Here is a 57,790-nt window from a genome sequence, read left to right as displayed (position 1 = left end):
TGTGCGCGGCAGTCCGTGAGGGGCTGCCGCTTTTACTTTCATTTTGTGTTTATTATTTGATTAAAAGTTGTTAAACGTTCGCCGGTTCCCGCCTCCTTCTTCCCTGAACAAACGAACTCCCGTTACACGGAGCAAGAACAATCACTGCTGTACTGCTGATGTTGTGGTCTGGGAAAAGTCTTTCAGCTCGCTCCGTTAGTGGTGAAGGAGTTGCTGAAGCCGTCCGTCTCCCACCACCCGCGAGAAAAACCCAGGCTGAATTATCGACTGTTTTAGACAAACACCAAGGTCGTGTGGTAATGTAATTGCTGTCCGAATCCACATCTCTGAGTTTTCAAGAATATATCACTTAAAAACTCACTGTTTATATCCTTTATAGACCCCTGCAGAGCACTGTGCGTTTGCGTGAGCTGTAATTTGCATTTCTAGACTTGTATTTCTTTAAATACCGGCAAGTGTTTACGAGAGCAAAATATTTCATCACCGCTCAAAAAATAAAAGAAGAAAAGCACGTAAACATTTGAATTGGGCTGTTATTCACGGCAGCATTTATTCTTATCATACCAAGCATATGACATTTTATTGACAGCATACAATCATGTTATGATTGCACGAGATATGCTCCACGAGAGCAGCGCGTTCCCGTTCACAAAACTCTCCTCTCCACCGTGAATAAATCACAATCCGAATGCAAGGTTTTATCACTGACACTGAGGTGGTGTGCACAGTTAATGTGAGAATCAAAGGTGAACGGCGCGTGACATACGTCACGACCAAACGTTAGCGATTGGTTAGGCAGATCCAGAGTGACTCTTGGCAGATCCAATAGTTTTAAACTTCAACAGAGGACCCGCCTTCAAGGAAGTAAACGCTTGTCAATGGAGAGTGGCCAGACTCTATGTATAAATGAAATGTACGAGAGTCTGGTAAAACCAGGCTAACGTTACCCTGCTGTTGAACTCCCTTTCTCCTCATCAAGGACTCCAAGATGTTTTCGTTTTAGGTGCTGAATCACCACCGTGGTGCTCCCGTGCCATGCCATGTCACGTCACTTTTGCTGCAATTAACACACTTTTTCGATTTATTAATGGCGCTTTTCGACTGGTACGGCTCGGTTTGCTTTTTTTATAATCAAACATTTCTGCGTCTTATTGAGGGGCATAATAGTCGCGCGACACATATATGAAATAATATGACATGATAATGAAATTTGTTGCCAACTCTTTTAATTATTGAATTTTATCGATTCGTTGTTGCAGCCCTAAACTGGACTAACTACACTGATATTGATCCTGATATTGTGTTACATACAGTAAGATTGTTGAGACAAAACTGCTCCAGACAAAAGGAGAGTTGTCCAACAAGAACAGGTTTATTGTTTATTGATAGAACAGTAAATTGAAGAGTAGCTTTTGAGATTCCCTAGGCTAGAGTTTAAGTATGCCACCTGTTCGAAGTTTTCCTTTCAGTCATTGTGCTATTCTTTTTTTTTTTAACTTCTCCTTTTGGCTCAGAATACAATTTTTTTTGTTCCTGCAACATATGTACCATGAAACTTTTACCAGGCTTCTGTGGATTCTGTGGGAAGGTACTCACCACACATTGTGTATTTTCAGAGTTAACCTCATGTTTTAAACCTTTTAGTTTTTGCTTTTTTTTTTTAAAGATATTTTTGATAATATTTGTTTGAAGCACTGAGGGAAGACCGACATTGAAGTGAACCCCACTGTGTTCGGTCTGTGGGGTTTGTTTAGCTGCTTTTGAGGAAGAGGCACAAGTGTTTGGTTTTTCCTTTCTTGCATACTGCCTCCTAAGGATTTCTATCCATCCAAGCAAAGCTTAGGTGAAGCAGAACATTTTCAAAAAGACTGGATGTTGCCAAGCGGGTTGGCATCATGCTGCTTGAAGAATCTCCATTATGTTTTCTTATTCGCTTTGGCAATTGGAAACTAACACTGCTATCCTATTTTATGCTATTCTGAACTTATTGTCAAGTCAGCTGGAAGTAATAATTTAATTCAGTTTGTTTTGGATAGAGATCAATAGCAAGCATTTGTTTTTTAAGAGAACCAAGATTCTCATTTGAGCAGAAAAGCCAGACCTTTACTGAAATGCATGAAGAAATGTGTCAATATTGTGATTAATAAACCTCCTGGAGTTTCCCCATGAACTAAGGTGATGGATAATAGAAGTTGAGGTGTTTCTACTGCAAATGTGAATGTCAACCCCTGCCAGTGGTTAGTTAGAGGGCAGATGTCAGGCCTCAACACATGTTCTGGGGCGGTGCAGACCTGATTAATCAGCTTGTGGGGTAGCCAACATGTATAATAACTTTGTCTAGATTCAGTTATCCTCATCCATATCATGTCTTACCATAGAACCCCTCTGAATTCCTGTTTTATGTCCATGTTAAAAGAAGTTATATTGGAAGTTTTAACTATGTGGAAAAGCTGGAGAAGATAGTGGTGGTGATTACTTCTAAGTGGTACTTCTAACCTTCATCTGTCGGTCACCTCTGCATGAAATGTCCCTTTTGCTCTCAGTACATGAAAGTCGACAGTTGTTTAATTTGACCCTACTGTAATAAAACCATATTGTAGATGTCTGTCCTCAATCAACTCTCCTTAGTGCATTATAAAATACAATTATGGGAGGAGAAAAGGAGAAGAAAATCACAAGACTCTAGCATTAGCGAAACACAACCTTCAGCAAATGTGTAGAAACCACAATTTTCATTCACGCCCTCTCTGTCTCTTTACTTAGACACTAGTGTTTATGGTGGCAAGTGTAGGAGAACACTGCACATCAAAGAGAAGAGCCCAACTTAGAACTCCTGCTCTCACATCTGCTTAAGCAACATGGGAGAGAATCCCACAGTAGTTGGGGAAATTTTGATGGGTGTGAAAGACCTTAAATCTATGTTTTATCATCTTTCTACATAACAAAGTCCACTTTAAGTGAGTCTCCCAATGAGCAGTTGTTTGAACTTTGCCAGTGGACTTGATTAAAACTTTGACCTTATGATGCATCTTTCCATGACAAGTACTAAAACACACCCCTGATGCTTGACCCCTCAGAGCAGATGGAAGGACGGATACTTGACACAACACCAACATGAGATTGTGTCTAAGAAGGGATGCCTATTATTGTTACATCTGTTTCTGATCAATGTTCTGTCCATGGCATGTTACCCCGACAGGAAGTGCTTAGCAAGAAAAAAGGGAGACAGGCAAGGCCCTAAACCAGTTAGCTCCGAAACAAGCTAGACATCAATTGAACTCCCCTCATTTCCATTCCATTGCATCTGGACTAGATCCTGCAAAGACTTAAGGTATATTTGCTAGATTACTTGTAGGAATATACACCGATCAGGCATAACATTATGATGGGTGAAATAAATAACACTGATTATCTCTTTATCACAGCACCTGTTAGTGGGTGGGATATATTAAGAAAGTGAACATTTTGTCCTCAAATTTAATGTGTCAGAAGCAGGAAAAGGGGCAAGAGTAAGGATTTGAGTGAGTTTGACAAGGGCCAAATTGTGATGGCTAGATGACTGGGTCAGAGCATCTCCAAAACTGCAGTCGCAGAGCAGTCAGGGTGTCCATGCTGAACCCTGTCCACTGCCAGAAGCACCAACAGTGGGCACGTGAGCATCAGGAGTGGACCACGGAGTAATGAAATGGAGCCTGGTCTGATGAAACACGTTTTCTTTTACATCATGTGGATGGCCGGGTGCGTGTGTGTCTCTAATCTGGGGAACACATGGCTCCAGGATGCACTATGTTAAGAAGGCAAGCCGGCGGAGGCAATGTGATGCTTTGGGCAATGTTTTGCTGTGAAACCTTGCATCCTGTCATCCATGTGGATGTTACTTTGACACGCACCACATACCTAAGCATTATTGCAGACCATGTACACCCTTTCATGGAAACGGTTTTCCCTGGTGGCTGTGGCCTATTTCAGCAGGATAATGCGGCCTGCCACAAAGCAAAAATGGTTCAGGAATGGTTTGAGGAGCACAACGAGTTTGAGGTGTTGACTTGGCCTCCAAATTCCCCAGATCTCAATCCAGTCGATCATCTGTAGGATGTGCTGAATAAACAAGTCTGATCCATGGAGGCCCCACCTCATTACTTACAGGACTTGCTGCTAACATCTTGGTGCCAGATACCACCACAGCACACCTTCAGGTGTCTTGTGGATTCCATGCCTCGACGGCTCAGGGCTGTTTTGGTAGTAAAACGGGGATTAACGCAATATTAGGAAGGTGATCATAATGTTATGCCTGATTGGTGTATGTGATTTAAGAGGATTTTTTACACAAGAAAAAAAGAAGAATGTAGTAGTGGACAAGGCTATTTGCTCCTAACCATAGCATATTGCAGTCTTTTGGTTCTATTGAACTGTCTTGCTAGTGAGAGCCAGTTTGATTCACTGTTCTCAGTAAGCCATAAAAGACAAACCATCAGTTTCCACAGCTGTGCTGCACTGTCCAAAAGTCCAAGAGGGACTTCCTCCGTTCACATGAAGTCTGCTTTCCTCCCATAAGCCTGACAGGCTGTTGATTACTATATAGGGCTCATATGTTAACTGGCTCCCCTACCGGAGCAAGTATGGGTCTGATTATGGGTAAGTGCATTGAATAACCAGAAGCCTCAAGAGAGGTGGCTAATATAAAACAGACCCCTCTACAACACCAACAAATCATGATGAGACCTGTCTCTGTCTCCATGATACTGGACAAACATTTCTTTATAAGAAAGCCCCTCTTAGTCCGCTTGTGCTATTGCTAAAGATTATTTTTTCAATAAACAAAGAATAAATATATAATATAGGTATATAAGCGTGTGCAATTACAGGAGGCTTTAGACGCTAATATTAGGATGTGTGTGTGAACTAGGATAGGTCCTGCTTTAGGGTTTGTTACCACAGTCATAGCCACAGTCTCTGGAGATGACTTTGTGAACTTGTATTTGAGATTTCTTTGGGAACTTTTTAATATACCCAGTATATTAAAAATACGTTGTTTACTTGTTTCTCTCAGAGCTGAAGCCACCAGACAGTCCAGAGCCCACTCGAAACTCATGAATTATCATCAACAAACATCGATAAAGATTTTACTGTAACCCAGATTAGATTTGAGGAGTTTGGTTTATTATTAAGTTTATATTTGAGCTAAACCATACTTCTCTTCATTACGGTGACCCTAAAAGACAGTTTTTGTCTCTAACTATTGATCCGCATCTTTTTACTCTTTTAATTCTTTTATACCTGTATCATCTTTATAATTCTTATTATAACTGTTTTAATTATCCTTTTTTTATTTTTATTTTATTATTTTGTTATGGCTGTCTAGGTGGAAGAGGTTGAGAGACGGGAGAGCGATCTTGTTAGCCCTGGAGTTAGGCCAGGAAGATTTGTCTGCAAGGGTAATGTTTAAACACACAGTTACCTGACAAATGTTTTTAACCAAAATCCCTTCGGCGCGAGCACGATCCGTTTAGATCTGCTCTGACGGATAGATCTGTATAGCCTTGGTGGTTCCAGGAAGATTTGTCTGCAAGGGTACTGTTTAAACGCACAGTTACCCGACAAATATTTTTAAAGTTAGCCCTGGAGTTAGCCCTGGAAGATTTGTTTGCAAGGGTACTGTTTAAACACTTGCCTTTACAAATATTTTAAAACTGAAATCCCTCTTGCGCAAGGACGATCCGTTTAGATCTGCTCTGATGGATAGATCTGTATAGCCCTGGTGGTTCCAGGAAGATTTGTCTGCAAGGGTACTGTTTAAACACACCGTTACCTGACAAATATAAATTGTAAAATCGCGAACCTGACTCTCCATTTTTCTTCCACTCCAGAGAGGGGGGATTCAGGTTATATATATATATTTTTAATTGTATTTTCTAATGAATATTTTAATTCAATTTCTGTGTAAAGCACTTTGAATTGCCACTGTGTATGTAACTAAACTTGCATTTCCTTGCCTTGCCACTAAAGATTCAGGTTCTCTGAATAATGTGAAAAGCACATTCAGATATGGATGAGTTTATCATATCGCTACATAAACACAGAACGTCTGAACATCAGATATAGATATTTCCTCTCAGTTTTTCTTTTTTCTTGTATATCTTGTGTGAGTTCCAACCACCTGTATTCAGGACATCTTGCCTTCTTTTGTAGTCGTAATGGAAGCATTATGTCTCCTAATGAGACTTCTCGTATTTTCCAGTGTAAACCTCTGTCAATCCCCAGTGAATCCCTTGGAATCCCCTGTTATATCAGCAGTGAAGAATGGCATCGAAGCATTCATTTGAGAAGACAAGTTCAAGATTCATAAAACCACAACATCTCAAGTGGTTCTGATATAAGAGTAGCCCACTTGGCTTCATGCCTATTAGATAAGTCACAGACACAAAGATTGCTGGGAGCTTTGCCAGAACGGTTCAAATGACTTGCCAATCACAGACTGTTAACCCATTTAGGTCTTTATCACGTAGCATTTTTTCAGTACCGTATATTTGCTTTAATTAACCAGAAGATGTTTAACAGCGACTATATTCTACTGTGGTTTCTCAACTTTCAGGGGTACGACCCTGTCTCCAGTATATATCATTAGATGTTGAATGTTCAACCACTAGGGAACATTTTATCCATGGACTGTGTTGCCATTCTCAGCTTACCTTGTGCATAGGAAAAAGCTGCACTTTTCCATGTCTGGAGTGACCCCTAGTCTGAATCGTTTCGTACAGTAAGTTTGAACATGCTTGTAATGTCTTGTTTAGGAAGTAGGCTCAGTTCTTTGCTGGATTGTGTGCACCGCTGGGTCTGGAGAACGAGGCCTCTGTTCTCTCAGGTCTTCCCTTTAGGAATGTCTGGCTAGAGGCACTATGAAGGCCTGTAATCCTAGTATCCTGGCAGTGGAACGCAGTGGAACTACTCCATATATTGCTAAGAAGCTTAAAAAACCCAGGCTGGAAATTCAATTACCCTTTCCTTCAGAGCACTCTGGTGGTCACGTAAAAAGAAATCACTTAGTGAGTAATATCTTATTCTGTTCTATCATCGTGAATAACAGCCTCTCCTGGGATGGCTTCCCCAAGTGCCCTTGGAGTTTCCTTACCCCCCTACATCCATTTACAGCTTATAGCCTCTTTTTGGACTGTATGGTACTGTATACACTGCCTCAGGAAAGGAAGGCTATTTTTCACGGATATTCTTCCATATCATCGTTGTCCTGTGCAATATCCAAGCTATTCTAAATTTAAATGCTCTTATCGTCTACTCAAATTCAATATTTGTGTATATTAAACATGTGTATATTTGTCCCGATAGATGTCCGCATGTCAGCATGTAATGTCATGGTTTGTTTTAAGAAATTTCTTGCTTGATCCCTCAGGCTTGCTTGAACAGAAAACAGGCGGAAGGCAATTGGAATCCTAAGTGGCTGAAGTACTGTTGGACGGGGTTGCTGAATTACATTATAGCTATACTGCAACCATCTATTGGAAAGTAGAACAGGGTTCATTTTTAACTCTCAAAACAGATTTTTCTGTTCCTAATGTTCTAGTGATGATAATACCCCTGTTAAATTTCAGCAATAAGGCCAGAACACAAGAAAAAAACATCCAGCTTGACCTAATACTAGCGAATCGCAATTTCGCATATAAATGGCAGTCGTGGCCAAATGGTTGGAGACTCAGACTGGTAACCCGAAGGTTTTAGGTTTGATTCTCAATACCAGCAGGACATGACTGAGGTGCCCTTGAGCAGGGCACCTAACCCCCAATCGCTCCCCGGGCGCCACAGCAAAAATGGCCTTCACATGTCACTTTCACTTAAAAAACAACCACATAGAAATCCAAAATAATCACTGCACATTCATTAATTATTCTTTATTGACTTTATACACTATCTCAGAAGACTGAACGTTTCTCGAATACTCTTTTATTCCTTGTTGAATGGTTTTGGCAATATTTAACTGGCTTACTAATGACAATATATTGGTATACAATATGGTGGCTCCTTATGACCAATGTTGAGAGCAGACAGCTAGTTACAGAAGGAAGCAGAACAGCTTTCCATTATTTAACTTGCAGCCAGGATGAGACCAGACCATTTTTATCAGCTTGTCTTGGCTTTTGACTTGTTGCTTAGGGAATGTTTTTTTTTTTTTGGGGTGGGGTGGGGTGGGGGTGTTGGTGGGGGTGGGGGTGGGAGCGTCTGTGAGTAAGGTCACCCAGTCTGTTCATTGTTGCTTTTCTCCTATCCTATTCCATGTAGAAAAAGAAGGGAAATTAGTTTATTCTGTATAAGTTATATCTTATAATGTGGAGGAGGGTTGACATAGAACATTTTAGTTCAGTTCCCTTCAACAATGAGGAAATCAAGCCCTGCTTGGACAAAACAACAACAACGAAAAAAACAACAACTGAAAGCTAAATAAATGTAGCCATTAAAGACACAGCTCATCTTAAAATTGATTGATTTATATTGTTGTTTTGATCTATTTACTGGCGTGATGTGAAATCTATGTACTCGATGCACTTTTTTTTATCCTAATAAAAATAGAAAGCTGACACTTTTTTTTGGTTGACTCACACATCTGGGTTTGGTTAGGAGTGGAGGTGTTTCCTCTGGGCCGTTCAGCTTCCTTTCACCTCTCGCCTTTCAGAGTGTCGTAGGACTTTACTCTCTACATGGTGCTACTCTGAAATATGACGCATCCATCGACATCTTAGGATTTATTCTTGGTTTATAGCTCCACTGAGACCTGTATACTTCACTTATCAGCTCATTTCTCTGTCTGCAGAGGCCTAACACCCCCATTATCATCTAGCACAGCACTCTATGGTAATAAACAGACCATGCAATTCATGTCTTGGTGATCTGCTCACGTGAATGGAGCCTGTGTTACCTGCTAACCCCTCAGTTTTCCAGAAGGTGATGTTAAATCTGGCCACAAGTGAGCTATGATGTCAGGAGAAAGATGTTATCCAAGGTTTCTGTCCAGTGTTCCCTTTGTAACCTCAGATCATTAAGTACATCTTGTTACTGTTGAGGTAGGGTGCTGCTAAAATATATCCTCTGAGAAAGACACAGCTGTTAATGTACTGGGACAAGCTAGATGGTTACTGGTAATAAAATATGAGAAAAGTACCTATTTCCCGGAAACAAATCTGTAAATACTGAATGGATAAAATCGTTTGTCTGGCTGATTTACCACAAGTCTAACCATAAGATTAGGCCTGAGGCCAGATTTTCAGCTCCCGGACGATACAGTTAAGGATAAGTCAATCTTGATGAGTTTGATTGTGTTACTGTGAGTGTTTGTGCAAATGTTTGAGACAGCTTTGTTTGTTAATGCTATTTTTTTCCTTTCTTTCATTCTGTCTTTGTCTCTTGCTCTCTTTCGTCCCCTTATTTCCATAATAGGCCTTTGGGTTGAGGTCTGAAATAGAAACAGCTGTCTCCCTCTCGAGCCACCTGGCCCAACACAAACGCACACACGTACACACAAACATATTTAGGTAATACTGCTTGTCCAACATTATAAATCAAAGAAACTCATCATTCTGCCTTGCTTTTTCTGTCATTTACATACACGCATACACAAAAGTGACAGTTCTGGTTTGCGATGGGGCACCAGGAAAGAATAGTGTGGTAGTGCCAGAACCCACTGATTTTAGTCAGACTGCAGAAATAGCAACAATACACACACACACACACATATCCATATACCTCCAGACAGTAGACAGGGAGTTTGTGCCAAACCTCTCAGCCGAAAACACACATCCACACGCAAATAGTGACCTTAGAGAGGTTTAAACAAACTTGCAAACATAAACACACTGAAATCCAAACAGGCAACCTCATTTTTGCACAATTTGGTTGCTAGACCAGACAAGCTTTGCACGTGTAGCCATCTGAGCTCACACACAAAGGTTGAGCAAAGGCCTTTTCATCTCCAATGGTTTTACTTATTCATCTGACAAGCGTAGAATTCAGTTTAGAATCTTCTTATACACACACACATAACGGTGGTTTAAGGTGTGGTGTAAGGTAGTGTCCAGACCACCATGCTCACTGTCCTGTGCACAGAGAGATGCAATTTGTCGGTCGCTAATCCGCCTAAAGAGTGGAATCCTGAAGCAGCAATCAGCTTTGATCCACATCCAGAGAGATGAAAGCTTTTAAGCCAGACAACTGGTTTTACATTCTTTTTCCGCTTTCCTTGATGTGTCCTCTGTCCTTTCACTCATTTGTCACATCTTTTTTTGTCACAATAACCTCACATGTGATAGAAAAGAGTGACCCGATGGCCTTGAGTACAAAGAACGGACAGATAGACGTCATTGATGTAATACGCTTGCTTTATCAGAAACTCATCCTGCTTTGTGCTATTTGGTTTCATCCATTTGTATGTTGCCCCCGAACCAGACTACAGTGATATGAGGGCAGCCTTCTGCACAGGAAGAGGGTGTGCACGTTAAAGGGGCACCAACCTCAAAGACTTTACTGCAAATTATATAGAATATATGTTTAACTAATATGTTCAAAATGACGTACACTCATGCGAGTTTTAAAACTGCTTTCATACTTGTTTCAATTGCTTGGTCCAAACCCAAGTTTGTTTCCACCCACCTTCCGCTGCCCACGCAGGTCTCATTTCTCACAGCATTATTGTTTTTTTTTAACTGCAGTATGATTGCACAATCAATAGGAGTACCAACTGTTTATCACTAGTTTGCTAACAAGTCAGCCTCTACTATTTTACTTACGTTTTTGTCTTGTACAGAACAAGCAGAGAACTCTGCTTGTGTCTGTCTGCACTGTGAACTGGCATTTGCTGGTGTTTACACAATAAAACAAACTAAGCTCGGACGACACATGGACTCGGGTCTGCACTAAAAGTGTTAATGCACCCCTAGTCTCAGATGTCACGCCCACGGACCGTTGGCTGAACGTCTAATGCATATGGCACACTTATCTGGAAACACTTCAGGTTGAATGATTGGTTGAATTCTACATGTCCGCGAGACGAGTGTGTTGCGTTCTTTAACGGTCCGCTCGGAAAAAAAAAATGCTGTGATGCCAAACTCCCTCAAAAGTATGTGAGGTTCGTGGCTCCATTGTTGCACTAAATTTGCACATCGTTCTGAATTAATAATTTATAGATGCACGCCTGCACGGACATCGACTTTACATTTTCACGCCCTAAAAATTACATGGACCAAATCAAATTGTGATTGGTTGCGTTACATGTCAGTCAAACATCCTCTTGGGTGGTCCTTGACCAATGAAAGCTGCGAAAGAGTCCAGACCTTCTGCCGTCAGTCTGAAGGTCTGGCTGGGTGAGACTAATGCACCCCAAACGATCAGTGGTCAAGAGAAGCGAATACTACTCGCTTGATATTTCCTATTATTGGGCACTTTCATTTGCGTAATATTAATCATTAGTGACAAATGTTTGCAAATAAAGTAGCTACATACTGTTGTCTTACTGAACACAAAAAAAGATCTGACCAAGGTATTGACTGATTTCTTGTACACACTCTTGCTTGAAAAGAGAACACACAAATACACGCCTTGTAGAGGTTAAGGAGTACAGCTGGGAGCAGCTTACTGGGTAATTTATCTTTCAGCATAGTAATTAACCCAGAGAGGAATGAAAGCACAACCACCTTACTTCCCTTCCTTCTCCCATCCCTCTTTCTCCTAACTACTGAACTGCCTTTCTCGCTTTCTCTATCTAGTTTTTTTTCATGTTAGACTTGTATATTATCCCTGGCAACTGCACATGATTCTACTGTGTGTGTATGTTGGCTCACAGCATGTCTCATCACTCTCTGTATCACTACACAGGAACATACACACACTCCCTGCTTGACTGGCATTCTTTCATTCACATTACAGTCTGCCTTTGAAAAGTTAAAAACATTTTTTGAAAAGTTCTAGTATGATTGCCATCTTCTCTAAGAAGATAGATATTTCTAAATTCTACAGCTGCAGACTTTATTTTATCGAGAGCTCTCTCATGGTCGGATAACAGGTTTTCTGGATTTAAGAACCTAAGATAAAACCACTAACTTTCAAATACAAATGAGACATGACAAATGCTTGCTTGACTGATTTCATGCAGGTACTTAGTCAATGTGATATCACAATGTTTCATCATTTAGGAGAAGAGCTGATGTTGTAAGTGTGATATCTGCACCATCACTCCAGGTGGAGGGGGTATCTGCATGTCAACTTTCTGATTTAGAGTTTCTTTACAAGAGATTATTAGCATAACATCTGGTAAACTTGTGCAGGGCTGTTTGGATACAGTTTGTTTTCCAACTGACTTTCAACTGACTCTTAGTAATAGTAATAGCACCTATAATTTCACAGTTATGGTTGAATGAACTGTGTGAGTAGAGAAAGACCTTTCCATTTAACAGCATAAATCCATCAGTCACACACAGAACAACAGATTAAAGTAATTATTCTAAACTCATTATGGTCACAATTTAACCTAATTTGGCTCCTTTCCAGTGATCTCAGAGATCACTGGCTGAAGGAGCTGATACAACCCAGTCTGTTCTTAATTAGATCGCCATCTAATTAGTCAACTTTAATTTGAGTTGCAAATTGCCTTGATCACTGTAAGTGTGATTATAGTATAGATTTATTGACTTTCATAGCCATTTGTCATGTATGTTTTTTAGCGTAAGAAATGGAATGTGTAAATGTCAAAATTTTCTTTGAAATTTGATTAGTTGAAAAATGTATAAGTGAGATTAGGATTTATTTTCTTATTGTGTTTTTTTTGTATTATTTTAGTGGCAGTGATGAAAGCTTGCTGTGCTTTATCTGGTTGACAATTTGCATTGTGGTCAGAATTATTGGCATACCTGGTAAATATGATCAAAGATGGCTGTAAAAATAAATCTGCATTGTTTATCCTTTTGATCTGTCATTCAAAAAAATTCCCTTAAAGGGTAACTAAACCCTAAACCAACTTTTTTTAGTTAATGATCTGTAATACTGGGGCTTTATTAATGCTGTTCATTGATTCGAGTAAATGTTTTGACATTTGAGTATAAAGTGTTTTAATTCTATAAAATATGGTGTAAAACCGCCAAAGTACTGCCCTCTTAAGGTTGAACGGTGGCTACTGCAGTTGAATTTTCCTATTGGACGTTGTGGTACATCGTGACATAGGATGGTACTTTGAACGGCTCACTATCCGCGCCCCTGGCACGAGCTCACCACGCCCTCAGAAATGTTTCCCCCAATCACACGATGAGAACGACTTCACTCCAGTATGAACTGTCATATTACATGAAGTGGAAACATTATGAATGAATTTAATTGAAGAAAATATGGTTAAATAATGCAGTTGTCAGTACACGTCAGGCTTTTCTTGCGATATTATTGCCGCCTGTCATGTGTACAGATAATTTTCATACATGAGACGCACTTTCAAACCCTGACACGCAAGTGGTTGCCGCAGACACGGTAACGGACAACAATACTGTAACGTGCTGGCGTATATAGACTAACTTATTTGAGGAAATCTGCTTATAATAGGCTTTTAGGTCTGAACAGCTCTGCTGTTTCACTAGCATCGTCGGCATCGGGAGTAAACGCAGTTTGAGCAACGGCTTGCATTGATAAGGCTCTGCATCTGTGTCTACAGACAATTCACCCTCCTCCAATTCAGGTTAAGGTAGGAGAAATGACCGCTCTGTTGCAAAAATGGCGTCACTCCAGTCATTCTCCATCTTTGCGACTCGCGAGTCAGACAGCTGTCAATCAATCCGTCACTGCGGGTCTCAGGTGCATGCCCTCCGCTCAGCCCCGCCCTTGGTTCGTCCCCTCTGTCTCCGCTGGGCTCTGCCCACTTTTCCAGCATTTTTCAAAATTTGCCAGTGGGTGGAGTTAAGCTCTGAGCAGGGGTTTAGTTACCCTTTAATCATTCATCACAGTGAGTAAAACCAAATAATATAGTTCTGATGTGCAGCAAAAGATTGTTGAGCTTCACAAAATAGAAAGTGACTGTAGGAAAATAGCTAAAGTATTGAAAATTCCCATTTCCACCATCAGGGCAATAATTAAGAAGTTCCAATCAATTAAAGCAGTTACGAATCTGCCTGGAAGAGGACGTGTGTCTATATTGTCTTAATGCATGGCGAAGAGGAAAGTTTGAGGGGACAAAAACTCTCCAAGGATCACAGATGGAGAATTGCAGAGATTAGTTGAGTCTTGGGGTTATAGACTTTTAACTGCCAGGATCTGGTTAATAATTAGATGAGTGAACCCCACTGGGTGCCGGTCAGAGCACAGTTTTATATAACGATGAGGAGACAGGTAAGCAGGTTCTAGGTGATGTATTGATAAACGGATAAGCCGCAGAGGGACAGGTATTTCACAGGTAGATATCAATTACAGGCAGTAGAGGCATTAGTTTGGAACTCAAGAAATACAATAAAGATAGTGAATACATTTTCAGCTTGGCATATACACTCACCTAAAAGATTATTAGGAACACCATACTAATACTGTGTTTGATCCCCTTTCGCCTTCAGAACTGCCTTAATTCTACGTGGCATTGATTCAACAAGGTGCTGAAAGCATTCTTTAGAAATGTTGGCCCATATTGATAGGATAGCATCTTGCAGTTGATGGAGATTTGTGGGATGCACATCCCGGGCACGAAGCTCCCGTTCCACCACATCCCAAATATGCTCTATTGGGTTGAGATCTGGTGACTGTAGGGGCCATTTTAGTACATTGTCATGTTCAAGAAACCAATTTACATTTACATTTAGTCATTTAGCAGACGCTTTTATCCAAAGCGACTTACAAATGAGGGCAATAGAAGCAACTAGAGCAGTCAAGGGCAACTATATGCAAGTGCTGTAACAAGTCTCAGTTAATCTAGCACAGAACAGATTTTTTTTATTTTATTTTAAATTAATTAGACAGAAAATGAATAGAATTATAAGTGCTATTCTTGATTGGTCAGGTGCTGCGGGAAGAGATGTGTCTTTAGATGTTTTTTGAAAATGGTTACAGACTCGGCCGCACAAATTGAGATAGGCAGGTCATTCCACCAAGTGGGGGCGGTCCAGGAAAAGGTCCGTGAGAGCGATTTCATGCCTCTCTGGTATGGCACCACAAGGCGTCGTTCACTGGCAGAACGTAAGTTCCTGGAGGGTGTGTAAGTCTGAACAAGCAAGTTTAGGTATATTGGTGCAGAGCCAATTTGAAATGATTCGAGCTTTGTGACATGGTGCATTATCCTGCTGGAAGTAGCCATCAGAGGATGGGTACATGGTGGTCATAAAGGGATGGACATGGTCAGAAACAATGCTCAGGTAGGCCGTGTCATTTAAACGATGCCCAATTGGCACTAAGGGGCCTAAAGTGTGCCAAGAAAATATCCCCCACACCATTACACCACCACCCCCAGCCTGCACAGTGGTAACAAGGCATGATTGATCCATGTTCTCATTCTGTTTACGCCAAATTCTGACACTACCATCTGAATGTCTCAACAGAAATCGAGACCCATCAGACCAGGCAACATTTTTCCAGTCTTCAACTGTACAATTTTGGTGAGCTTGTGCATATTGTAGCCTCTTTTTCCTATTTGTAGTGGAGATGAGTGGTACCCGGTGGGGTCTTCTGCTGTTGTAGCCCATCCGCCTCAAGGTTGTGCGTGTTGTGGCTTCACAAATGCTTTGCTGCATACCTCGGTTGTAACAAGGAGTTATTTCAGTCAAAGTTGCTCTTCTATCAGCTTGAATCAGTCGGCCCATTCTCCTCTGACCTCTAGCATCAACAAGGCATTTTCGCCCACAGGACTGCCGCATACTGGATGTTTTTCCCTTTTCACACCATTCTTTGTAAACACTAGAAATGGTTGTGCGTGAAAATCCCAGTAACTGAGCAGATTGTGAAATACTCAGACCGGCCCGTCTGGCACCAACAACCATGACACGCTCAAAATTGCTTAAATCACCTTTCTTTCCCATTCTGACATTCAGTTTGGAGTTCAGGAGATTGTCTTGACCAGGACCACACCCCTAAATGCATTGAAGCAACTGCCATGTGATTGATTGATTAGATAATTGCATTAATGAGAAATTGAACAGGTGTTCCTAATAATCCTTTAGGTGAGTGTACATACAATAATAAACCTCCATGAAATATACAATCCAAAGAAGGAAATTAAGGCATCACATTGTATATTATTAAGCTGTACACGATCATCTAACATGATACACACTCTGTATATTTTATATATATATATATATATATATATATATGCATTTGGCAGACGCTTTTATACAAAGCGACTTACAGTGCCCTTAATACAGGGACAATCCCCCCGGAGCAACATGGAGTAAAGTGTACTCTGTATATGGATATCGCGGCACATCCGAGTGTAATCGCTCGTCTGGTATAAACAGCCCAAAATATCAGAAATCACATCACAATGGTATCATATAAACAAAGGCAGTGATATACATCTTAATAAAGAATAAATAATTACATATGGAACAGCATCATTAAGCTAAACTAACAGAAACATCAGCTGAGGACATGTTTAGACATGTGAGAGTGACACAGTTATAAATAACTCCATACCGATCTCAATAAACACCCAAATAAGGCGAACAATCTTACTTGTAGGTCAATTACTAACACCTCGTGGGAACTGCTGCAGCAAATAATACAACTAAACAGGAATAAATGTCCTTTCAGCGATCGGCTAACAGACCATTAAAGTTCAGCAGGCAACAGCAGATTATCGCACGAGACTGCCCAGCCCGAAAGTGAAATACAATGTCAAAATAAAAGCACTCTCTTAAAGGAGACTTTACAACAGCCGTCCCCAAAGATGAGAAGCATCTTTGTATTCAGGAAAGGCGACTCTATTCAGGAGGGTTAGGAACTTCAGGATCATCTGAAGACAAGGGTGTTAGGACAACCAGGCGGGCGACTGGTCTAGTATAGATCTGACCCTTGATCTGCACATCTGCTGATCTGATATGGCCATCAGGACTCCGGTATGTCTGAACGACTTTCCCGACAGACCATAAACCTCGGGGCAACTGAGGGTCAACAATCATGACGCAGGTATGCTCGCGTAGGTCAGCGGGTGAGGCTTGCCACTTCTGTCTGGTCTGTAAGTTGGGAAGGTAATCACGGATGAATCTGGACCACAATCGATCTGCCAGGATCTGGGAATGTCTCCTGTCTTCACGACTTAGCATTCTGGGTAGATGACTTGAGGCAACGATCCATCAAGCCGCCCCATGAGGAGACTACTAGGGGTCACTGGGTCACTATCGGCCACGTTGGAGGATACATAAACCAAAGGTTTCGTGTTGAGGATAGCCTTGACTTCCAACAAAATTGTCATCAGGACCTCTTCAGGAACCGACTGAGAACCCAAGACGCTGTACAGTGCTGACTTGACAGATCTCACCTCCCTCTCCCAAACTCCACCAAAGTGAGGGGCCGATGGGGGATTTAAACAGAAGTGGATCTTCTGGCGAGCAAGATGACGCTGCAAGTCAGGAGCTAAGGCATCATATGCATCACACAACTCCCGCTCGCCTCCACGAAAGTTGGTCCCTCGGTCTGACCATAACTGCCCTGGGGTGCCTCTCCTAGTGATGAACCTCCTAAGGGCCATAAGGAAGGAATCAGTATCCAGGCTAGGGAGTAAGTCTAGGTGCACGTTTCTCGTGGTGAGACACTTAAAGAGAATACCCCAGCCAATCTTGATTAGGAAAGGACCAAAGCAATCCATCCCACATGAATGGAAGGCAGGCTTGTAAAGCTGAAGGCGGGCAGAGGGTAGATCAGACATCTGAGGCACCGAAGGAAGGGATCTCCACCGACAATATTCCGGACAGGTATGTTGAAACCGCCGAACAGCTTCACGGCCTCACAGGATCCAATAACGTCTCCTTATTTCTGCAAACAGCCGCTCTGATCCAGAATGATGCAGCTGGTTGTCATGATGTCGAATGATCAGGCGAGTCACTGGATGCTTCGGTCTAGGACTAAAGGATGGAGAACAGCTTGACTATAATCTGTGGCTTTTGGAACTGTGTCAGGATCTGGGTCACCTTGAAGGTCTCGGGCAGTGACATCCAGCAGGTCTATCCAGGAAGGATAATTCCATCTATCCGGGTGGCTGCAGGTGGTAGGTGAGGCAATAACTCCACAGAAGGTAGACTTTCAAAACTCGGCTGGATCCTCACCAGGCTCAGGAGTAGGAAGGACCGGCCATTCTCGAGGGTCAATGAGAAGGAAAGGGGGTCCTCGGGACCGTCAGTTCGGGGTGGCAAGGTAGGAAAGAGATCTCCCTTTCGTGAGGTCATCGACAGGGTTATCAGCAGAACTAACATAATGCCAAGTGCACTGATCGGTAAGCTCCTGAATCTCTGCTATCCTATTGCCAACGAAGACACGGTACCGACAGGATTCAGACTTCAAGTACTGAAGGACCGTAGTAGAATCGGTCCACAAAATGGTAGACAGGATGGTCAAGGTCAACTCGTTGGCCAGCAACTTCACAAGCTGTGCTGCGACTAAGCTCCCACAGAGCTCCAACCTGGGGATGGAATGCACTCTTTAAGGGGTAAGACCGGAACAAGTGATAAGGAAGGATAGGTAGGTCTGGCCTGCTGGGTCAACGGTATGTAGGTAAGCTACGGCTCCTTAGGCTTGCTCAGAGGCATCTGAGAAAATATGGACCTTGTGAGTAACCACCAATCCCAACTGTAGGGGGGACATAAGGGCGAGGAAGAGAGACACTAGGAAGGCGGCAAAGTTCTTCTTCCCACTGCATCCAGGAATGGAGAAGGTCAGGAGGTAGGTTAGGATCGTCCCATTCTCTGTGTTTGTTCCAAAGGTGCTTAACGATCACTTTCGCATGGGTTGTGTAAGGAAGGAGCAATCCCAGTGGGTCGTACGGTGTAGCAAGGACCCTATAAATATTCCGCAAGGTAGGGGTCTAATAGATCACAGGCCGATGCTTATAGGGCAAGGTATCGGACTGCCAATTCCAACTCAAACCTAATGTGGACTCAGAGACGCCGGTTTTCTCCTGTGTCAGCCACAGCTCCACACTGGTAGCTCTAGCGTCGGGAGGCAGGTGACTTAATACAGCAGGTTTGTTACATGCCCACTGCCAAATCTCGAATTCAGCTCCAGAAAGGATCGTTTGCAAGCGATCATTCAGATTCTGGGCTGCATCATTCAGACTCTGGGCTGCATCAGCAGTAAGTAGACTCTGGAGGCAATTATCAATGTAGAAACACCACTCCACAGAGAAACGGATCTCCTCATCGTTCAAGGGGTGCTGACAGGTGTGACGCTGGAGTGCATAGATAGCACAACAAGGGCTGAAGGTGGTACCGAAGGGTAGAACTAACCACTCGAAGGTCTGAGGAGCCTCATCCATCTGCAGGTCTCTCCATAAGAAGCGGAGTAGAGGACGATCTTCAGGCAGGAGGCGAACCTGGTGGAACATCGCCTTAATATCTCCACTCACAGCTACAGGATGCTCTCGGAAATGAAGGAGAACCTATCAACGAGGTTCCAAGGGTTGGTCCGGGCAGCAGGTAATAGTTAAGGCTCTGACCCCTGTACTGATGGGAACAATTGAAGACAAGACGGGACTTCCGATTGTGGCTAACAAGGTGGTGAGGTATGTACCAACACTCAGGGGTATCAGGATCAGGGACTACACGGACAGCTCCAGTCTCAAGGAGTTTATGCATCTCTGTTTGGTTGGTCTTGGCTTTCTCAAGATCCTTCAGCAGACGCGGCTCCCCACTGCAGAGGGTAGGCAAGACTGAATCTCTCTGAGCATTCAACAAAGGCATCTCTACGACAAAGAAGGGGAGTAGTGAGGCGATGAACACCCTCTATCTCTAGGGTAATGGTCTTGAGGTCAAGCAGCTGAAGGGTGGCCTGGTGAAGGACAACCCCTAGAAGGAACAGGACCCTGAAGTGTCCATCCAAAGCGGATACGAACAGCAACTGGTGCTCCCTGGCCACCTCATCGAACAAATGTTTGGGGAGAGAAGGAGCAATGGTTGGACATCTGTAAGGATACGGATGGGAAGGCCTCTCCAGTGTAAACTTCTACTGTCAGGAGACGGGAGATATTGAATGACCTGAACATATAAGCCCTCTCTTAAAGGAGACTTTACAACACTTGGGGTCAGAAAGCCTAAAAATAAATAAATAAATAAAACCCCTACATACCATGTTGTTTGGGAGGGATTCAAGAAAAATCCTTATTGCTCATCAAGAAAACAAACTCCAGCATATTCAGATGTCAAACATGACTGGAAATTCAAAAGGGACCTGGTTCTGTGGTCAGAGGAAACTATAAAAAGAGCTTTTTGGCAGCAAACCCACCAGATGTGTTTGGTGCAAATGGGGATAAAAAAGTACCCCATGTCCACAGTTAAAAATACAGCTGGATCTTTAATATTGTGTAATATTTTTTTTGCTGGAGGTCCTGGACATCTTGTTCAGATAAATAGTATCATGTATTCTAGTAAATACCAACAGATAAAAAATCTAAACCTGATGGCCTCTGCTAGAAATCTAATAATGGGCCGTGGTTGGATCTTCCATCAGAACAACGATCCAAAACAAACATCAAAATCAACACACAAATGTGTCACTGAGCACAAAATAAATCTTCTGCCATGACCATCCCAGGTTCTTCACATGAACCCTATAGAAAATGAGTGGGGTAAACTGAAGAGAAGAAGCAACAACATGGAGCTGGGAATCTGAAGGATCTGGAGAGATTCTGTATGGAGGAATGGTCTCTGATCTCTTGTCAGGTGTTCTCCAAACTCATCAGACATTATAGGAGAAGACTCAGAACTGCTATCTTGGAAAAAGGAGGTTGCAAAAAGTATTTAATGGGTGCCAATAATTATGGCCAACTTGTTTTGGAGAAAAGCATTTATTTCGTAATGTGATTTACCCCCCACTTTCAATTCTTTTACTTCAATGGGTGCCACTAATTCTGACCACAACTGTATATCGCCACACGACCAGGGCCAGTGGAATTGTGGTTGAATTTGTTTCCACAACTTTCACATGATGTTGCAAAAGAAGCACCACAAATGGGATCTTTTTTGAAACCATATGGCTAGGACGAAGTGTCACGACTGCACCTCTATAAACACCAACTCCCATCAAAAATCTGACCACGTCTCATCTAGAAAACAACAAATAAAAACGAGAGTTTAAATGGGATGGGTTGTACAAGCAGAGCATTGCACTGATAATTAGACAACCAAAAGAAAGCTGAAAGGTGAGATGAAGACCAGCACAAATACAAAAGTGTCTTCTCAAACATATAGACTGGAAAAATAAATGTTTGGGGAGAGAAGGAGGAAAATAGAGGTCATGACTTGCTCAGTATTTACAGCTCCTCACAGTTGCCAGGGTGCAAATCTCTTAATATGCACCCTGAGTGAATATATTTCTTAACACTTAGGAGCTAGCGAATGTCCAAGAAAGAGATGTGAAAGTGGAGAGAGAGGATACAAAATAAGAAAGGTCAGAAGATCAGAGAGAAAGTGTCCTGTAAGCCCCCTGCTATGGAGGAAATTAATGTTTGGGTTGTGACGGACGTGTAACTGAGAAGGGTGGTCACCTCTATCTGACTCTATCACCCCAGCTCTGCATGGGATGTTAAATTAGATGGAGAAGAGTTGGTGTGTGTTTGTGCATCTATATGTTTATGGTATACATATCAATTTGTTTTGGTAATCTTGCTAATTGCTGTTAAATGTGCCATTGCAATGCACTCTTATCTCAAATATAACCCTAGTCTCAAAAGTTCAGCAAAAAAATACGCCAGCATTCGTTTCAGGCCCAAATTGACTGAAACGCCTATGATTACACCACAACTAAAAAAAATCACAGAAAAAAAATATATATACAGTAATGAATACTTTGTTCGAAACTAAATCATTTTTAAAAATAAGTTCCGTGTAATTAAAAATCAAATGTTTTGCCCAGTATTTGTGTGTGCAATGTAGTATATTTATTTGGGCTTTGGGCCAGTTCCAGAAAGGTGCCCCACCATGCTGATTGTTAGATTAGTAACATGCTAATGTCAAACTTTATTGGAACCAACTGTGAGTTGATGCTGAATGTTATTTTTGTGGTGCCTATGTAGAACATGATTTTTTGTATGTTGATGTGTAACATTTTATTATCACTGAAAAGCTTACTGCAAATTTTTTTTGGAGAAAATATGTATTTGCCCTACTCATCAACTTTCTCCTGACCAAAAGCACGTCACATCCTAATTGTGATTTTTGAGTTAGTAAGTAGGTATCTTGTACTTTAATTTTTTTAAATAAGTTTTTGCTTTGATCAACAAAATGTTGTTGTTGAATGAAAGGGATGGGAAATATACTTGGTCACAAATGGCCACTGTCGAGTTCCATAGCACTCAGTGCATGACTTATAATTTTAGCTCTATTGCTTTGAGCTCCCTTCAGTGTTTCAGGGATTGATTAACGAGCGTTAGTGGTAATTATAGTGTAGTCTAGTGAGTGAACCTGTGACATTTCTGCAGTCTGCTCAGGAGCACAGACTCCGATGAGGATAGGAGCTGAACCCTGTGCACCACTTTCTTTTTCTCTCTTATCATCTAGCATAATTAAATTTTGAGCCCTAAAAATACAGTCTGCAATGACCGGTCTTGTCCAGTATGTTGTTCTCTGTCTACACTGGTTTGTTTTTACCTTTGTCATTGCTTGGCTATTTGACTCTTTATATTTAAAACTTGCGCAAACAAGCAATGCTCAAGCACCATGGCCAAAGAAACCAGTCTGAGCTATATTTGAGAAACCAAGGAAAAAGGAATGACGAAAAGACAAAAAAAGAATGACAAAAAGGAAAAAGAAAGGGAGGAACGGACAGCAAAACAAATTACTTGGCTAAGAGGGTTTAGAGACGTAAGAGGTTGCTGCTGACAGTAGATTTCTGTTCTCAAGCAAAAAGAAATCGAAAAAGGAACACTCACACTCTCACATCAAAGATCATTGACTATCTCTCTTTTCTTTTTTATCATATCTGATTTTGCCACCTTGACACAGATAGAACATATATACACCAATCTGGCATAACATTATGACCACCTTCCTAATATTGTGTTGGTCCCTCTTTTGCTGCCAAAACAGCCCTGACCTGTCGAGGCATGGACTCCACTAGACCCATGAAGATGTGCTGTGGTATCTGGCACCAAGATGTTAGCAGCAGATCCTTTAAGTTATGTAAGTTGCGAGGTGGGGCCTCAATGGATCAGACTTGTTTGTTCAGCACATCCCACAGATGCTTGACTGAGATCTGGGAATTTAGAGGCCAAGTTAACACTTCAAACTCGTTGCTCCTCAAACCATTCCTGAACCATTTTTTCTTTGTGGCAGGGCGCATTATCTGCTGAAAGAGGCCACAGCCACCAGGGAATACCGCTTCCTTGAAAGGGTGTACAAGGTCTGCAACAATGCTTAGGTAGGTGGTACGTGTCAAATTAATATCCACATAGATGGCAGGAACCAAGGTTTCCTAGCAGAACATTCCCCAAAGCATCACACTGCCTCCGTCAGCTTGCCTTCTTCCCATAGTGCATCCTGATGCCATTCCCCAGGAAAGCGACGCACCCGGCCATCCACGTGAAATAAATGAAAACGTGATTCATCAGACCAGGCCACCTTCTTCCATTGCTCCGTGGTCCAGTTCTGATGCTCATGTGCCCACTGTTGGCGCTTTCGGCAGTGGACAGGGGTCAGCATGGGCACCCTGTCCGGTCTGAGGCTATGCAGCCCTATAAGCAACAAACTGCGATTCACTGACACCTTTCTATCAGAACCAGCATTAACTTCTTGAGCAATTTGAGTTACAGTAGCTCGTCTGTTTGATCGGACCACACGGGCCAGCCTTCGCTCCCCAGAAAGTTTACATTAATGTGATTTTATTTTAAATGGTATAGAATTCATCATGGTAATATTTGTTGTACTTCCTGTAAAAATATACTTAAACTAATAAAAAAAACTTTTCTTTACGCAAACTATAATTTATTATTTTCTTTGATTTTAGGGTGAAATGTGACATGTTTTCAGATCCACCATAGTGTTTCCATAGAGATGGCAATGACCTCAAGCAAGATAGAACGTGAGAGAAAGAGAGGGGGAAATAAGAGTGATGAGGGTGTCTAAAGATAATGAACTTTTTAAGTGCCGTACATTAACTGCAGGTCAGTGGAGTCTGACGCCATAGAGGGGGGCTGCAGGAGAGCAGTAGAGCTTTGTGGGGAGAAAAGGTCAAGGCCGGAACGGATGGAGAGGATGGCGAAGGTCAAATGCTGGGGAGGAAAAGACAAACATGGAGAAAAAGAGAAAGAGGGAGACAAACAGAAAGAGAGACGGATGGGTTGAAGATGGCCACTAAATCACTATACGTGGTTACAAAGACATCAGCAGCCTTTTATGTTCCCATACAGTGTGTGCTTGTGTTTTTCTTTTGTGTGTGTATAAATGCGTGCGTGTGGATAATGGACTTACAAAGAGAGTACAAAAAGGAGGTGATGGGTGCAATTTCCTGTTTCCAAACATGCAGGGTCTGGCATGAATCATATTCACACTTTATTTGTGTTTTACATTAACTTCGACCGTAAGCTGTTTTTATCACAGATCCCCAGTATATTCCCAGGCGTATTGAGTATTACAGCAGGAGACCAATTATCACACAGGCAAGTCAATCTGTTTATTTTATCAGCCCATATAGCTGTGTATCATACTAAAGTTCAGCTCACACAAGATTGGCTTTGTGCTCGTTAGTAGATACAGTAGATAGAAAGACATAGGCCTACTTAACCAAACCTCAAGGGAAAATAAGGACATGCAGGAAACATGACCGGTTTAGACTAGCACAAACACAGTATGACAAACTTTGACATGCCGTGATAAAAGCGAGCCAATGGAGTATTAGATATACCAAGATAGAGTGGGAAAACGATGCAGTGTGTATATGATGTCCCTGTGGCTGTAGTGTGTGTGTGTGTGTGTGTGTGTGTGTATGTGGTTTTATGGCTATAATTGCATTAAATGACTGGAAGGGCCCATTTCCCCTCCGCCTGCTTAACCCGGTGATTTAGACGGGGGTCACCACCACTCACCCGTCAATACTCGCACACAGCTCCATTTACACCAATCCTTAACAACACAAACGCTGTGTGATGGAGAGAGAGGGGTTGTGATCAGTCATGCTTATTATCATAGTTATTTTTGCACTCGTTTCCAGTGCTGTTGATATTTATCTGCGGTCACGTCTTTATCAGAGCGCTCTCACACACACTAAGTTTCAGTTTACTGAGAAGTTTGATGAGGCTACTTAACGCTTGTCTTGGAGGAAAATTGTTTTAGCGGTAGCACAAGTTATCATGTTTAGATTAGAAAGATTACAAAGGAAAACTTTGCATTAAGAATGTTTTTCATGTTGACTTTAATGAGAAATTTTAGGGGCTGATTTTAAATTTACAATAAAACATATAGGCTGTTATAAACATGTGTTTTCATTTATGCTTTTGGTTGACTAGCATGACTAGCGTATTACAATAAAGTGAAATAAACACCCCCCACCGCCATCACCACCCGTGCAGTTTTACTGCGTTCGCACGAATGTGCTTTGATGTTGCTAACCCTAATGCAAACACACAAATCAGGGCCGCAGAGAGTGTCTGCATTGCTTACAACGGCTTTCATTTGCTAATGGGCTTTTGACCCAGAACCAGGGTCCACCTGTCGCCCCAGGCAACCAGACAGCAGGCGCTGATAAGGTTCTGCAGGCCTACAAGTGGTGTAGTTTCAGGGCGAAATACTGATTCAGCACACATGACCTGTGGACATGCCGTCTGCGCATGAGACTAGGGTTAAGACTAAACCGTTGTGATTGTTTCTGGCAGCTTTCAGGCAATCATTGTTATTTCAATTACTTCCTAAATTGCAATTATGGCATGGATGACATGGTTTATTTCATACTGTTTATATGTAGGCTAGGGTTGGGCTGATGGACGATGGCATCATCCATGGCTGACAGACATCACGATGTTGAGCCGGCATTGTGTCCCCTCCCCCCAAAACCGCAAAAAAAATATCTTGACCCTTTCACACGTAATGTTATAATATTCCAGCTGACCACCCCAGGGTGAGTTTTTTTAAGACAATTGTTATTTTAGAACGTTTCCCCCTCTATTGTCCATTGTTCCTTTTTCCTTTTTTATTCACAAACTTGCTTACCATGTCATCAATTATCTGATATTCCGATTCTCAAATATATATAAGTGAGTGTGTTTCGTCGTTTAAAAAACGTTATAAATAATCTTGGTATTGATCTATAATGTGAGATGGACGCCACAGTTCAGAGAGTCCTGTCAGTCGTATTTACAGCACGTGAATTCATCAGTTTCTCCCGAAAGACATGAAAGTGGCCAGTGAACTGGCAGAAGAATAGAGTAAACTTTATTATTATCTACACTATGTGTATCTAATATGAATAAAACACATTGGCAAATTATATTTGAATGGATTGTTATTGACGCTTCCATAGACACCAGTGTGTATTTTACAAACTATACATTTATTTTTTTTGTACTTAAGGACTTAATAGGGGTGGGAATCGCCAGAGGCGGTACAATATTATCACGATACTTAAGCCACGGTGCGATATTATTGTGATTTAAAAAAAAATATGTGATCAACTTTTTATTGTTTAGATAACAAAACATACATTCAAACAAACAAACACCAAGCATATTGTATTTTATAATGAACGAGTGCGTTGACAGTGTAGATATGGCATAATATAAACAGCTTCTTTGATTGGCTTGCACTTGCGTGTCAAATCAACACGTTACTAACCCATAAACATGGACGGAGTGGTCCACGTTCAGAAATATGCAAGAATGCGCTTCCTGCACACACAGCTCATTGCGCACGTGTCTGTAAGCGAGAGTGGCTGATTGGGATATTACAGTATAAAATAAATATTTAAAATTATTATATAATTATTATTTTCCATGTTATAAGCGCTTATGGTAAAATTTTGTACAAAAAGAGCTGAAATTTAGTTCTTGAAAATATCGATAGGGGTGAATTCAGGTGATTGGGACACTTTTTCCAAGTCATCTAAATGGCAAAAAGTGTCCCAATCATCCTGAATTCAACCTACTTGCCGTCCTTGTATCGATTCAATAACCCCACACAAAATATTGCAATACTATGCTGTATCGATTCCCCCCACCCTTACTACTTAAGTGTACTTAAAAGTCTGAAACCTAAAATAAACATTATGTGGTTGAAAACACTGAATAGTTGTGAAATAAGCACTGAGCGTGTCCTTGGCTCAGCGCCGGCCATAGTGCGAAAGCACAATTTGAACCTGTCAGTTATGTCACCATCACTGTACAGTCTGTACAATGTCATCATCCGTGGCGAGGTTTTACTGTAGACATCGTCTGATGCCAAATTGATAGACATCGCCCAACCCTAGTGTAGACAATGTATTGTTTATAATGAAAAGTCTCACAAAAACCTTACTAGATAAATGGTAAATTAGCTAGCTATTATGTTATATAATTGCACCCTTACACCTCACCTCAATTTTTGTTCCTGCTTTTTGTTAATCCATTTTTTATGGAGTCTTTGAACTTGATGCCCTCTCTCTTGTCTGCTTGTCTCTTTCTCTTCATCTTACCTAAACTCTTTGAACTCTTGTTATATTCTTCTCTGGATTAGTGCAGTCAGCTGTGTTTGGGTGAGAGTGTGAGAAAGTCATGTTCAGTAGCGACTGAGTTGATCTCATCCCCTCCACGCTATCTCTTTCCAGGCCTTTTCCAAACTCTGGCATTCTGCCTATTAACCATGACCTGTCTGCTCTGTACCATTCATAACTTGTGAAGTGCCTCTGGGAGCAAGAATGTGCCCATTCACTAGAGCTCTAGTGTCTTCCATTTATTCACATAGTGCAAGAAATTGGGGATTAGGGTCTTGATACCACGAATCTTAAAGACAAAGTCACCTGCAGAGGTGCACTGGTATGGGTGAGTGTTTTGATAATGCTTGATTGCCAACAGCTTCAGAATACCATCCATTTCGACTGAAGCTGTGTCCCCTGTGCAAGAAAGATCCATTGTGTCTGAACCGTAGGATTAGTTTTAGTATCAGCTCACATAATCTGAACCCTTTTCTGCACTCTGTACAACCCTCAGATTCAGTGAACTCTCTGACTTCTAAGTCAACAGCAGAGATGCTTTGAAGTGAGAAGTAATTTAATGTGTAAAGAAACCACATGTTCCTATTCTGCACGTTAATATACGAGTTGTGAAGTTGTTTCTAGGAGAAAAACAACATGCAAACTGCAGGAGGGAGTGAAACTATGACACCTGTTAAGCCATTCATTACCACACACACACAAGCATGCACATCACACACATCCCATAAAAGAACGTCAAGTCGCTGTCTGTACTGTTGGTTTTTCTAATAGGACTTCTTACACGACTGCGGTGTCCAACAACTGTATCAGGGTCACTGAGTTCCACCCAAGGGTTTTCCTGTGTCTGAAATAGTCTTCAGTAGTAACTTATGCACATGAGCATTCACATGTAAAAATATTACATCATTGCTTAAAAACTGATTTTATATTAATACAAATTCTTGTTAAATGCATTTTTTTTGTTTAATGATCTTAATGATTTTAATGACTTCCGCATTTCCCTAATGGATTTAATATATGTAATTATAATAACATTATTATTATCATCGAAAATGATAATATTTAAAAATAATATTTAATATAACCTATTTTTCCATCAATTTTGTCTAGTCGTGGAACATCAACATGGTTGCTGTGGTTTCAGCATTGCTCGAGTTGTCTTTCACTTACATGGTAGACTGACTGCTGTTTAAAACACAGGTTTTGTGCAATTTTGTTAGTACTTCTCTGTGGCGTGTAAGCAGGACTGTGAGTAAGGTATCCGTGTGGTCTGAACCACTTCCAGTTGTGGTTATGTGAGAATGTTGTTTTCTCGTAAACCATGTGTAGACACTCTCTAAGCAAATATGTACATATACTCCATTGTTAAAAATCTTCTTTATCTCTCTGTAGATTACGTTCTAGAGCACACACACCTACTGCCTTACACAAGTTTGTACACTTTGGCCCTGATTAAACACAAAACACATCTTAATACCAGATTAATACTTAAAGGGTAACTCAACCCCTGATCAGAGCCTAACTCCACCCACTGGCAATATTTGAAAAATGCTGGAAAAGTGGGCAGAGCCCAACGGAGACAGAGGGGATGGGGCTGAGCGGGGGGCGTGCACCTGAGACCCGCAGTGACGGATTGATTGACAGCTGGAGTGAAGCCGTTCTCATGTAATCAATGCGGGAAAACATTTCTTAGGGCGTGGTGAGCTCGTGCCAGGGGCGTGGGTAGTGAGCCGATGGACGAACCAACATATGTCACGATGGCAAACAACGTCCAATAGGAAAATTCAACTGAAGTAGCCACCGTTCGACCTTAAGAGGGCAGCACTCAGACGTTTTTACACCATATATTGTAGGATTAAAACACGTTATACCAAAATGTCAAAACATTTACTCCAATAAAGCCCCAGTCATTAGATCATTGCAGATCATTAACTAAAAAAAAAGTTGTTTTAGGGTTTAGTTACCCTTTAGTGACAGTGATCACATCACATTTTCGATATTCTGGAGATTAGTATTGTTTTATTTATGTATTTGTCATGTAAAACCAATTGCCATAGGTTGATTTGACAATTAGAATATAATAGATTTGTACTTTTTTTTTCTATACCAATTTCATGATTATACATGAATGAAGGATCGGCCTGAAAAGGAAGCTTGAGGTTTTTCCCACGTTGCTCTGTTATTTCAAACATACATAGGAGGTTGTTGATGGAGGTCTGTTTTTTGTGTATTTAAGTGCGTGTGGTCAAATGTTCGTGGTTTGCGGCTCACCTCACTGCCTCACCGCCCAACAGTGATCTCTGTATTGTCCTGAATACAGACAATTCTGAACTGTCTAATAAAGAAAATGCATGATACCTCGATATACCACAGCAATGAGATTAAATTCTTACATCTCCTGACTCTTAGATTTGACTCCTCTAGCATTTCCAAAGAAAACTCAACCATATTTGCCAAGGCACCAAAGTCTGTGATCAAAATCAGCGATTTAAATATGAACATTTCCAGTCAAATTCTTCAGAAAGCAAATGATCTGTCCTATGTATACATTTATTAAATGTCAAATGTATGTACTCTTGTTGTACACTGTATGTCAACAATTGTTTATCTTTTGTTTCTTTTATACATTTCCTTAATTATTTTAAGTCTAATAGAAAGAGAGGAAAAGAACAGGACTGACAAACTGGAAACAGAGCAATGATGAGACACAAGGCTGGAGGCATTAGATCAGAAAGAGGGAGACTGAGGAGAAGAGAGTAAAATGGTGACTTAAATGAAAGCATTGATGTGGCATTCAGGCAGACCTGTGGTATATCTGACTCCCAATCCTGGACTTTGTCCAGCACTCTCTCTTTGATTACAAGTTCTCAATGACAGCTTTCACCTCATTCTCATTTGTCCTCCCACACAAACACACACACACCAGAACGCCCCACAGGACAGTCATTAAAATTGGGTTAAGAGACGTATCTATCACAGACCGCATGTGCGTGTTTGCAATTGTTGATTGTCTTTTTGTGGAGGCATTACCTTTGTACTTATTTTTCCCATCAGTTCAGAATTCATTCTTGTGATAAATTTGAGCTTTTAGCTTGTGGATCAGATGTGGGTGAGAGAAATCTGATTCTTGATCAGTGGCTCCAGAGGATTCTCTGATTTCAGTGTCAAAAGCAGGATGAGCTCTTCGCTGTTCCTGGCAAGCCAGGTGGTTTCCCACTGAATACTCACTTTGGCTCCTTCTGTTGGTCAGTTACTATCACAGAAAAAAATCAATTGACAATCTATTTACAACAGATTAGAGATTCATAATGAATTAGGGTCTTGATTTCACCTTTCTCTACAGCAAGAATAGCAACTCAGATAACCTCATGTTGTAGAGCTCTGCAGAACTTTGCAAGCGGTTTGTATTGTAGTAGATTATTCAAGGCCTATAGTAGTAAATTTGAGCAATCTCCATACTGACCACATAAACTTCTCCCACACTGCTTCCACATCCTGAATGTCTCCAGCACTGTAATGTGGTTTCCGGAATGGTCATTTGTCCACTTGGGTCCAACTGTCATAAAATGCTTCTACAGAATTCTACAAAAATGAATCAATATGGCAAAGAGGTGCCTATGATCGTAACCTCTAGTCTCTCCATCTCCTTCTTAAAGGAATAGTTCAGTCCAAAATTATCTCATTTCATGCCTATGGCCTTTAAAAGGCGCATTGTGTACTACTTCCCACTCTTTTATTTTGGTAGCAGATAATGAGGTAAGTGAGATGTTTGCTGACGTCCCTCCAAGGGTATCAGAGGGAATGGTTACAGATCAGGGTCACAATAAGATGTCATACAGTGGGTTGAGCCTCATGATGAAATCGAGACAAACAAGGAGAAAGGAATAAGGTAGAGAACAAGTTCGCTTGATAGACGACAAGAGGAAATTTGAGCAGTGAAATAGACTGAGCACAGAGACTCTGAGCTAAGACAGATCTGTTTCAGTAAAACTAACAAATGTGACTGCTACAACTACAGATCCCAAAGGGAAAGGAGCTAAACTAATACATAGTCTGCAAGAGGGAGGTGGGAATTTTACTTTCTGCACACTTTCATACATCTACCTCTTCCATCATTAACCAACTCATTATAGTCTTTCATTCAATACTGAAACCAAGACATTTCTGGATATCATAACAGTCATGTTTCTCATACTATTCCCGTAATTGTTACGAAGGCAACTGAGAAAGTTACAGTGCTTTTTTTGGCTTCTGTCCCAGCATACGCTAATACACACAGAGCTGGTTTAACCCTGATCCTCTGCTTGATTTCTGCATTCATGGCGATTCTGCTTCGAAAATATTGTTCTAGAGAAAGGCCAGACCATCACAAAACATCCATGTTTAATAGCCTCTTCATCCTATACTAGTCTTTGTCTGTGATCTTGTTCTATAAAACTGTTTGTTTTAAAATGTTTGTCTGAGAAGTCATACTTCACAGCTTTTTATGTTTCCTCAAGTCTTGAATCATTAAACATCTATGCTGTTCTCCATTGAAGACTGATTCCCTTGCCTCTACTTTGCGTAAAAGTGAATTTGGCTGGTTTGAGTCGGCTCAAAACTTGTGAGCTCTGGCTGTGAGCTTTCAGATGAGAAAAACGCAAAACCCATCACCGTGATGACGGGCCACCAAGCACGATATTTTACCTCGTAAAGAGATCTGTCATTATAGTGGAGGATTTGCCCCAGGGGGTCTTCGCTTTCACTGCTGCTCTGGTACTGCAGAGAAGGAAGCACCACACTGTACACACACAGGGGAAATTGGCCCCTGAAATGTGATACGCACTGTGAGTTATAGGGCCGTGATCTTTCTCTCGTACACACCCCCGCAATGAAACACAAATATCTGTCTATAAAATCAAAAACCTTCACACATGAAAACACTTCAAAGTCCCACCTTCTCCATCAAACCATCCATGTCTTGTTGAACTTTAAGGCTTTAGGCTAAGAAATTCCACAAAACCACTCAAATATTCAACCCTCGTCACTCACAAATACAGATTCTGAAAAGAAACAACCGCACATTACTCTCAACCTCTCTAAAGTAGACGCACACACACGCACCACTTTCAAACAAATGCTAAATCCTGTTAAAAAAGATTTGGCAATCACAGATGTTTTCTATGGTTTGACCATGTCATTGTAGCATTTTCAAAAAAATAAGATTCATAATGATCTGATCTTCGCCAAGTCTAAAGAATGCCTCTCCCGTAGTGCCAGAATGAAAGTAAGCATAAAAAAGCACTTATGTTTTGTTTGCTATTGAGCTGGCCTGCTCACATATTTTAAAGGAATTGTTCACCCAAACATCAAAATTGTACTAACCCTCATATCTTTCCTAACCTGTATGACCTTCTTTAGGTGAAAAGCAAAAGATGTTTTGCAGTGTGTTCACACTCAAGTTGAACATTTTCTAGTGACTGATCACATCTAAATGTTTTAGTTGGCAAAGAATTTAGATGTGATCGGTCACTAGAAAATGTTCAATTGGAGACCTGAATTTTTTTTTACAGTGCTGCTTGTCACTATAAAATGAAAGTATATATTAACTAAAAACTGTCAAAACCATAAAAGTAATACTATAATTAGTGTGTCATATCTTCCAAGTCTTCTAAGGACATAACAAGTGTGAATACGTGTCATACCTCAATGCTTGTAAATGATCTCGACTATTTCCTTTTGTGTATCATGCATTTGGAAAGACATGAGGATTGGTGAGTGATGAAAGAAATAGCATTTTTTTTGTGAAATTTTCCTGGAAAAATGCTGGAATATTAGTGTGACCACTACACACGGTAGAGTAATGCAGTTTTCCACAGAATATATTGTCATTGTGGTCAGGGCAAGACACTCTTGTTCTAAATCCTATGAGTAATAGCACTAAAGTTTTGTACAGCTTATAACTTGTTTAATACCTGCCTATTCTTTAGACCCCTAAGACTCCTGCTCTCCTTCCTCATGTCTGCATTAGTATTTATCTCTAACTATTGCGCCAAGGTACCTTGACCACCACGTTGGGAGTCAAAGGTCATAGGCGTAACACCCTTATTCAGTCAAGCAAAGAGGAATAAGGATTTTAGGAAGCATCATGTTTAGCTGATCAGTCAGGCATTTGACATTTTAGCCCAGCCTTGAATCCTGTCCCTGGAACAGACTCTTTTTCATGAGAGCAATGATGAGGCCTAACACTGTCAGGCAGCTATGACCCAAACTAGTGAGGGGTTACTAGTTTTACCTTCCGGAAGACAACAGGACCGTAACTGGACCACAGGGTGTTTTGGACAGAACTAATACCACAAAAATCTTTGACTGAATGTAGTCATTGTGTGTTATTTATGCTTCACCCTTAATCTGCACCAAAAGACACATTGGATTGCATTCTGGTCAGTGGAATTCTGGCACTGCATTTCTGGCACCAAAAAACATTTTTGTTTCCTCTCTCTCTCAATCTCTCTTAATCCAAGTCTTGCAATATATAACTATGAGCAGGTGAGGAATTTGTCGTCATGTTTTAAACAGGTTTACACTTAATTTTTTGAATCCCTCTTTCTCAGTTTTTTTTTTTAATGTGAACTAGGGAGAAGTGTATTTCAGCCCATTTGAACAACACTTCTGCTGTAATTGGAGGCATCCACTTTTAATGGAGCATTGCAGTGTGTCATGAGTTTCGAGTTCAGGCTAGATTTGCTTGTTGAAAATGTGTCCCCTTTTTTGAGTTTTTTGTGTGCATGTACAAAGAAAGACATTGAATGCCATCTTTACATTTTACCCCCTCTCTCCTTCTGCCTACCTAGGATATTTCCATTTCTGTTAAAAGCGCAGGTGCTATATACAGTAAGAGCGTGTAATCTATACCCAATCATACACCAAACCACCCAACCAAACTTTTTGCAGAGGACTGCTAAAAGTGCAGCTTCCTTCAGAGTAGTTCTGTGGAAATCCTGAGCTGAGGTACTTTCATAATTTCTCAGAAACGTTCATGGATTCTCATAAAATACATCAGTGTTCATGAAGACCTGCCAGTTTACACGTAGCCCTAACCCATCCCACACACAGTTAGAGACACATATGTACACTTTTAGACTCTTTTTAGCGTTTTTCATTTGCCAGAATGAAACATCTGCTGAATGTCACCTCATGGAGTGATAGTGGACAGAGGTTTGAGTGATTGGGACTCATCTCCTTTGAAGGTATCCAACAGATTGGTTAAAGTTACAGATTGAAAACTTCCTTGTTTGAAGGGCTTACATCAAGGCCTGACTGCCGCCCCCTGCCAGTTTTTTCCAAACAGCTATATCCATAAAGATCCTTTCAAGTGCCATATGGTTTGGTTTTGACATGCTAGGCTGTAGAGAGAGCTAAGATATATGTTTTGTGTTTACACATGATTGGTATTACATACAGCTTCATAAATGCGTTCTAGCATGTTGCACCCGTCCCCCCAATGCCAACCTTCTGTATTTCAGATCTGTTGCACTGCGGGAACAAAAATACTCAGGGACCAATTTATCATTTTTTGACTACACCGGGTGTGTTTTGAAGATGTTTTACGGTTAGTAGGTGAATCACAGGGGAATGCTCATTCCTCTTCTATTAATATATCGTAAATATGAGGGGAGGGTGGGTATTTGCCAGGTTTCTGGGAAAGCCTTGACGTACATTCAGTGTAGGGCTCTTCTCTTAAAGGTTGCGTCGGGTCGGGTAGACGTGCGCTACACCACTGCTGCACACTTGCCACAGCTGGAGGGGTCGGGGGTCACTCGCTCTGCCAGCAATATGGCAGTGATTTATTGGCCATTTAAGTTTAATGACTGAATTCATCTGCTTTGTGTCCTGTCCAAGAATCTGTCAGAGTTTCTCTGGATGTACTGGTCAGCACAGACAAACACAGAAGTGACATGTCGAGGTTTCTCACTGTCGGTCTGGAATACTCCTACAACAGAACCACAGGACTCCTCACTGAAATACAACTGCTCTGACCTTAATGCAAGATCAGACATTTGAGACAAAGTAATCATCCAATATAAAGGGTTATTATGAACAAACATATTAATGCAAAATATCCATGTTCCAAGTTTAATACTAAAATACACCTATTTTTTTTCACTTTCTGGAGAACACGTGAATGGTACATGCGTGCCCATGCAAAAGCCACCACCATGATGCCAGAGTGTTGCTGGTGGTTGAGAGGTTTTTAGTGTGACGCCCTGTGGTTTGCTCTTGTCAAAAGAGTCTTAATGCCGGTGTATGGCATTTTTCACTTATTTAATTTCCTTAAATCAATCTGAATGCTTAGAAAATAATGTTTCGCAAGGAAACCCCAAAAAGGATGTAATCTCGAGAAGCATCACAGACATCATGAAAATACAAGGTAGGTGTTTTAAGTTTAAGCTCTGTAACTGGTGCATTGTGTAGACTTGTCTGAAGTGTTCTAATTAAAAAACAATTTGCATTGAGACATATTTTCACTTTAAGTGTACACAGAAAAACAGCTTTAGAACAAACACCTACCCTAAGTAGTCTGCTGTTTATATGCATGTCCACTGTCACACTTGTGAACATGTATGTTTAAACTCCATTCTTGCGCAATCAAATGGGGAGAGCAAGAATATGCTGCTCTGATGATGGCCCATATTGATTGGATAGCATCTTGCAGTTGATGGAGATTTGTGGGATGCACATCCAGGGCACGAAGCTCCCGTTCCACCACATCCCAAAGATGCTCTATTGGGTTGAGATCTGGTGACTGTGGTGGCCATTTTAGTTCAGTGAACTCATTGTCATGTTAAAAAAAAAACAATTTGAAATGATTCAAGCTTTGTGACATGGTGCATTATCCTGCTGGAAGTAGCCATCAGAGGATGGGTACATGGTGGTCATAAAGGGATGGACATGGTCAGAAACAATGCTCAGGTAGGCCATGGCATTTAAACGATGCCCAATTGGCACTAAAGGGCCTAAAGTGTGCCAAGAAAACATCCCCCACACCATTACACCACCACCACCAGCCTGCACAGTGGTAACAAGGCATGATGGATCCATGTTCTCATTCTGTTTACGCCAAATTCTGACTTTACCATCTGAATGTCTCAACAGAAATCGAGACCCATCAGACCAGGCAACATTTTTCCAGTCTTCAACTGTCCAATTTTGGTGAGCTCGTGCAAATTGTAGCGTCTTTTTCCTATTTGTAGTGGAGATGAGTGGTGCCCGGTGGGGTCTTCTGCTGTTGTAGCCCATCCGCCTCAAGGTTGTGCGTGTTGTGGCTTCACAAATGCTTTGCTGCATACCTCGGTTGTAACGAGTGGTTATTTCAGTCAAAGTTGCTCTTCTATCAGCTTGAATCAGTCGGCCCATTCTCCTCTGACCTCTAGCATCAACAAGGCATTTTCGCCCACAGGACTGCCGCATACTGGATGTTTTTCCCTTTTCACACCATTCTTTGTAAACCCTAGAAATGGTTGTGCGTGAAAATCCCAGTAACTGAGCAGATTGTGAAATACTCAGACCGGCCCATCTGACACCAACAACCATGCCACACTCAAAATTGCTTAAATCACCTTTCTTTCCCATTCTGACATTCAGTTTGGAGTTCAGGATATTGTCTTGACCAGGACCACACCCCTAAATGCATTGAAGCAACTGCCATGTGATTGGTTGATTAGATAATTGCATTAATGAGAAATTGCACAGGTGTTCCTAATAATCCTTTAGGTGAGTGTGTGTGTGTGTGTGTGTATATATATATATATATATATATATATATATATATATATATATATATATATATATATATATATATATATATATATATATATATATATATATATTAGACACTGAGAAAGCAAAAACAGTGAACATTGATGAATGTGGAATCATGGCATTATACCAGAAAGACAATTATGGGTGTGTGTTGATGAACTATCATTCTTAGAAAAATAATAGGATGGTGTAGCCTACAGCTCATTTAACTGCAAACTAACAAATGAATATAGATCAGTTTTGATATATTTATCTCTGGCAATTTATCTGTTCAATAAAATACCTTAATCACCTGCTGAGTTATAAAAAACGCCATCTCCGCATCCAAGAGTTGCCAAAGAAGCCAAAGTTGATTCTTGTTTTCTTACGAACTCTGTCACATTCTCATTTTGCAAGCACTCTTCTCTGTTTAGTGTTTAAAAAACAAACAAACAAACCAAAAAACAGGTGATTCAAGATTTAGCCTGCTCCGTGTCAGCCTTTCTTGCTCGTTGTGTTTAACCTATGCAACACCCACTTTTCTCTATTTACAAAAATGACGAGACATACGCGAGCAAGTAAAGTATGCAATTTCCTGTGAAATGCGTCCCGCTCTTTCTGAAATATAAACACTTTTAACATGCTTACCATGGTGAATCAGGATATGACAAAAAATGTTGTATTGACTTTTGTTAATTTTGAACAAAAAAGTTACATAGTGCACCTTTAAGAAGCCCATTGTTTGGATTTCCTCTCATTGTTAGGTACATGAACGTACAAATAATCCAGATATCACCTATTTGAGTTTGCCACTTGCGAGGTGAGTGACTAATCACATTGAGTAAAGGCTTAAAAATGAGGTTAATATGCCACCTTCAGGGATGATGCAACCACATAACCAGGTTTCATGATGTGAATGTTTCTATTAAGGAATATTCTGGGTTAAGTAAAAGTTCAGCTCAGAAAATAATTTCCCCCTCTGTGCTTTGATAGTTATGCTCTTACAAGAAATGTCTATGGTGCAAGCATACAACTGATGCTCTCACTGGAGCTAAACTTGTATTTGACCTGGAGAATTTTGTAGAACATTTGAATTATTTGATCAGTTTTAACAGTAGACCTGATTGAATGATTGCATTTTCTCAGCATCAACCAGAAACCTACATAGTTGACCTCCTCTGAATTCCCAGATGGCTATGGCATATTTTCTGATAGATATGGCAGAAATGTTCTCTTCTCTTGGGATATCCGAGCTGTGCTTTTACTGGAACACCAGTTATTGCGTTTAGGGTAGAGTCTAATCTGGGCCTGGCTATGAGCCATTTCATTCCCCTCTGACACGGGACCTGTATGAGTGTGTGTGTGGAAGGGAGTGGTGTATGCATACAGGACTCGCCCCATACCTGAGTGAGTTATAGTGAAGTGTAATAGATTCTCTTTGTGAAGGACAGATCAAGAGCTGCTAGAGAGCTGAGCACTAGACAGAACTATGAATGAACCTATGAATCAAGTGCAAAATGCCATTCATTTTCTCAAAAGAGAAACAACAATGTACAAACCCTACTGCAAACTACATGAAAATCAAACAATCAATACACCGTTTCCAAAACTTTATAGAACGGTAATGATAGCACAGTCGTTTTTGGTGACTTCCCATCTGTGGGTCTGTGTTTGTGCACTGAAGCTTTCTGGTCAGTAGTAGGAGTGTAACTGTAAACTTCATTAGTTTTGGCCTTTCTCGGTTTCTGCTGAGTTTGCAGGGTTTCTAACAGGTGGCAGTGGAGCTCATATCTCTCTGTTATTTTTCAATTAAAATCTGACGCGCGAACCTCACTAACAAAAAACAAACGTCTCTTCTCATTACCTCCTACATCAGCTTCTCTTTTTTTTAACTCATTCTGTCCAGCTCTCTTCTGTCTTTTTGTCTTATTTGAGTATATCCACTTATTTCTTTCTCTGAGACTTCCTCCCACTCTTTCACCTTGCACTCAAGGCTTCCCCTACCACTCAGACTAAACAGCCCTTACTGAGGTGTGTGTCCGTCTGAGTGTGTATTCAGAGAACGCTGGTGCCTTTTTTGCAGTTGCAGACATGCTATTTGGTGAAGGATTTCTGTCACTATGACCAAGATATGCAATCAGGCTGTCTTTATCTAATGTACAGTATTAAGACACTTTTATTTTTTTTAGTTCTCTTAGTTATCTTACTCCAAGTGTCTTTTCATTGCATGGTCAGTGACATGGGAGCCAAGTCCAGTGTTGCCAGATCTGGGAAGAAAAACAAGAACCTAGTCCGGGGTGTCCAAATTCGGTCCTGGAGGTCCACTGTCCTGCAGAGTTTAGCTCCAACTTGCCTCAACACCTGTCTGGAAGTTTCTAGTATCGCTGCGTCCCAATTTGCATACTATCCGTACTAAATAGTATTCGAAAAAATAATTAGTATGTCCCAAATCATAGTATGTTGAAAAGAGTATTCCAAAGATTCCCGGATGGTCTACTATTTCCGGTCAGAATTCGAAGTGCAGATCGTTGCGCACTCAAACGGCTGATATTGCCCACAACCCATTGCGAGTTGGACGAGGATTCAATTAGAAATGCAAACGCAGATAAAAACTGTTAAAAAACTACAAACACGACGGTTATGCGAGTCCCACGGTTAAGTAGAGAAGGTTAGATAAAGGGGTTTGAGTGAGCAATTATCAGTATTTAACCTGACGAAAAGATATTTATTCAATATTATCCACATTATATTTCACTTGCAGCAGCATTGTGAACTTTTGTAATGATAAGTTTGGCCATTTAACTTTTAAATGCATCATTATATTTAAATTGCCAACACATGAGAGGAGTCTGCATTAAAGACCCTCGAAAGGCAGATCAACATGCAACTACATTTCTCTCCAATACGGTAGGAAATTAAATTTAATGTGGGATTTGATCGGACGATGATTGACAGGGCAGTTTAAACGGTGACGGGATGCACGTAACAACAGAGTCCGTTAAAGATGATGAAGTAGTATGTCCCAAAGCTTGCATACTCTTCTGCTACACACTCAAAAGTATGTACTTTTTCTTCACAAAAAGAGTACATACTTTTAGGTCGTAGTATAAGTAGGCGAATTGGGACGCATAGACCTTGATTAGCTGGTACAGGTGTGTTTAATTGGAGTTGAAGATAAACTCTGCAGGACAGTGGCCCTCCAGGAGCAGGATTGGACACCCCTGACCTAGTCTGACAATAAATCCCTTAAAATCCCTCAAAATTGTCTCACAAAAATAATCCTACATGAGCGACCCCAGCTGTTTGTGCTTTCTATGGATGTGTATGTTTTATGGATCAATGGGAATTGCTTTATTTCTTTGATCTGATTTATTGTAGTATACATTTACAAGCAATACAAACTATGTGACTGTATGCTGAAAATAATCTCAAACACGGAAACCCATGTCTGCCCATATTAATAAGGTTAAAATTGCTAATGTTTAAGTGGACATGGCAACACGGGCAAGCCCCTTACACTTGTAGTGTAGTGTAGTGTCAGGCAGATGGCGCCAATGCAATTTACAGTAAATCAAATGAGTCATGAACTTTAAAAAAAATAGGCGCAAAATATGTCATTTTTTATTATTATTATTACAATTATTATTAAAATATGAGATAGCACCGCACTATGAGATGCTTTTAGAGTAGTGAACCGAATGTCATCAAGTCTAAGAGGAATGTATGTATTGGGATGAGAGAAGGAATCCTGTTTGAAAGCACTTGCACATTACAATCTATCCAGGCTATTCACAACTGCCTACGTGTGAAACTGCCACAAGGGGAAAACTTTTCTCTACTGCTGAGAGGCTATATATATCGGAAAAATATATCCCTTGATCTGAAATATGGAAATATAACGACGAATATGGAAACCGTGATGTCGCTTTGTTTATTCGAACTGTGGTGTTGTTGAGTCTCGCGCCAGCTGGCCGGGCTGACCACGGCTCACATGTCCAGCGTGCGCTAGAAGCGAGTCCGTCGTTCCTACGCGCGCGCGTGCGTGCAACCACACACCTGTACGTGGTGATGGACACACACACACACACACACACACACACACACACACTTACACATGTGATCACACCCTCATTACTTAGCACTATTTCCGTTTTCCATGCAACCTTGCAGATGACCGAGAAGCCCCAAAAAGGCGTCATGCAGCGCTCCCGTCATGTGATGCCGATGATATTCAAACTGGGATTAACGTTACGCACATATCCTAGGCTACTGTAGACCGCTATGCTTCTGCACGTACGACCTATCATTAGGCAGCTGATATTGATTAATTATTTACATGTTTTTGAAATATTATAAGGAAACAAATTAAGCCCTATATCATGCCCTATTCCATGTTGTCATTCAAGAAAATGGGGGAAATGAAAATGAAATTCGTTTTTTTTCCTCACTCAAATTGTTATAACGATAAGATCATGTTTTTTTTTATTTTGTTTTTTTTTTATTAAAGCAACATATTTTTTTTTCACAGGTGGTCTATTTTTTTTACTCTAATCATGATCTTGTAACAAAATAAATGGGTTTATTTTACTATAACGTGGGTTTACTATACATTGTCCGCTAACTTAGCAAATACACAAATAGACTATATAAATAATATACTATTAAGAATAATTAAATAATTTTGAAACAATTTAAATTATTTTATTAGAACATACACTGAGCTACGAGTGGCCAGTGCGTCCCTACGGACAACGATCATCATTCAGAAATATTTGACCGTTGAATTCTGCGATTGACCAATCAAAGTCAAGTATTTCAGAGAGCCATGTAATATATACAAACTTGCAATGAGAGGGATAACTGTTTGCTCGTGTGATTAATATCTGATTGATGCCAACTATGCATGCAGAGAGTGAGACCTCTCGTTTCACAAAAAGCTCTTACAGTTATCAATAAGTCAACATCTGCGCATTGAACTTAACTGAGACACTGATCAACCGATCCGTCCACGCTGACACCACTATGGCCACGCCCATCCCAGTGACTCGTCCAATGGCGTGAGTTTCAATCTCACTGCGGTGCCGACAGCTGAAGCTGTTCGTTAAAACCGGGGAACGGCGGCGTCCCTGATCATTCATAACGGCAAGAGGGAGAACTTGAGAATCAAGCCGACAAATCAAACAGGAAGCGGAATTAAAGCAATGTTCATAGGGACTAGAAGTGCGCTTGGATTTCGCATTCTCTCTCCAGCGTCTTTGTGTTCTCACTGGTATCACTGTATGCTCCACTAATAATACAGTGTTGGCGATACTGAAAGTTGTATCAGCGAGTGAGTTTCTTATCCGTTCTGCGTCCTTTTCCCAAATGAACCCAACGCACTTGGAGACGGGCGGCAGGCTAAGCATGGGATTACTTTTGTGATGTGGATTGTAATAGTCTTGGAAGAAAAAATTGAGATACTTCTCAACAATGTGAGAGGACCTGCGTCCTGGATTCTCATATTTCTGGATATTCTGAAAATCATCGGCAACAGCTGAGAGACGTTTTAACATATTTTCCTTGGATCTCACGCGCTCTCTCAGGTGTCTGCATGCGTGTTGTGGGACCAACATGGGATTCTTGTTGCCCCTATAGGTCGGACCCCGTGTGAAGAAGAAGCCTCTACTCATGCCATGTCTAACTTGCTCTCTGAGACCTTTACCAATGCGTTTGCTAAAGTCCGCCTATCATCGGATAGGGTTTTAAAAAGAGTTATTCGCCTTTTAAATTCAATCATGAACTTGGCCGTTCGCGTGCTCCAGTTATTTATTGTGACGCTTCTGTATTTTTCAGCTGTCAAGGTAAGTTATATATAACCCTATGCATATATATAGAGAGAGAAAGACGCTGATGTATAGGTTGAGTTCTTAATAGTGTTATTTCGAGTGTAATGTGCCTGCGCCACTATATTGGACGTCCTTGTGTTTCCCCTTGCGAGGTCATTGACCATGTTTTGCCAAGCTCTTCAAAACTACTTGACTAAGCAAATCTGACCATCCCACATTGAGGCAGTTAACACTGTAGACAGGTTACAACCGGGGGAATCCGGCGATATACTCAATCAGAGTGTATTCAACTGTTTGGAAGTTTGTTGTCGATTTTGGTGAAGGCCCTATCATAGCCACCTTAGTGATATTATTACGCTTTAAAGGCGCAGCTACAGTATAGCCCTTCTGACGGACCGGGCACCGGCATACCCGGCCTCAGGAGACCACAATATAGAGAGAGATAAATAATTTCAGCCCACCTTCAGAAAATCTTCACCAAACAGACTTTTTCTTGATGAAATTAGAAACTTTATATTCAGGGGTATGAATGAATACAAATTAAATGGTTAACCAGTTATCGGTTTGATGAGAAGTTTGTCAATGCTCTGTAAAAAGTGGTCAGTTTAATTAACTTAAAACAAATGAGGAAACCCGTTGCTTTAAGATTATTAAGTAGCCTAATTACGTAGAATTGTCAAGTTCACATAACTCAATTTTTTTCAGGTTTCCTCACTTTTTTTAAGTTAAGGCAACTGATCACTTTTGACAGTGTGGCATCCTGTGATTCTCAGACATTAATTCACAAGTAATGTCTGTGAAACTTAAACGCAAGTTTATTAAAGTGAGATTGAAGGGGGGGAAAACCTTAATTGAGAAGTGCATTTGTCTCCATGTCTCTGAAATTTAAAGTTTGAGATCCGACACAAGTCTCTAATGCAGAGTTCAAGTCAAGTTTTCACTTGTGACTAAAGACTATCAAGGCCAAGTCTAAGTCAAGTCTCTGATCTTTCAAGGCCAAGTCTGATTAAGTCTCAAGTCTCTTTTTAAAATACTACAGGTTAATGTTATTATTGTTGATATGTGCACTGGAAGAACATTATTTTTAAAAAGCAATGTTTAAATGTATACATAAGCAAACAGAAGCATTATTTGTCATATCTAGACTTATGTTTTTTATTAACTTTTGCTTTTAAATGAAATTTAGGTAATTTGTTGCATCATCCCAAACCCAAAGCAATGATGCTGTGGTGAATAACTAGTCAAACCTGTTGGGCCACTTTTTATTCACAATTGTGAACAGCTATATATAACTGAACACAGTCTTTAAATATGAATTTATGACTAAATGTTTTTTTTTTTTTTTTTAACCACAGAGTGCCTACATACCCAGGGAGGGAGGCAAAAGCACATATGATGGTGAGTTTCCGCTTGAACTCAATTGTGTCATCCAGAGACTGGACACATACAGAGTCCCTGAGCACAGCGCCCTCTGGTGGATGGGTGAAGGAGGGCATTGCTGTGCCTTTAATCAAACTGACACTGTATAGTTTAGGATAAATTGTAGTATTTATTAGAAGCTCACAATCCAGTGTGGTTTGTATTACATCTTAACACACAAATCTCCAAGGAATAATTTCAAGTGAGCATTGCCAAAACGCTCATTGCTCAATATCTGCTAAGCCCAGAGAACCAGACTACACATTATTAAATTACGATTGACTTAAGTGTTTTTCTTCTTCGTGTCAATAGGAGACTCACACAGCTGTAAACAATATACACACAGGCTACTTTGCAGTCTTTTTTTTGTTTATTTGTTTGTATTTTTGAGCGCAACAAGGAATGTACATGGACACCCCGGCCAATCACAAATTCCTAGAAGGGCTCCCAGATTTCCAAACAGAGTTGAAAAGGGCCTTGACGAAATTGTGCAACTCTTGGCCAAAAAGGTCCTACATTGTCCAAAAAAAAAAAAAAAACTGATTTCCCCATTTTCTCTAACTTGCAGTGGTGCCATTCATGGAGGTGTATAACAAGTCACTTTGTCGTCCTCGGGAGTTGCTGGTGGAAATTCAACAGGAATACCCTGATGACATCGAGCACATCTTCATACCATCCTGTGTGGTTCTCACCCGCTGTGCTGGGTGCTGTAATGATGAGATGATGGAATGCACCCCCACCGTCACATACAACATTACCTTGGAGGTCAGAGACCCCTAACTTCTAGACTGTTGCTCTCCATTTCTCTCTATTTTATTTTATCCCACTATCTGTCTGAATCTTGTTAAGTCTACTTTTTGGAAACCCTACACTCCTCTACTTTGTCTCCCACACTCAAACCCTTTATCTCTCTCTTTTTGGCCAAGCTAACAGGGTTTCTTCTGAATGAGAGTAGCCAATTTTTAGGTAGTGTTGAATGTAGCTTTTACTTAAAGGGAGAGTTCACCCAAAGTTGAAGATCTTGTAATAATTTACTCACCCTCATGTTGTTCCAAACCTGTATGTGTTTCTTTCTTCTGCTGAGCACAAATGAAGATATTTTAAAGGGACCTATTATGCAAAATTCTCTTCTATAAGATGTTTTAACACCAATGTGTGTGAGAAAAACCAGCCTATATTGGTAAATAATTCCCATAAATCAAAAGCAGTCTCTTCAAACAAGCTGATTCAGATTCCCCCCTACAATGACATCATTGTAGGGAGAAGCCTCGCTCACAGCTGGTGAGTGAGAAGCACAGAGTCCGCCATTTCTGTATCCTCACTGTAGCAGCTGAAGTTGTACATATATCTGCACTAAAGAGGCATAAGTGTTGTGTTTTGGGATGTACTAATGCACATAAGAGTCCATAGACTTCCGCCATTTGAGTCACTGGGGACATCGTGGTTAAATTTCATTTTCGAAGGAAATGTCCTGAAGAAAATCTTATACGTTTGCGCCAAAAGTCAGCTCGATAAATGTTACATGAGTTCTGAAGAGAATACACATTTAAACAAACATAGTCAATCGTACGTTTAGGAGTCTGCACAAGCTGTCACATCCGTATTTTCACCTTTATTGCAATAGAGTACGTAACACAAATTCAATAGCATTCATAAAAGCAAGATGACAAGTTATAACCATAATAAATCTAAAACTTCACGTACACACTCTGGGGACAACAGATTTAATTTACATCCTGTAAAAAGGGGCATAATAGGTCTGCTTTAAAGAAGGTTGGTAGACTGTAGCCATTGACTTCCATATAATTGTTTTCCTATTATGGAAGTCAGTGGCAACCGTCAACTTTTTGATTACCAACATTATTTAAAATGTCATCTTTTGTGATGACAACGTTTTCATTTTGGGGCGAACTATCCCTTTAACACTAACACTGCCTGTATGTCTGTGATGTGGCGTTTTAATGTTTGTCTTTGCTTTTTTTCTGTAGATTAAAAGATTGAAACCACTCCGTCATCAAGGTGACTTTTTCATGAGTTTTGCAGAACACAGTGAATGCCAGTGTCGGTAAGAATCCTCATTTCTACGCTCATATATGCATATAGCTACCTAAATGGGGGCAACCCACTTCATGAAAAAAAAAAAAAATATAATAATAATATTTTTTTACTCTTGAGGAAAGTAAGTAAGATTTTCCCTTAAGGAAGACTGTCAGATTCAGTTAACTTTTGGGGACACATCATGTCATCTATTATCTGTCTGGTATTGTCTGCTCTATAATTGTATTTCTAAGTTTATTCAAGTAACTGAGGGGTATAAATGGACGTTTGTCTGTTCTGTTTTCTGTTTTGTGCATGTGTGGGTCTTTCATTGTGAGTCTGTTTGTTGTGTGCTCACAAACAAACATGTTCACTGAGGTAATGTCTCGCTCTTTTTGTTGCTCTTCCAGGCTGAAAAAAGATCTTCCAGAGAAAAGAGAAAAGTGAGTTCCATTATTCTAGTGTGGTGATGTGTGTGTGTGTGTGTGTGTGTGTGTCTGTGCTTCTTCTCTCGCATTATTTTGTCATTTCCCCCTTCATCGTTCTTGCATTCATTCTTGTTTCCTAATCTCTCTGCCTTTATCTCAGTCACTCTTATCTCCAGCTAGGTGTATTCCTTCCTGTTTTCCTTTTGTCCATGATCCTTTCATCTCATCTGCTTGCTTTTCATATTACATAAAGCCATAAAATCTGATCGTGAGAGAACAGTGGAACTCTTCACTGCTGTTTTTAAATACATCAACCGAGCTTACAGGTGATTTATATCGTAAAAATCGCTAGTGGCAAAACTGGCAAACTAAAGGCTATGCAAAAACTAGGACTGGGCAATAATATCTTTGCTGGCAATAGAAATTTAGACAGATATTGTCTAAAGATGCTCTTTAAAGTCATTTTGTGATCCGACTTCAATCAGCGAATCGGTTCTGATTCAACAATTTGTTTGTGTTATCACTCAAAAACAATTGCTCCTCTCAATAATAATAATAAAAAAAAGCTTTTTAAGCTATATTTCTCAACCCTAGCACAAGCTCAGAGCTCAAGCTTTTGTTAAATCCAGCCTTCTTCAGATGAACTGAGATACTCTCTGACCCTGACACCATTATCTGATCTCGCTTCCTTTTTTTGATGTCTTCATGTCGTTGCACGTTGCTTTCTCAAGTGTAAATTCAGCCCCTCGGGTTTGTAAAGAGCTGCGTGAACAGGTGTGCGAGTTTCGCCCGCTAGTTCAATGCCCTCGCCCCACATTCATCTCAGCGTCAGCTAAGCTCTGCTTTATGATCTGAGGTTCATTGAGGTAACAGAGGGATTTGTCATCTCTGAAGTGTCTTTACGTCCGGCGATAAGACAGTGTTTTCTGCGTTTGTTTATGAGCCCGTTTCCACTCCTCAGAGATACCGCAGCGGTCAGTCAACCTCCTTTTCTGATGACTCCCTCTCACCAGAGAATGTGGGCCAAAGTGTTTGAAAGTTTACTGAAGTTGAGGGTGTTGATCTTGTTGCTGATGTGTTAGGGGTCAGAGGTTATCTCTAGGGGTTTCAAAAGTTTTAATGCTTTCGGGTTCTGGTAAACAAGTGGCCCTTTGACACAGAGGCTGTTCCACGGTGGAGCAATGATTGAATCTGATCTATGTAAAGAATGAATGTAATCGTAGGGAATAACCAGACTGATTTGCCAGCTGTGTAGGAGCCGATTCAACTTTATAGTCCCGATGTTCTGTTCAAAAAGCTTCAACTTCGGCCTCCCTGCTTTCTACTTATTTTCATGGAGCATTGCAAACCGATATTGGTCAACCACTTATGCAAATAACCTTAAACAGATCGCAGCACATCAGTTTGTACACTGATTGCGAGATAGGGGAAAGTTCACATTCTTGCTGCCTGACGTGTCTGACGTGATATGCCAGGATTCTCAGCTATCTAAAAGATAAATGGACGTGTATGTCGCTATTATCGTGTGTTGATTTGCTGATTGATCAGTATTCTCGTTATAATGAAAGCGAGCTTTTGACGGTTTCCTTTAGACTTTACTAATATACGAGAGTTAAAACTCGTCCGTAGACTTTGAGCTTTGGCTCCGTTTGAATCGGTTTGTCTGTGTTTTGCACCAGCCAGGAATCCTGCTAACATTAGTGATGCTTTTGAAGATTTAATGCCTTGTTTATTTATTGAAACGTCTTCGTGAGAGAGAATCTGAGAAACTGGCGAATTTTCCCAGAGCCTGGCTGGCTTTTCATTTCAAATTCGTGTCTCGCATGCCCGGAGTTTGCTATTGTGTCAGGCACTTATACAAGAATGAGAAGAGAAAGATGCGTTTTAGTGGGACATGTTTACTGATGTTTCCATCTGGATCATTTTAGCACTACATTCACTGCAATCTGACTGTGTGGATGATCTTTTGCAACAACTCCGATTCAGTTTTTGTTTTTTCGATGTTCTTCTTTGTTTGTCATGTTCCCTTTTCAGAAAACCCCGGAAGGGCAAAGGGCAAAAGAGAAAGAAAAACCGTGAAAAAAAGCGGGATTTGTACGTCACCTCTGCGTTCGCCTCCTCTCACCTGCACCTGAGTGTGGCACTCTTGGTCGTCAAATTAATTTGGGAGGAGATTTTATGCCTCCTTTAATCAGTGCATTTGTCGGACGGTGTTAATTGCCATTAATCCATCAACTCCTCTGCCACTTAATTAAAACTGACCATGCCACAAAACCACATGCCCGATCTCTGCCCTCACAGAGCTTGCCTTACTAATGCAGAAGCACATGCTAAAACAATTAACATTAACAATATTCGGCCAAATTGTTTAGGAAATCTTTTTTTTTTTGTAAAAGGTACAAACCCAGTAGAGTGCAACAGTGACCGTCCACTTTAGTCAGAATTATTTCCCCATTCATTTTCCATTCAGTCTCCTCAGGCATCTTCAATAAAGAGTTTAAGCCTTTAACCAAACCAGTCAACTCCAAGATGAATCATAGGACAACAAACTTTGATTTGAACAAAGAAAGTGTTTGGAAAAAAAGTTGTCTTTTATGAGAGAATGTACTATTCATTCCACGCAGCGTTGTGAATGATGTAATCCAAACAAGAGCCACAATACACTAACAAGTCTGACAAGTCATTCATTGTGGGCATACAATAAAATATATAGAGACAATACAATTTGACATGAGGTTTTTATTGCAAAGTAATGCAAATGTATGGATTGTGGCTATGGAAACTCGTTGGATTTTGTCATTAGCAGTGCTTTATGGGAATGGACAGTCAGAAGCAACCTAGCGAAAAGCGATTCGTTCTCATTCCCAAGGTTGGTTCTCAGGTTCTCTTATTAGAGGGTCTTGCAGCATTTCATGGGAATACAGAAATCAAAAATTACAAAAGCATCATCTCTTACAGCATCTGAGCTTATGGTAGGAGTGTCTGTTTTTCAATGGGGAAAATGAATGGGATTTATATTTCTGGAGCCGTACAGTTGCGCTCTATAGGTTGTGCCACAGGACCCAATAAATCAAGCTCTATGATTGGAGGAGGTGAGCAGTGGGAAGATAGCCGACATAAAAACTCACGACCCACTCAGCATGGCTTTTAGTTGATGGTACTAATCTGTAACAATATTTCAGTTGGAATCACAACATTGTTTGTGCCGCTTCCTGTTTTTGGAATGTTTTTTGTTCTCCCATTATTTTATTTTTTATTGTATTAGAACCATCATCCTCACATTATTCTGTCCTCTCTGACATATGAGAAGGATTGTGTGAAGTGTGTTTTTTTTTTTTTTTGTAATTCATTGCTGTGAGTTTGGTTTTGTCATGCTGCGTGAGCTTTGCTGCACGGCATTACGAAAGTCAAACAGCCTGTTTACTTTGGTGCTTCTCCCAGTAATTGGAAAATGAGAAATGTTTCAATGAGAAAGAAAGAGCAAAGAAATGCGTACATGAGGACAATCTGCTCCTTTGAGACTGATGCGTTTGAGGTCGGTATTTTTCTGAGGGCTGGGGTTTGGGTTTTCATATAAAACAAATAAATAAATAAAAATGAGGTTTAAGGCCTGTTGAGACAAAGTTCATGAAAGTATGTTTTTGTTTGCACCACAACTATTCAAACTGAATTTTTGACATTCTCTGACAAGATTTGGATTTCAAATTTGGATGTCAAATATTATTGCGACTGAGATGCGGTGCTCATGTAGTTTTAAATCTGACATTTCCCTAACACGGTCCTCCTTCTCTCAATATTCCCGACCAAAGCACAAAAATGGGTAAACTAAAGTCTTGTGCATGTCGTTCTTTGTGTAAATAGGCCTTTAACATTGTTGTGATTTAAAGTCAGGTCAGGGTTGAATGTAGAATTTACAATGTGGCTTTGATAAGCCTGTCCTCAGAGCAATATTGACTTCAAATGAGGTCAGTTGGCACAAATGTGTGTGAATCTTCCTCTTGGTACTGTACATCTGTCCTGATGACCCTGATCCAACACTACACCAAGCAATAAACTGAAACACTGGATTCTCATGCACTGCACTCTCTCTGCCTTTTATTCCAGTATGCTTTTCTTAAATAGAAAGAGTGAAAATGAAACGGTGTGTTGTTGTTTTCATTATTTTCTTGCATCAACTGAGCTTGCAGGTGCATGGCCACATCCTGCCTATAACTTCAGCTATTTATCTCTACAAAACCCCCTCGGACCATCAGAAGGGGCGTAACCGTGGTACCCGACCAGGGTGGCTCAAAAAGTTTGCTGCTTGACTCACCGAGTGCCTGTGTGTGTATGTTTGGGTGAAAGTGTTTAATAATGGCCATGACTATGTGTCAGCAGTAATTTCCCCCCAATCCTCCTTTTGTCTCATTCTGTCTCTCTTCAGTAGTCAGTGTGAGCCTTGCTGTTCTACGTGCTCTGAAAGGAAAAGAAGGTTGTTTGTTCAAGACCCTGAGACGTGTCAGTGCTCCTGTAAACACTCTGAAGCCGACTGCAGGTCTAGACAACTAGAACTCAACGAAAGGACCTGCAGGTGTGTGTGTAAATCTACACTTTTTTGTGTATCTACACATGTTAGTGCAAGACTGGCTTTCCTGTTTTTGTGTTGTCATATACAACATCCCTTGACAAAAGGTGTGTTGCTCAGAGGCTCATCTTCCATTTAAAGCAATAGTTCATTCAGGAATGAAATTAAATCTGTCATCATTTACTCATCATCATGTTGTAAACCTATACGAGTTTCTTACTTCGGTAGAAGACAAATGGAGATGTTTGGCAGAATGTTCATACTGCCCTTTTCCCTTGAAAGTGACGGTTGCTGCTTCTTGAAAATCAACTTTGTCTCAGATCTTTCTCCTAAAAAATTGAAAGATATGTTGATTTACTTAGAGTGTACAAATTATTTGGTCTGGAAAAATGTTCAGTTCAGAAACATTGATGCATCTCTTCTGAAATTGTAGGAGACGCATGTAAGCCTTTATTTGGCAGGGACCTTAAGGTTTAATCTTCTTCCTTCTATCTTGGGTAAAACAATTGAGATGCAATATTTCATTTGTGATTTTTCTACTTGCTTTCCCAGATGTGACAAACCAAGGAGGTAAACCGAACTGACTTGAGAATGGACTCGTGACATGAAGGAATATTTCACCAATAATTCACAGCACTTTGAACTTTGGTCTCATTTTTCCATCACGGAGATATTGAGAGAATGAAGTGAATGGGTTGGGGGAGGTGGGGGTTTTAATAGTCAATGAAATGCTCTGTCTGTATATTTTCATGATTTTCATGTGTGTATTAAGCGAACCGAGAGACTGAAAGCACAGGATTTGATTTGCTGCTAAAGGGTCTTCGCAAAAAGACCTACGTAAACGTTTCTGATCTTGGCTGGCGTGCGTAAAGTCGTTCTCGAAATCGAAGTTGTACTCAACGAAACACATCACTGGATTTGGGTCTGCTGTGCGGTTTTTCATGTGAATCTAAATGTAAATGAGCGCAAACGGAACATTTGGAGGACTGCAACAATGCATCAGCGTCCACTACGCGCTGTGGAATCATTCCTCCCAGTACGTGAACACTTTTTTTAGAGATGGACAAATGACTGGAGTTTTGATGGTAGACTGAACTGATTCTGCTGTTGGAATGTCACACAGTGATGCCATGGAAACCCGCTGGCCGCTGTGGTAAATGTTTGCACCAGAGCTCTGACCTTGACGAGGCAAACCCAAGAGGATTTTGGTCATATTCACTCCTTAAAGGGATATTCATTCTTTGACATGTTTGGAAACCACTTTGAGTTGATCGTGTGATTAGATTCCATGCTTTCACACTACTGGGGATTTAAGACGACGATTTTGTGCTAGGTTTTCAGTTGTCGTTCAGCTAGTCTTGGAATTTTAATCCAAATCTATTCCCCCAAACAATTCAGTAATTTATGATTTTTTGTTGTTGTTGTTGTTGAATATTTTCAGTATTCTATCTCTTTGTATTTAATTTGACCTATTTATGTGCAGTGTTATGTTAAGATGGATCTTCTTGGCCTTTTTTCGTCTGCAAACCTCCACGGCTGTCTGGAGGAAAAAAAAAAAGCTTTTCATGCTGTTTTATTTTCCGTAGATGAACAGAGAAACATTCCTATTACTGATCAGTGAGTTATGTTGCCAACTGCCTAGACTTTGCCGCCTTACTGCAGATGTGTGTGTGTGTGCGTGTGTGCCGTGTGATCTCTAACAAACTGTGTAAATGTGATTTTGTGTGCATACGAGGCTAGTGTTTGTGTGCGTGCATGTGTGAGTACGTTTTGGCAAAACAGTCTTGATGTCAGTGTGACATACGTATTGAATAACAATATAGCAGCCAAATGTAAATATAGGCCAAACTCATGTCACCATTTACTTCTACTATAATAAGATCTAACAAGCTGAAACAGTATGCTCAAATGTGGTCTGGTTTGATTGGAGTTTTACAGTTTAAACATTATTTATTTACTCTATGTAAATATGTTGAATATTAACATCTTTTTTGTGTCTGTGTAATGTAGTACAGCATATTTATTTTCAAATTATATTGCCTTTTTTCTATAAAAAAAGTGGTTTGAAAACTCTAATAGTTTTGATGTGTCAGTACTTTACGATAATGTGAAAAGCACCTCAAGATCATGGTCTTGATTAACTCTTGATTCCAGAAGCATCATTGCCGTTCAGGAGCATGTATGATGAGAATTCTTCTAAACTTTTACTTTTACTTTTTGTGGTCCAATCGCCTTTTGCAAATCATTTGCTTTAAACTGAAAACTGTCATCATCTGCCCTGTTAGTTTAAAGGAACATGCCGACTTTTGGGGACTTTAGCTTATTCACCGTATCCCCCAGGGTTAGATAAGTCTATACATACCATTCTCATCTCTGTGCGTGCCATAACTCTGTCTGACGCACCCACCGCTAGCCTAGCTTAGCACAAAGACTGGAGGTAAATGGCTCCAGCTAGCCTACTGCTCAATAAGTGACAAAATAACGCCAACATTTTCCTATTTATATGTTGTGATGTGTATAATTACATTGTGTACTAAGACCGACGGAAAATGAAAAGTTGCAATTTTCTAGACCGATATGGCTAGGAACTATACTCTCATTCCTGCGTAGTAATCTTTGCTGCCTTACCATGGGTGCAACAGGCGCAATGATATTACACAGCGCCTGAAAATAGTCCCCAGCACGCTCTCTGTGCAAGCAGGTTGTCACGTTGGTTATATTGATGGAAGTTAGTCTATTTTCAGGCGCTGTGTAAATGGCTAGCAGGAGCCATTTACCTCCAGTCTTTGTGCTAAGCTAGGCTAGCGGTGGGTGTGTCAGACAGAGTTATGGCACGCACCGAGATGAGAATGGTATGTTTGGACTAATCTAACTCTCGGGGATACGGGGAATAAGCTAAAGTCCCCAAAAGTAGGCGTGTTCCTTTAAACTGCTCCCAAAGAAAACAAGTACATGTGATGCTCCTGCATGTCTCTGTTGTATCCATACAAATACTGTACAGTATTGCATTGGCCACATCCCATTTCTCATGGTTTTCGGCCTCCTGTTGTTGCGCACAAAAAGTAATGACTTTATTCAACAATTTCGTTCTAGCCTGTACCAATCTCATATGCAGTTTACGTTGTTAATAGTGTAGCGATTTCCTACGAAGTTCTACGGCAGCCGATGCTGTTCACGTGAGCACCGCTGTACTGTTTTTACAACGTAAACTGTGTAGGAGACTGGCACAGGCTAGAACAAAATTGGTCAGAAAGCTCTCGGATTTCAGCAAAAAAATCTTCATTTGTGTTCCGAAGATGAACATGAGGGTGAGTAATTAATGACAGAATTTTCATCACATTTTTGAGTGAACTAACCCTTTAAGTTATATTCAGTGGAAAATCATTTACTACAGTTCCCTCCGTCTTGGCAGGAACAGTACTGCCTGCATTCCTGAAATGATTCCAAAATGTAATGAAACGCGTTTTAACGTTTTCACAACTTTATGCACTTTATTTTAAAAGTGTTATTTGAAATGCATATAAGTGTTAGGCCTATAAAACAATACTTGATTTTTCTATTAGTTGTTTTAGATGTTGCCTAGACATCACTTGCATCAGATTCCACTTTAAAATGATAGTTTTGTCCAAAATACGTCCTCCACGTGGTAGTTCAGTCTCGGAGAACATTATGAAGGAATGTTTTGGTTTGTTAAACTCTATAAAACTTGCAAATGTTCAACTAGCTGTTACCATTCCAGACATTTCCCATATGTCTGGCTAAACCTGAGCTCACTGGTCCATGTGATTTATCAGAAAGGCAGCCATCAGTAGATCAGTGTTAATGTGGCTTAAGTTTAAGGGCAGTTTGTGGAACTTTGCGTGTTTGTTTTGAAACAGCTGATTTTAGCCTGAGCGGCGCTCCACTAACACTAGATTAGCAACTATGTTTGACATTAAATGACCACGTGAAGCACTTAAGAGCAGCAGCTTAACACTACCTATGAAATATAAGATAATCCTCATGCCACCCTCCCCCCACCTGCACAGGCCCCTCTCGACTGCTTAAATACCCCAAGAATGTTGTAAGTGACTTAATCTGTGATTAGAGGAGGAATTTTGGGGTGGCAGGTTCACGTCTCCGGTGTAAATCATCATAGTGTTGGATCTGCCGGTGAACTTTACCCCATCAGTTTAACTTCGAGTTAAATGGCATGAACCGGAAGGTTGTAGGTTTAAATCCCAGATATTTCATGAATTTCTGCCAATCATGAAATGGCAGTGTTTCCACGACTTGTTACTGATATAATTATACTCCACTTAGTAGCGCATAGGTGAATTCAGGGTGATTGGGACACTTTTGTCATCTCATTGGCAAAAAGTGTCCCAATCACCCTGAATTCACCCTATATATTTAACTTAACACTAAATGACTTTAATATTGAAACTATTTTTTTAATTTAGCCAGTTTGCATATGTGGCGAGGTTCACGAGCAAGAGACGTGGGAGGAGCGAGTGAGATCTCTCATGAGGGAGCATGGAGGCATATAAGGACGAGCGACCGGTGTGCGTCGCAGGTCTCGCTCACTCCTCCCACGTCTCTCGCTCGTCAACCTCGCCACAGAATATTAATCACTGACTGTTATTTTTGAAGGTTTATTCCGAATCCGACTTTCTGGTAATATACAAAATTTGTATTTGCCATCAATGTCTATTCAGCCCTGTTATGCGGTGACATTTCCCCTTTCAAAAACAGTGGTTTGATCTTTCTGATGTAACATGGCTCAAATGGTAAGTCCAAAAGTACATTTCTCACACAGTGTGTCAGTATTTAAAGGGATCGTTCACCCCAAAATATCATTTACTCACCCTTTGTTCCAAACCTGTGCACTCAAAAAAAAAAAGGTTCTATATGGCACCAAAAATGGTTCTTGGCTTGTAATCATAGGGGAACCTTTTTTAGTGCTATATAGCACCAATTTTGGTGCTTCAGTGGTTCTTCAGCGGTTCTTCAGAGGTGCTATATAGCAACTTAGTCAAAGAACAGGTGAAGAACCGCTGAAGAACCACTGAAGCACCAAAATTGGTGCTATATAGCACTAAAAAAGGTTCCCCTATGATTACGAGCCAAGAACCATTTTTGGTGCCATATAGAACCTTTTTTTTTTTTTTTAGAGTGTATGAATGTCTGTCTTCTGCTGAACTCAAAAGGCAATATTTTGAAGAATGTCAATAACCAAAAAGTTGATGGGCCACATTGACTTCCATAGTATTTTTTTCCCCCCATACTATGGTTAATTTCATTTTTGGGTGAACTATCCCTTTAAGTATAACACACTTGGTCTTGTCAAGCGGATTCAATTCTGTTAAAGGGAAAATCAGTAGAACTTTGACTAAATAATGTGGTGTGGTGTAACTACTTTTGCTAGATAACTGCTTGTGCTCTTAAATTTTTTTTAACTTGCATTCAACCCTGAAATAATGTAAAAAGGTTAGACGCTAGTTGAGAGAAACTTAAAGGATTATTATTGTTATTATTATTAATGTAATGTGTAATTTATGACATGCTATGCAGTGCTTCCTTAACTAATCAGCCATCAGTTCAAATGATATGAACTCTAAACTTACTGTGACAGGGTTGAAATCATTTTGATAGTAACTTTTGTAAGGCTGTAACCACCTCTTTTGCATATACAAATCTGCACAATGCATAAATGCATCTATTAGGTTCGCTTTCCTGAGAATGAGCCGAGAACGAACATAGATGTGGGATCAGATCCACTGGGACATATCGATCAGAGAGGCACAGTGTTGAGACTTGCGGTTCTTGACATTGATTTTATTGTTTAGCAAGCGGTCATAAATTGGTGCCATGTGTAATTGTCATGTTGCTGAAAATAAACTGGAATTTACCCTCGTTTCCAA

General features: G+C 40.6%; 1 protein-coding gene across 3 annotated transcripts; it reads left to right on the top strand.

Moving 5' to 3' along the window:
* Positions 1-42,686: 42,686 nt before the first annotated feature.
* vegfab (vascular endothelial growth factor Ab) lies at positions 42,687-53,961 on the top strand. Of its 3 annotated transcripts, none has more exons than XM_079817889.1 (8): positions 42,687-43,454; positions 44,795-44,837; positions 45,427-45,623; positions 46,847-46,923; positions 47,306-47,338; positions 49,358-49,417; positions 51,750-51,893; positions 52,440-53,961. In XM_079817889.1, the coding sequence occupies exons 1-8, from the start codon at positions 43,287-43,289 to the stop codon at positions 52,459-52,461; spliced, it is 744 nt and encodes a 247-aa protein (XP_079674015.1). In that variant the 5' UTR covers positions 42,687-43,286; the 3' UTR covers positions 52,462-53,961. The 3 variants fall into 3 exon arrangements, with proteins under 3 accessions (XP_079674015.1, XP_079674014.1, XP_079674016.1); XM_079817888.1 differs by having other exon boundaries at positions 51,747-51,893; XM_079817890.1 differs by lacking the exon at positions 49,358-49,417 and having other exon boundaries at positions 51,747-51,893.
* Positions 53,962-57,790: the final 3,829 nt, after the last annotated feature.

Source organism: Gobio gobio, assembly GCF_949357685.1.
Source record: "Gobio gobio genome assembly, chromosome: 5".
Taxonomy (NCBI): Eukaryota; Metazoa; Chordata; class Actinopteri; order Cypriniformes; family Gobionidae; genus Gobio; species Gobio gobio.
Note: the sequence above shows the minus strand (reverse complement) of the source record. Positions and strands in the feature narration are given on the sequence as shown.

Bases quoted from the DNA above. Each gene is read 5' to 3' on its own strand.
- vegfab (XM_079817888.1), top strand. From the start codon at position 43,287: ATGTCTAACTTGCTCTCTGAGACCTTTACCAATGCGTTTGCTAAAGTC. The intron at 45,624-46,846 runs GTCAGAGACCCC...TTTTTTCTGTAG, and splicing joins CATACAACATTACCTTGGAG to ATTAAAAGATTGAAACCACT. The intron at 49,418-51,746 runs GTACGTCACCTC...GTCTCTCTTCAG, and splicing joins CGTGAAAAAAAGCGGGATTT to TAGTCAGTGTGAGCCTTGCT.